This window comes from Phyllostomus discolor, chromosome 2 (genome assembly GCF_004126475.2).
Source record: "Phyllostomus discolor isolate MPI-MPIP mPhyDis1 chromosome 2, mPhyDis1.pri.v3, whole genome shotgun sequence".
Classification (NCBI taxonomy): domain Eukaryota; kingdom Metazoa; phylum Chordata; class Mammalia; order Chiroptera; family Phyllostomidae; genus Phyllostomus; species Phyllostomus discolor.
In genome coordinates this window covers 97,013,521-97,085,609 of record NC_040904.2, presented here as the reverse complement: position 1 = coordinate 97,085,609, position 72,089 = coordinate 97,013,521, and positions in this window count along the sequence as shown.

Here is a 72,089-nt window from a genome sequence, read left to right as displayed (position 1 = left end):
TCTGGTGCTGTACAGGCAACATATGGCAATCCTTGGTTTGTAGAGACATCACTTGTGATCTCTCCCCTCATCTTTATGTGGTGTTCTCACTGTGTGCTTGTCTGTGTCCACACTTCCCAGTTTTACATGACCACCAGTTGTATTAGATTAAGGCTCACCTTATTGATTTCATCTTAACCAATTATATCTGTAATGACCCAATTTCCAGTTGAGGTCACATTCTGAGATACGGGACTTATGACTTTAATATATGGATTTTCAGGGGACACAATTCAACCTGAATTCAACTTGTAACAGGCCCACATGACTAAGCAAATCACTGCACATGTATTTTATAAGTGTATCAATCAGAGTCCCACCAGAGAAACCAGATAAATAGTTTATAGATAGATGAATAGATAGATACATATGTCTATAGATATATATGTATATATACATGTATGTATGTATGTATATGTATATATTTAGATATGTAAATATATATGTGGAGACAGACAGAAAAACAGAGATGGATGTAGGGAGTGATTAATTGCTTGCCAGGACTTGTAGTGCAATTGTGAGAGCTGTCTGGGCACATCCAAAATCCATAGTGCAGCCCATAAGGAAGTAAAGTCTTAGTCAGAAACTGATCCTGCAGTCCACAGATAATTGTACCTTCCTCATGAAAACCTCAGTTCTGCCCTTATGGCCTTCAACTCAGTGGATCAGGCCATTCTAGGTTTTCCAGCATCATCTACATACAAAGTTAACTGATCAATTGTAGGTATTGATCATGCCTACAAAACACCTTGACAGCAACACTTGGATTGCTGTTTGATTGAGTAATTGAATGCTACAGCCTAGCCAAACTGATGTAAAACCTGACCTTTGCTATAAGTCATAGAGAAGGGGACAAGAAGCTACTACATTGTTCCTCATACCCACATGAACTGGAGTGAGTTATCTTGAGTGATGGGCTGATTGGTCCCTGTTTGGGAGGTGAAGCATACACAAGGTTTGTCTGTGATTTTGTCACAGCCTAGGACCATTGGTGTATTACTCTTTCCTATAACTGCCTTAATATAACCTCTTCTCTTCCAGTGTATATCATGAAACTGTAGCTTCATTCTTGCAATTCAATCTTGTGTTCTCTGAAGAAAAAATGCCCCAAGCAATTTTCACCCCATCACACACTGGTAATCATTTTATTTTTTCTGATTATGTTTCCTTCTCTTTCTCAGGCCTTTGGTAAATTACGCAGGGACCCTTTAGTCTCATTCTCTTTTTCTTTCTCTCTATGTCGCTATGCTAAGTGCCAGCTGTCATTGCTTGGCAGATTATTACCATTTTACAAACAGTATTTAGGGAAATGACATCAGTTTCTGAATGCATGGCTGTCATGTTATTCACAGGGCTTTCCTCTGTTAACCATCTTCCCTGTGTTCAGGCTGGGTGGAAGCAGTGGGGATTGAGGGGAGGGGAACAGGAAAGACCCCTTGGCTCCAAGCTTTCTGATAACAATTGCATCCCATTTGTCACTGTTAGTCTGACAACCCTCATTTCACTCCTCCCAAACTCCACCTGCCATAGTCTGCTTTTAGTGGGTAAATAAATGATTGCTTGCATAAGTTCAGTGCAATAGCTTCCCCGTTTGCAGTTTCTGTAGTGTGACGATGTGGGCAGGTGGACAGGCAGAGGTGCTCGTTTCTATCCTAGATGATAGTATGAGATGGATGATGCAGGTATTTCCTTCATATGATGTTCTTGAATGTTCTGTTGGATGAAAAATCCCTAAAATATTATGAGGTATAAAGTATGAGAGTATCAATTTCTTAAATTAGTTCAGTTAATCTGATTCCTGGCAATGTTGGTTTAAAGATCCTGGTAGGCGCATAAGATTGAGTAGATGGCTTTAAGATAAGAAAATAAACAAATTTATTAACTTCATTTTGGGGGTCAACTGGTGTTCTGAAAATAGCACTAGATTTTGAGTTAGGTAATTTGCATTTATCTTTCTTAGTTAAGAAAGATTTGTCTTTTTGCCTATATGGCCCTCAGTTTTCCATTGCAAAACAGTAACAATGCTAATAATGACAACAATCATAGCAAACTTTCTGTGTGTCAGGCACTGTTCCAAGTACTTTGTTTATGTTAATTACTTATTCTCTCAATAACCTGATGGATATACTCTATTATACATATTAAATGGGGGCACAGGGAGGTGTAATTATTTTTACTGGGTTTGAACTTGGGCAGTTTAGTTCTAGAGTATAGATTCCTGGCTAATGTGGGCAATGACTAACCCAGAATTTCAATAAGCATAAAGGAGGTGGATAGGGCGGTATAAGTGTTCTTGCACACTAATCATCAGGAAGCTGTTCTAGTTATGTAGCCCCAATTTTTGTCACCCCTCATCTCTGTAATCAAATTTCTGGTATTCTTTTCAAAGGGCAGTATTGCTAGAAAAGGAGGGCTGCACAGTTTGGAAAGCTTACTCATGCCAGCTTGATAGCTATTGTGCTAGTGTTCCTCATCTTCTGAGGCCTAAGGAAAGGATTCTATGATGGCAGCCAGTTGGGCTGGATAGCTAACACTTAGGGGAGTGAAATTAAAATTTTTATTGAGTCAGACAAATTATCAGAATAAACAAGTATAGCAAATTTAAGCTTGTGCTAAGTCATTTGGTTCATTTTTACACTAAGAAATATAAAGACTTTCTGATTCACTATTTTATGTACAAAGATCTCCGTATATAAGAACAGTCCCTTAGTTCACAAAGCTGTAGTTCCAGTGACCTGGCTTTCTTCCCTGCACAGTGAAGGATGTTCTCATTTTTTATTATACTGGAATTCCACATTGGATTTATTTTGTTTTGTGTAAGATTGCTTCTTTAAATTTTTTCATTGTTTTTCAAATACAGTTGTCTCCATTTTCCCTCCCCTATAGCCCACCACACCAGTCATTCCCCACCCCCAACCCTCCATCCTACCTTCCTTTGGCTTTGTCCATGTGTCCTTTGTACATGTCCCTAACAACACTTTCCCCTCCCCACCCCACCATCATCCTCTCCCACAACCTCTCTGGTTACTATCAGTTTGGATTTTATTTCATTGTCTCTGTTTATATTTTGCTTGCTTGTTTTGTTAATTAGGTTCTTCTTATAGGTGCGATCATATAGTATTTGTCTTTCACTGATGGGCTTATTTCACTTAGCATAATGCTCTCCATCCATCCAAGCTGTTGCAAAAGGCAGGAGTTCCTTCTTGATTTCTGTTGCATAGTATTCCATCCTGTAAATGTACCAGAGTGTTTTGATCCACTCATTTACTGAGGGGCACTTGGGTTGCTCCCAGCACCTGGCTATTGTAAATTATGCTGCTACAAACATAGGGGTGTATAGGTTCTTTAGAATTGGTGTTTCAGGATTCTTAGGGTATAGCCCAGCAATGAAATTTCTGGGGTCAAAAGGTAGTTCCCTTTTTAGTTTTCTGAGGAAATTCCATACTGTTTTCCATAGTGACTGCACCAGTCTGCCTTCCCACCAACAGTGTAGTAGGGTTCCTTTTTCTCCACAACCTCACCAGCACTTGTTGTTTGTTGATTTGTTTATGATGGCCATTCTGACCAGTGTGAAGTGGTATCTCATTGTGGTTTTAATTTGCATCTCTCTGATACCTAGTGATGCTGAGCATCTTTTCATATGTCTCTAGGCCCTTTGTATGTCCTCCTTGGAGAAGTGTCTGTTCAGGTCCTTTGCCCATTTTTTAATTGGATTCTTCCTGGAGTGGAGTCATGTGAGTTCTTTATATATTTTGGAGATCAAACGTTTGTCTGAGGTATCATTTGAAAATGTATTTTTGCATACAGTTGGTTCCCTTTTCATTTTACTGCTGTTTTCTTTAGCTGTGCAGAAATTTTTTATTTTGATGAAGTCCCATGTGTTTATTTTTTCCTTCATGTCCCTTGCTCTAGGGGACATATCAGTGAAAATATTGCTGCATGGAATATCTGAGATTTTCCTACCTATATTCTCCTCTAGGACTTTTACGGTCCTGCAACTTATATTTAAGTCTTTTATCCATCTTGAGTTTATTTTTGTGTATGGTGTAAGGTGGTGGTTGAGTTTCATTTTCTTGCATGTAACTGTCCAGATGTTCCCAACACTATTTGTTGAAGAGGCTATTTTTACTTCATTTTCTCCTATGGCCCCCTTTGTCAAATATTAATTGACCATAGAGACTTAAGTTTATTTCTGGACTATCCTTTTCCATTGATCTTTGTGTCTGTTCTCATGCCAGTAACAGACTGTTTTGATTACAGTGGCTTTGTAATATAGTTTGATATCAGATATTGTGATTCCTCCTATTTTGTTGTTCTTTCTCAAAATTGTGCGGCTATTCAGGGTCATTTATGGTTCCATATACATTTTTCAGATGTTTATACTATATCTGTGAAATATGTCATTGGTATCTTAATAGGGATTGCATTGAATCTATATATTGCTTTGGATAGTATGGATAGTTTGATAATGTTAATTCTTCCAATCCATGAACACAATACATGCTTTCATTTGTTTGTTTTTTCCTTGATTTCTTTCTTTGTTTTGTATAGTTTTCTGAGTACAGGTCTTTTACCTCCTTGGTTAGGTTTATTCCTTGGTGCTTTATTTTTTTTGTTGCTATGTCAAATGTGATTTTTTTCCTGATTTTGCATTTCTGATATTTCATTGTTGGTGTACAAAAATGCCTTTGATTTCTGAATATTGACTTTGTATCCTACTGTTTTACCAAATTCACTTATTAGGTCAAGTAGTTTTTTGCTGGAGTCTGTAGCATTTTTTAAGTACACTATCATGTCATCTGCAAACAAGAACAGTTTTGCTTCATCAATTTCAATTTGGATGCCTTTTATTTCTTGTCTGATTGCTGTGGCTAGGACTTCCAATACTATGTTGAATAAGAATGATGAAAGCTGACACCTTTGTCTTGTTCTTGATCTTAGTGGGAAGGCTTTTTGTTTTTGACCGTTGAGTATGATGTTGGCTGTAGGTTTCTTGTATATGGTATTTATTATGTTGAGATATGCTCCCAACACTCCTACTTTGCTGAATGATTTTATCATAAATGGGTGCTGTACCTTATCAAGTGATTTTTCCCCATTTATTGATAAGATCATGTGATTTTTGTCTTTCCTTTTGTTTATGTGATGTATTACATTTAATGAATTGTGCATATTGTTTGATCCTTGCATCCCTGGGATGCATACCAGTTGACCATGGTTTATGATCTTTTTAATGTATTGCTGGATGCAGTTTGCCAATATTTTGTTGAGGATTTTAGCGTCTATGTCCATCAGCAATATTGGCTTGAAGTTTTCTTTCTTTGTTGTGTCTTTATCTGGTTTTGGGATTAGGATGATGCTGGCTTCATAAAAAGAGTTTGGGAGTCTTCCGTCTTCTTGGATTTTTTGGAAGAGTCTGTGAAGGATAGGGGCTGCTCTTTCTTAAATGTTTTGTAAAATTCTCCTGTGAAACCATCTAGTCCAGGACTTTTGTGTGCCAGTTTTTTTTTTTGTTTTGTTTTATTTTTTATTACTGCTCCAATTTCATCAGCTGTTAGTCTGTTCAGGCTTTCTGTTTCTTCTTCATTAAGTTTGGTGAGATTATATTTTTCTAGAAATTTGCCCATTTCACCCAAGTTTTCAAATTTCTTGGCATATAGTTCTTCATAGTATTTTCTTACAATCTTTTGTGTTTCTGTAGCATCAGTTATAATCTTTCCTCTTTCATTTCTGATTTTGTTTATGTGGGTCTTCTCTCTTTTTTTTTCTTGATGAGTCTGGTTAAAGGCTTGTTGAAACCAGCTCCTGGATTTATTGATCCTCAGAATTGTTATTTTCATCTCTTTGGCATTTAATTCTGCCCTAGTCTTGGTTGTTTCCATTCTTTTACTTACTCTGGACTTTGTTTGGTGCTATACCTCTGATTCTTGTAGATGGGGATTTAGGTTGTTTATTTGGAATGTTTCTCTTTTTTAGGTAGGCCTGCATCTCTATGCACTTCCCTCTCAGGACTGCCTTCGCTGTGTCTCATAAATTTTGGATTGTTGTGAGTTCATTTTCATTTGCTTCCCAAAACTTTTTCATTTTTTCCTTGATCTCATTCTTAACCCATTCATTGTTTTTTTTTAATTTTTATTTTTAATTGTTGTTCAAGGACAGCTTTCTGTCTTTTACTCCCATACCAGCCCCACAGTGCTCCCCACCTCCCTCTCATTTGCAACCCCCCTAGTTTTTGTCGATGTGTCCTTTATACTTGTTCCTGTAAACCCTTCCCCTTTTCCCCTGGAATTCCCTCTTCTCTCCCCTCTGGTCACTGTCAGTCTGTTCTCACTTTCAGTGTCTTTGGTTATATTTTTCTTGTTTGTTTGTTTTGTTGATTAGATTCCTGTTAAAGGTGAGATCATATGGTATCTCTCTTTCACCACTTGGCTTATTTCACTCAGCATAATGCTCTCCAGTTCCACCCATGCTGTTGCAAAGGGTAGGAACTCCTTCTTTCTTTCTGCTGCATAGAATTCCATTGTGTAAATGTACCATAGTTTTTTGATCCATTCATTTACTGATGGGCACCTAAATTGCTTCCAACTCTTGGCTATTGTAAATTGTGCTGCTGTGAACATCGGGGTGCAAAGGTTCTTTTGTACTGGTGTTTCAGTGTTCTTAGGATATAATCCTAAAAGTGGAGTTGCTGGGTCAAAAGACAGATCCATTTATAATTTTCTTAGGAAATTCCATACTGTTTTCCATAGTGGTTGTACCAGTCTGCAATCCCACCAACATTGCACTAGGGTCCTCTTTTCTCCACAACCTCTGCAACACTTGTTTGTTACTTTGTTTATGATGGCCATTCTGACCCATGTAAAGTGGTATCTCACTGTGGTTTTAATTTGCATCTCTCTGATAGCTAACAATACTGAGCATCTTTTCATGTGTCTCTGGATCCTCTGTGTGTCCTCCTTGGAGAAGGTCTGTTCAAGTCCTTTGCCCATTTTTTAATTGGGTTGTTTGTCTCCTTAGAGTGGAGTTGTGTAAATTCTTTGTATATTTTGGAGATTAAATCCATTCATTGTTTAATAGTGTGGTATTCAATCTCCATGAATTTGAGTGGTTTTGAGTTTTTTCCTTGGGGTTTTTTTCTAGTTTCAGTCCCTTATTGTCTGAAAAGATGCTTGATATGATTTCAATTTTCTTGAATTTGTTGAGGCTTGTTTTGTGTCCTATCTTGTGGTCTATCTTTGAAAATGTTCCATGTGCATTTGAAAAGAATGTGTATTTTGCTTCTTTGGGATGAACATTTCTATAAATATTACTTAAGTCCATTTGATCTAGGACATTGTTCAATGCTGATATATCCTTATTGATGTTTTCTTTAGAAGATCTATCCATTTTTGACAGTGGGTGTTAAAATCCCCTTGTATAAGTGTGTTGCTGTCTATGTCTTTCTTGAAATCCTCCAAGACTTTCCTCATATATTTGGGTACTCCTATGCTGGGTACATATATTTACAATGTTTATGTCTTCTTAATGGATTTTTTCCCTTAAGTATTATGAAGTGTCCTTTTGTGTCTCTTTTTATGGCCTTTGTTTTGAAGTCTATTCTGTCTGATGTGAGTATTGCCACTCTGACTTTTTTTCCTGTCCATTTCTTGGAATATTTTTTTCCAACCCTTCAGTTTCAGTCTGAGGTGTTTTGAGTTAGGTGTTTTGTTCTGAGATGGGTTTCTTGTAGGCAGCATATGTGTGGGTCATGATTTCTTATCCATTCAGCTACTCTATGCCTTTTGATTGGGGAATTTAATCTATTTACATTTAAGATTATTATTGATAGGTACTTATTCATTGCCATTTTATACCCCTTCTACCTGTTCCTCTTTCTCTTTTTCTTCCTTTTCTTAAAGCAGCCCCTTTCACATATCTTGCAGTGATGGTTTGGTGGAGGTGTATTCTTTGAGTCTTCTTTTGTCTGGGAATTTCCTTATTTGGACTTCCATTTTAATTGGGAGCTTTGCTGGGTAGAGTCTTGGTTGTAGGCCTTTGCTTTTCACTACTTGAAATATTTCTTACCATTCCCTCCTGGCTTGTAGCATTTCTGTTCAGAAGTCAGCTCCTAGACTTATCAAGGCTTCCTTGTATGTTACTTCCTGTTTCTCATTTGTTGCCTTTAAGATTCCCTCTCTGTCTTGGAACTTTGCCATTGTAATTATGATGTGTCTTGGAGTGGGCCTCTTTGGGTTCCTTTTGGATAGGAACTTCTGTGCTTCATGGATTTGTGTGACTTTTTCCTCTCATCAAGTCAGGGAAGTTTTCCATCGTTACTTTTTCAAACAGGTTTTCTATCCCTCACTCTTCTTCTCTTTCTGGTATCCCTGTCATATGGTAATTTTTATGTTTCATGTTGTCCTCAACTTCTCTTAACACCTCTTCATTCTTTTTGAGTCTTTTTTCCTTTACTTGCTCTTTCTGGGAGATTATTTATAACTTGTCTTTCAGCTTGCTGAGTCAACCCTCTGCTTTATCTAGCCTGCTTTTAATTCCTTGTACTATGTTTTTCAATTCAGAAATTGTATTCTTCATTTCCTCTTGGCTCTTGTTGATAGTTCCTATGTCCTTTTTCAGGTAAATATAGTTTATAGTAAGTTCCTCATAACTTCTCTGTAGTTTTTGGTATTCTCAGTGAGTTCATTGAGTTTCCTTATAACTATTGTTTGAACTCAATGTCTAATAGTTGACTTGCCTCTTTTTCATTTAGCATTCTTTCTGAGGATTTCTCCTTTCCTTTTGATTGGGGGTTGTTTCTTTGTCTTCCCATTATTTGTGAGACTCTTCTTGTTTGCCTCTGCTTCTTAGATTGATCTGTTTTGACTTCTTAAATTTCTGATGTGAACTTCTATGGTAGGAGACCTGTGAGATCCATTGGTGCAGTCTCCTTGATCTCCTGAACTTGATGCTCTTGGGATGCCCTTTATGACTTCTTTGCTGGTTGTCTGATTGTAATTCAGTTTTGATTGTTGTTGGGTCATTCTTTTGTGAGTCCTTCCCTCCAGCTGGTTGCCTGAGGGTCACTCTGCCCACCCCGTCTTCTATACTGTTGTGCAGAGGCTGCAAGAACAAAATCACAGAGCCCAGGGAACAAACCTACATCTGCAAAAATATCAACCCCCCTCAGTCCCACTATCAACCATGAATGAACCAGAATTAATAAGGGTATAAAGAGATTAAGACTATTATAAGAAAGGAGTGAAGTAAACTATAGTATAAATTCTAGTGACTTAATATGCACAAATTTGCTGGACAAGAAATCAATGTTAGAAAGCTGTGCAGGATAGAAAATACTGCTAATCATGGAGAAGACCACAGTGGATTTCATCTAGGTAGCCTCTAGTATTTAACAGTTTTTTTTTTTTGTTTCTGGATTCCCCTCTGGTGATGTCAGATGTTGACTCCATCTGACCTTAGGCAGCCTGCTCCAAGACTGTCAGGGATCTACTGTCTGTAGCTGTTTCCATCAGTTGTTAATCTAGTCACTCTACATTCAGAAGTGAGGCTTAAGCCCCATACAGTGGGGCAGAGCCCCTCCTGGGGTTGGGGCTGTTTTTCCTTAGGTTGTTGCTGTTTGGAGTGGAGTGGTCTGTGTGAACAGGTGGCCACTGCCGCATGAGGGATGACTCAGCCCTGGGGTCCCAGCAGCTACTCTTTTAGCTCTCTCCCCAAATCTTCTGTCTCCAGCCTCTCCACAGGCATCTCCAACTTATTCTGCCCCCACCTTTGCCAGAGCCATGGGTAAATGGCTACAAATGAAAATGTGTGCCTTGGCCCTTTAAACGACTCTTTGTGTCTCCAGCCATCCATCTCTGGTGGAGAGCAACCCTGCTGCTTTTTGCCACCAGTTACCTGTGTTCTTTTTGGGGCTCTGGTGTTTTAAGCTGGGGATCCCAGCTAAGGGTTTAGACCCCACCTTTCTCTGGGGGATCCAACTGGCCACTTAATTATCCCTCCAGTGCTGCCTCTTGTGGGTGCCCAGTCAACCTTCTAGGGTCTCCACTGCACTCCTTACCAAACAGGTTGTGCTGAAACTGATTCTTCTGCCTGTCTGAGGTTCTAAGACTTCTGTCTCACTATTGTTCAGTTGTCTGTTCTGGGTGATTTCTCCACAATTTAGTTGTAATTCTGATTGGTCCTGGGAGGAGGTTAGTGTGGCTTCCATTCACTCCTCTGCCATCTTGTCTCTCCCCTGACATTTCATTTCCTCACCACTGCAGCTATGGCTCCTTTTCCCTTCCCTTTTCCTCTTTTTCCCTGTTACTTGAGTGCAGCCCAGATTGCACCAGAGGTAGGTGAGCTTCTGTCTTTTAACTAGTTCTGAGAATGAGTTTGATATAGAATAGATATGATACAAATGGGTTTTAGAGTTTATGCTTCTATGAACAATGTAACCTAGCGATGTGACATGAGGTGTTGAATCAGATTCTACTGGTAGACCAGCAGCCCCAAGAAAGCTTCTGGTTTGTTAGACAAAACATAGACCTGGGACATTCCTCTTAAATGCCGATCCTGTCAATTTTTGATTCTACAGGCTTGAGTGAGTCATTTAACATGAACTTTTCTCACCTATAACATGGAGATACTTTCCCTGAAGTATTGTTATGACGAAATTGATAATATGTCTTATGTATGTTGGAATGGAATGGGTAGTAACTATTAGTATCAGTCATGCTTTTATAAAATTACTTTTGTAGAGAAAATATATAATCATATTCCAAATAACCAACTTCCAATTGTACAAATTGGGGTTTATTCATACATTATTACAAAACACTTCCATTTATTTATTTACTTATTTATTTCTATATTTATTTATTGTTAGTAGATTAAATATAAAGGAAGCAAATAAATTACTTTGGTCGTAATGACTGAGTTAAATGTAATGATTCAGAGTTTGTGTACACTCCACATAACACTACTCACATTTGACATTCTGATGAAAATTTGGTGAAACAACCATAGCACAGACAAACCCCCCCCCACACACACACACAGAGTTCTCACACAACAGGGTCCCAAAGTCACCCATTTCTGACTTATCTTAACACAACATTTTCCTCTTCTTGATCCAAAGTTGTCATCTAGGATCACTTCTCTACTAGACCAGAGTAGTAAGAAAATGGCTACACAATAAACACCATTAAAGTATCTTTTAGTACTTAGTGCCTAGAAAGAAAGAAGTAGCCCCAAAATGGGCTTTTCTAGACTTTTTCCATTAGCACATAAACAGATTAGCAGATTAGCTAGTTATATGGATGTGTTGAAATATGAGGCAGAATAAAAACTGGGAATTGGTCATTGGACCAATTAAAAAACATTATTAGCACAGGAGACAGACTGCCTTCCTCACACTTATGCCTGAGGAAGTGAGACCATGAGCCTGAACATGATATGTTAGGCATTCGTTATCCTGTGATTCACATTTTCTGGTTATAACTTTTCATATTGTTAATATATGACTCAATAACAAAAGGTCATAAGGTGTTTGGATAAAAAATTTCCTCTAATAAAACAGGGTAAAAATGTGTGATGAAACATTTCAGTGGGTGAACAGTTTTTACATTAATGTTATGACTCTAAGGAGAAAATATATTTGAAAATATATGAGGTACAAAAATGAAATCATTATTTATTTATACTCCACCTTGTTCTAGAGGAGATTTAGAGTGGTAACTAGGGTGATTATCGAATTTTAAAGCAAAACAAGAAAAAAAATAAGTAATTTAGGTCTTAAGAAAATTAGCCGTCCATGTGTGTACACATATGTATAGGTATTACATGTATGGGGGTATGTATATATAACCATGTATGTATACACAGATATATGTGTATATGTATGTGTGCTAGTGTATTATATTCTAGATTTAAATTTTAGCTTTGGCGCATATGCTTAAGTTTAGAGAAAGAATTGGATGACCAGGAACTGCGAATTGCATGGTAAATTATTTTCTATGATTTAAAATAAGTCATCTATATATAAATTTAGAGAGAACAAGGTGATGATAGGATGAGGAACCTTTGGGAGGAAGCAAAGTTTGCCATTTTCCCTCTTCTTTGCAAGATGCACAGACAATACTCTAATCTTCACTGCACAACACAGTAGCCACTTGCCATGTGTGACCACTGAGCACATAAATTGTGGCTGGTCTAAAATGAAATGTACTGAAAATATAAAATGTCAACCATATTTCTAAGACTTAGTATGAAAAGTATAACTACATCATTAATGTTTTTGTATTGATGATGTATTGAAATAATATTTTATATGTATTGGGTTAAATAAAATAGGTTTATGCAAGTTAATTTACTTATTTTTATTTTAGTGTGGTTACTAGGAAATGTCTAAGTATGTACTGAAGTTTGTCCAGAAATTATCTAGCCTTGTAGTATGAAAAATAGAGACATTTATTGAAGAAGATACAAGAAACATTGTTCGTAGAACAATGATGCCTCAGTTTCCTTCAACATAGGCACCTTGGGACCTCACACGGCCTTCCAGCATATCTTCCATTGTTCAAGACATTCTGCAAAACCCTTTGTTGGAATTGTCATCAGGTGCCTTGGCACATTTTCCTGAATCTCATCAATGGTCTAAAATCTCTTCCCTTTCAAAGGTGATTTTAGTTTTGGAAAAATCCAAAAGTTGCAGGGCACCAAATCTGGGCTGTAAGGGGACTGAGTCACCTGATAGATTTGACATTTCACCAAAACTCTCTGTATGAGATGTCATGCATGAGAGGGAACATTGTTGTGATGAAGCTGCCAATCACCAGTTGCCCAGAGCTGCGGCCTTCTGAATCATCCAAATAATTTCTGTGGAGGAATGTTCAAGCTTAACACAAAATCTGATGCAGAGTCTTTTCTCTACTTGCTCAGTCATGTTGAATGCAATGGCGACATAATACACATGCTCACTCAATGGCATGGACCAACCCCACTGACTAGGATACTGAAGTTGTCATTGTTTGTGCATATGCAGTCTATTCTACTCTCCCTGGGTGACAGGTTACATTGATGTCCTGTAAATTGTTCTCATTATATTAATAATGGTTGGACTTTTTCCAGACAAACCTCCATGCCTCTGGTTTGTTGCTTGCAATACCTTTCTATTAGAGACTTCTGGGCTGGACATACATTTTAAGCATAGAACTCCATGAAGCATTGTAAGCGAGTGATGGAACTAGAGACAGATAATCTCTGTTGTGGATTTAGTGGGGATGGGGGCAAGCTTACAGCTTTGTGGAAGGGTGGGAAGAAATGTTTTCACAATTACCATCCAGACCTAATTAGCTGAGACACACTTTCACCAGTTTCAGAGCCCATAGTTAGCTACATAACAGAAAATGGAAAAGGATAATGTGGAACTTTGCCCCTTTCCCATTGCATAGGGCATAGCCATAAAGGTGTAAGGCAAAGTAAGCAACTTTCTACTTTCCTCTTCAGAGAGAATTTATTGTGCCTGAATATTATTATATTCCTTTATTATTGTTGAATTTTTCTTTCTAGACAGAGTTTGCCATTCCATTGGGTATCTCCTCAAAGAAAATGTGGCTGCTCAAAGGAAACAGTACTCCTTTTGCATTTGGAACACAACTGTTTTATTTGTGCAGAGGCAAGATCGTTTATATTCTGTCCTAGATGTGCCCTTATTTGAGGGCTTAATCATTTCACTTCTCTAAGCCCTGTTTCCTCATGTGTTCCACACTCTAATATTTGTTAATTCTGTGAAATACACTGGGGCACTTTTGTGCCCATTTGCCATTCAGGTCTGCCTTACTTAGTGAAAGGGTATATAAGCAAATCTGCCCAGCCACCTAGCTTCTGCTTGTTCCACATCTGAAAACCACAAACAGTGGGAATCTAATGCACTCAGAAGCTTTATGGTTGAGGAAAATATGTCTAGGTGGTCTCTCTTTTGCCCCATTCTTTAAATTGGGTCTAAATTGGTACCTATAGCAACACAAACCCTGGAAACTCGGTATGTCTTTTTTAATGCATCCTACTTGGAGAAACCTGTGCAAATAATACTTCTGTATGGTATCAGGATCTGAATGATTTTAATCTAAGGCTGATGTCAGTTAGAAAAGAAAGGTCTATCAAAATAAAAATTCTAAATATATGTGTTTGTGTACACACACACACACACACACACACAGAGTTCTTTAGGAAACAAGGCCCTAAGTACAGTAGGAATTAAGAAAGGAAATTCTATATTAGAGTGATATCTGCAGAACTGTCAATCTACAAGTGTTAAGCAGTGGGAAATTTCCTTGGAAAAGAGAAAAATCTCTGAGAGATTTAAAGATCCTATTGAAATTCACACTGTGAATTGCCATTCCCCACAAAGGCCCCTTAAGCTGAGACAGTGAATGAACACAGTCTCTCTAACTGGGCCGATGCTGACAAGCTTGGCACCGCTCTCCATATCCCTGCAGCCTCTCCTGTCAGCTGCAGAGCCCATGGGAGCGTCAGAGGCCCCGGGAGAGGCAGGCTGAAGGTTTTCTCAGGGCCTTGTGAACTCGTGGCTGGTCCACAAGCTAAGATGTTTCTTCAATCAGATACCCTCTGTGCTTAAAAAAAAAAGGCTGATTTCAAATTCACTTTAGGATTTAAAATCTATTATGTCTTCCAGTTGAGTTCTTTGCTCACCGGAAACTCTCTTCCTTTAATCACCTTCTCCCAACATTCAAGTACCACTGGTGGATTGACCAGCAAGATTGCTCTTTTACAGCTAATGCCACCTGAGATCCGTTTGCTTTCATTGCTTTCCTCATCAACTCTTTCTATTTTCAGCTCCCATCTGATTCCATTCATAGGCACACGCCTCCTTTGACGTTTCAGCTCTCAATGGCCTTGACACATGTCTTTATATTTCTTATTGCATTGTTCAAAGTGTATGTGAAAGCACTATATTGGGCACCCAGAGAACTGAGTTCTATTTCTGGATTTTCTCCATTTTCCATGACTTTGAAAAGGAGGGCTTTGTTCTTTCCCTCTGACTAGAATTTGGTAAAGATTAATGTGAAATAATTGATCATACCTGCGCTGACAATGAAATTGAGCAGGACTGGGTCTTTGCAGACAGCCCTCGGCTAGTGATTAGGAGATCTGGTTACTCTTGCTAATCCCCAAAACCTAAATACAGATATGAAGCAAAATAGGTGGATGTGGTGGCAGTTGAGATAATATAAGAATAAATACACAGACTTTACCACAACAATCAAGATTAAATATAGGGTAGAATTATATGTTTAAAATATAATAATTTATGTAACATTTTTGTATGATGTTACAAGTGCATTATCCCATTTTAATGCTTCAACAGTTCTTATTAAAGGGGAATTGTTTAATAGAGTCACATTTCAAAGCTTCTCACCTGCCTAGCCGGTGTTTTTTCATTGGGGTTGAAGACTGGCAAGTATAATAATGTGTGGCCCCAGAGAAAGGCAGATGTGACAAGCATCAGGGCTTTGGAGATCATTAGTTACTTAGTGAGATATTTTATGCAAACCTCTATGCCAGTCTCCATTATGGATTTCTAAGCAACACTTTACAGCAACATATCAGGAATGACATCCCTGGGGAAAAACAAGTCTTACAGGTTATAGATGGTTCTCAAGATGTCTGTAACCTACCTAACAGTTGCTTCAGGGATTGCCAGCTACATCCCTCCATATGAACAAATTAGTGACACTCTGGAGACTTAATTTTTTTCCTGTCATGCTTACTGAGGGGAAAGCAACATCCTGCTTAATACAAATGGTTCTCTGTAAAATCTCTTTCTTTTGAAGTCACTTTGGAAGTACAGAAGTTTTTGTGTATTGCAGAACTAATTATTTCCTTGTGTACTGTGATTGTAGAAATATCTCATTTTCTGGACTAGATCTGATTCTAAACAGTTGTCTGCAAAGTAATTTTTGTCAATTCTGTACATGAAATATTATTTCCCCATTATGCATCATTTAAATTAAGCTTAATTCAGCAAACATTTTCTGAGGGCCTATTGCATGCCTCGCACTATGCTGAATGTATAGGCTTCAGAGATGAATGAGATACAGCTGTTGCCTTCAAGAAGCTAGTAATCTAGCTGGAGAGTCAGACCTCTCAAAAATTAACTCTGGAAGAATGAAATGTGTGCTCTAATGACTGTATGAATAAAGTATTATAGAAGCAAAAGGGAGAGAGTAATTAACTCCACTCAGATGGGTCAGGGAAAGCTTTACAGAAATGAGGTTGAATCTGAGCTTTGAAGAAAGTTTTAAGATTTTTCTGAGGGTGAAGAGTTGGGGGATGGCAGTTCAGGGAAAAGAATGTAGAGTTGAAGCACAAAGGCATATTGTAGGGAGGTGCAACATAAAAGTGTCATCAGTGCAATGTATGATGGAGGATTAGTGGGGCCGGGGATTCTGAGCATCCTTGTCTGTATCCTGTCATACGGCAGCCAATGAATCTCTGATGAGGGGATGCCATGTAAGACTATTTTTACAAATGTATCTGAAGGCATGTAGAGAAAACCAGATTAAGGGAAGAGATTGAAACCAGAGAAACAAGTTTGTAAATATGATGTGGATCTAAACTAGAGGAATGGCTGTGGTGGTGAGAACAGCAGAAAGGAAGGTAGGAGACATTTGCGGAGTAGTGCTGAGATGATTTAGTGCCTGGGTTGGTGAGAAGACTATAAGGTGACTTCTCCAAGGTTTCCTAGCTTGGCTGATTGGGTGGATAAAGATACTTTGACAGAAATGTAAAATACTGGAGGAAAGAATATTCACATAGGGAGTGGAGACATTCAATTTAGCTGTGAATATTTGCAGTTTGAGATGTTTGTGAAACATCCAAGTAAGATGACCAGTAGGAAGGTGTAGAATTCATGAGAAAGGACAGGGCCAGAAACACAAATTTGGGAATCATCAGCGCATAGGAAGCAGTTGCAACTCTGGAAGCAAATGGTTGCCTTGCCATAATATTAAAAAAAGATAGAGACTTTGAGAACCCTGGTATACCCTACTATGTGGGAGGCAGGGGGAGGTGAAGAGGGGAATACAATGGCAAACAGGAATCAAACATATATAAGAAAAGCTCAGAAAAAAATATGAGTATTGAAGCCAGTTAAGGAGACTGTGTCACTAAGCTGGAATGCAAGGAAAGTGTTTTGTTTTGTTTTAATTTTATTTTTATTTTATCTCAGATAATCAAGGTAGAGTGAATTCAGGAGAGGAAAATGTCTCAGCAGCAGGCAGACCTACATATTATGCCTCAACTCACCATTTGTATTCTGAGGGATTTGGGGAAATGATGTATCCTCTCTTACCCTCAGTTTCCTCATCTTCAGAGAAGTATTTGCCATAAAGGTGAATTGAAAAAAAATACATAAAAAGCTAGAAAAGGTGACATACAGTATATATAGTTGACCATGGTAGTTCCTCCTAGTACCACACAGACAGGAGAGGTTGTGGATGGAAGTAGATGGTTTTTAGCATTGAAGTCAGATAATAAATGCAGTAAGAACCCTAGTGAGAGAGACTTAAGTCTTTAGGGGGGAAAAAAACCTTCAGAAAAAAGGCAGTCAGCCTAAAGGTTTACTGCTTCTGCCTTTAGCTGCAGAGGATAACCTCTGTGGTCAGTCCACATTCCAGCATCTGGAGTAGTTGTTGACTGTCTTTGCTATAGCCAGTGCCCATGGGAGGTGTTGAAATGTGACAAGTCAGCAGGTGTGATTAAGCATTGAGGGCCCAATATTGGGGTGGATACTGGGAGACACAAAGAAGTTAAGGTAGGTTCATGTCTTTGAATAATTTGGAAGCTGATGAGATAAAAGATGTACATATAAACAGTAACTAGTGGATTATACCAGGCTTAGAAATTTTCATATATAGGGAGTTAGGAATGAGGTGAAGAAGGGTGATAGATAGGAGGCAGACTGAAGACTACCTTGGATTCCAGGGAGCCAATTGCAAAAGTTCAGAGAAAGAGGTAGGTGTACCACTAGGTCAGAGACACTAAAATGATAGACTACATGGGGGATTATAAAATTCATATTATAGGCCCATGACCACGTACATCCTAGTGAAACAGACAATGAGGACATCTGAAGAAATCAATATGGCAGACCTCATTTCTTTGGTCTGATACTAAGGTCAAGTTGCCTCACACTCTTCCTCCCTACTACCCCCCAGGTTTTATCTGGTTCTTTTAATGGCAACATTTCCTTATCAGTTCAAAGAAACTTTTTTTTTAAAAAAAAAAAAGAAAGGAAAAATGAGACCATCCAAAACTGAAGGGAAGAGGCTAAGAGGAGCCATTTGCAGAAATGTTGAGACACCAAAGCCTCAGAGGTGATGAGCCACTTGTAGCTCTAAAGTGAACCTGAGTGGGTGCAGCTGAAGGAAATTAGCTCCTCCTGATACTCCTCATAGCACTTTGAGAACAATCAGGACATTCACCTGAAATGGGGAGAAGTCCCATATCCACACCATGGGCTGTCCAGACCTCCAGACCCACTGACAGCATGTACCTATGGCATGTTGTCTATCTATAGGGTCCTGAGCTCACATGGGCATAGTCCCCATCCTATGACACAAATAGCTGAGGGGGAAATACTTGAGGTTTATGAGTCCTGTGAAGAGTAGCACTTATGGAGACCCCCAGAATGATAAAATGAGGCAGTGGAGCAAGCACCAATTTGAAACCTTCCTTTACAAACTCCTAGCTTAATCTGTTAGAAAAATTACTCAACCTCTGCAAGATACTTTCCTCCTAATTTCTTCTCTTATGGAAAACTTTGTCACAGGGTTTGTGTGAGGATTCTGTGAGATAAAATATTTAAAGGTACTTAGCATAGAAATTGGCATATGGTAGGTGCTTAATACATATGTATTGATATAACTTTTCCATGATCTTGCTATTCTGATGTTTGAAAGTGATCATGTGTCCTTCTAAATGCCAAGGAATCCCAAATTTTAGTCCCCAACCTGGACTTCTTTCTGAAGTCCAGATTTATATATTTTACTACCTACTTAATATCTTGCTAGAATGTATAATAAATAACTCCAATATGAAATATCAAAACCTAAACTACTGCTCTTCTCCTCAAGTCTTCTCCTCGTATATGCCTCTTCATTTTAGTTGGTGGCAAACCAATCTTACAGTTGTAATACCCAAAGTTTTCAGGATATCTGTGAGAGATACCACCAGATCTATGGCTCTGTTTTCAAGGTCTGTTCAGAATCTGACCACCTTTCTCTTCTTTGACTGCTACCATCTTTATCTGAGCTACTATGCACACGTGACTCTACTATTAGAGGGCTTCCGAATGTCACTTTTTGTTTCAACTCTTGACCTCCTATAGTTATTCTCAACAGAATAGTCAGAGAGGTCTGACTCAACATGTCAGAATATTAATTAATCATTTTAGGTCCTAATGCAAATCCACAGATTTGTGCTCTGTTTTCTCTCTTTTTTAGTTCTTTTTTTTGTGAATGTCAAGTGTATGTGAACAGAGAAATACATAGAAAACCAAGGTAGTATAAGTTTTTATGAGCAAATCTAAGAAGCAGACAACATAATTATAATTGAATGATTCAAAAAGAATTAAGAAGCATGAAAGTCAAGAATTACTGAATTTGGCTGCTGTGGAATTACTGATAATGTTGATTAATTCAATTTCAAAGGAGACATATGTTTATGAAAGTTTACCGTGTATGTGACTAGAAATGGAAAGGGAACTTTCTGCAAATTGTTTTTCTAAAGTTTGGTGGTGAAGGGGATGGCAGAAATGAAATGGCAATTCAGGTACACACTGAGCTGGACCATGAGCATTTTCATTAAAAAAAAAAGTGTCCATGGATAAGTGCCAGCAGTTTCAGGACTCTCAAAGTTGCAGAACATTTTACCCTGTTTCATTCTGTCTTTTGAAAATGTCTTTATGCCTTAATGGGACCATCTGCATGTGGCTTGTTATTTATTTGTCTCCAGAATCAATGTGTTTTTATTTTTTGCAGCCTGTGTAGTAGGTTCACCCACTTTGCCTCACTTCCAGGGGTGTCCAAACTTTTGGCATCTCTGGGCCACACTGGGATAAGCAGAGTTGTCTTGGGCCACAAACACCAGTGAAAGCTGATGAGCAAAACAACAACAACAACAACAACAACAAAACACAAACTAGTTTTAAGTAAATTTACAATTTCGTGTATGCTGCAGACCACGGGTTGGACACTCCTGCATCCTTCAACACCTTCAACGCCCATAATGAGTTTGGGCGCCCAGGACTTCAGCCCTTGTGTATAATGACAGCCATCTGCTTGTGGAAGAATTCAGTAAGCTTGGAATTAAGGGAATTTATTTATTTTTTTGATAAATTCAACCCATAGGCAGAAAGAAGTACTTTGCAGAATCTGAAGAAGCAAGAGACAGTTATTGATAGAAGATGACAGAGGGAATAGGAAATGAGATCAGGAACACAGGTGGAAAGTGAGTGTAATTTCCAGAAATTCAGTGAACTTTATTATTCACTAGCTTGAACTACGGCAGGGAAGGTACCTCTGAAAGGCCTCTTAGCCAAATCTCTGGAGTCTCTCTGGCCACCAGAGTACTTACTTCATCAGGATCATAGACCCATTGCTTTAACCTCTCTCTTGCTTTACTGCCCATCCTCTTTTCTACTACTGGGCTCAAGCTTACCTGGCAGGACTGTGGCTCAGCTTGTTCTTCTAACTGAAAGCAAGAAGTTACCCAAGTTCCAGGTGTAGTAACACAGAGGTATTTCCTCTTTCCCCCGACCCTCAGCTTATGTTTTCTATGTTATTAGTGGGAGCTTAAAGCTGAGCTGAAGGCATTTTCAAGAGTCATTGTTTTTCTTCTAAAAATATTTATTTTAAATATGGGCAGAGATGAGAAGATGACATCTTTTTTTCCCTGGCCCTATTTCTTTTTTTTTTCCACATAAATTGAGCTTCAGAAAACTAAATGAAGGACAATAATAATTCTACTTTGCCACTACTTCTGGACCATTTTATGACAAGGATATTACCTAAAGCTTCCTGTGATTATGAAATCCCTTTCAAGCTGAAAATATTTTCTATTTTTCTTTTCCTTCATTAGCTGATTGTTGTGACCAACGTAATTTTGTTCTGGGCACTCTTCATCAGAAGACACTCAAGCTTCCTTTTCCTCTTCTTCTCAATAAGCACTCCCAGTAAGTGCCATAATTAAAATGCACAAATTAGCTTCATCAGAAATCATCACATCTCAAGATTAAGTTAAAAAATGTCATGCTTTAAAATTACAAATAGTTTTCCATATAGTTAAACATTTCTTAATCTTACTTTTCATGTGAAGTATGGTTTACATCAAAATATAAACCACGCCACACTGTAAGCAACTGTGAATAATACTTTTTTCAATGTCTATGGTACTTTTTAAAAAGGCCTTACCTGAGGCAATGCTTATTGATTTTAGAAAAAGAGGAAGAGGAAGAGATGGGGCTGAAGGGAGAGAGAGAGAAACAGACAGAGAGAGAGACATCAGTGTGAAAGAGACACATCAATTGGTTGCCTCCCATATGCACATTGACCAGGAATCTAACCTGCAATCTGCCCTGACCTTGACTAGGGACCAAAGCTGCAACCTGTTAGTGTGTGGGACTATGCTCCAAACAACTGAGCCACCTGGCCAGGGCTCGATGGTATTTTTTGTATGGTATATTTCCAGTAATTAGATTGAGTTTTTCCCATATTGGAAATATTTACTTCTCCTGGATATTCCTTTAAGTCATTAGCTGTCCCATTGATAAAATATTATTATTATTATTATTATTATGTACTAATACTACTAATACTATTCACTTCAGGTCTAGTAACCCTGAGCAAGCAACTATTTATCCATTCCCTGCACTGCTGTGCATAATGGGTACAGAAGCCTTCCTAATGTCATTGACAAAGGTGCCTCATATGACAAAGTTCTTCATTAGCTACATGCTGTTGGACAATTTTGTGGCTGCCTATTAAAAGGCAATGGCATTGCTGTGAAACCTCAATACAAAATTGAATCAATACAACCTCTCTGCATTTGCTGAATTTATACTTCCAGTCATGTGTCTGTGATAATAAAGACACTCAGCTCTTGGAAATGCTTTGGACTCTTCATTCTGTGCTAATAGTTGTAAGGTGGATGATTACTGGCAGAGGCTCATTTTTCATCTTCTCTGTGAAAATATAATAGGGAAAGGATGATTTTACGAAGATATGCTATAGAATAAATGCAGGAAATATCAAGGCAATTAAAGCAGCAGGATATATACAAGGTATGGCAAGGCCAAGAGTGGGAAATTGATGGAGATTCTGCAGACACAGCCACAGAACTCTCAGTTGAGGATAGACACTTCCAATACAGTATGTCTTGGGGAGTCAAGAGACCTTTCCTTTCATAAAATGCCGCAAACATCATAAACATTTAGAGAAAATATAAAAGGTTTTGCAAAGGTTTTCTCCCACTTCATTAATTCAGAGCTCTAATTTGAAAGTTGTGACTACAATTAAAACACTTTGTTTAAAAAATTAATACTGTAAATAAGATTATCAGGAGACCGTTTATAAGTTTTTCAAGACAATGGCCTTTAAGGATTTTAAGTGTATTCATAATATGGAAGTTCAACTCTTGATTATATGCAAGTCTTTCTTATATAATAAACCAAATTAAAACTGTATCTTTGGAAATATTTTGGAAGTCATTAATTTAAAGTAGTATGATTTGTTATAAGCCAAAGCTGCCTTTCAAATACATATCTAATTTAGACATCAACTGATTCTGATGGGCTTCCCCTCCAGAGGTCAAACTCAGGATTTTTAACTTTTTTAAACAATCATCAACAATTTAATTATCAATTAATATTTATCAGTTCCCCTAATATCCATATCATTGCTCATTTATTTAGCAAAGAAAACTTGGTATGCCTTATCACACTTAAAACTCATTTCATAGTGTTTACAAATATTAATTAAAATTGCTTAATTGGTGCTGAGTATTGAGTCCTTCTATTTATGTTTTCAATGTGGTGTTATTGGACGTGGTTGCATTTGTAGCTTCTCTCTAACTCGCCTGTGCTTAAAATTCAGGGTTTTAATTTTTAAAACAATTAGGTCTCTGTATTATATTTAGTTATATGGCCCCATCCTTCAAAAATCCAAGGGCTCTTTGTGCCACATATATAAATTTAAAATGTAATTTTTAATAAATTGGGATATATTTACACAATAAAACACTATGCAACAATAAGAACAACCTATAACTACATGCGATAACATCAATAAATCTTGTGATGTAATATTGAGCAAATAAAACCCAGATTCCATGTACATAAATGATGTTAATCTAGTCCAATAGAAATCAGAAGCAGAGCATAATAAGTACACATCAAGTAAGGAGTGATGATGGTGTTCTGTTTCCAGATCTTGTATTATTTACACAGGTTTGTCCAATTGGTAAAAATTCATGAAGCTGTACAGTTATGATCATTGCACATTTGTGCATGATATGCTATAATAAAAATATTTAAAATATAATTTTGGTTCAAATGTAAAGATTTCTGATTTTGTACTCCAAGTCAGCTCTCTTAGGGCTTAGTTCAGATGCCATTAAGCATTAGAAAAATACGGAATAGAATGTAGTTTTTAAGTGCCCTTTTGTGCATATGTCTGGAGATTTGTTAGAGAAAATAGTTTGTACATCTAACAGATATTGCAAAGCAAAAATAGAAACATGTTCTATGTCTCTTGCAATCATACTTTGATTATTTTGACCTTTCTCATCTAAAATGAGGTTATAGCCCCTCAAATATGCACCTTTTCCATTAAAATGTATTCATTAGGAATAATATAATTATCAGATCTAATTAATATTTCTTCATTATTTTAAATAATTGAGGCAGTTAATTGATTTGCAAACAAAAAGTACCTTAAATAAATAAAGTAGCAGAGTTGTGTGTAATGGACATCTGATTTACAATCATATCTCGTATGTCTATGACCTGTTATAGATCAACATTGACTTTGACCTAATTCCAGTCTTGGTTTGGTATTTATTTTTAATCTTGAGCATCATAAATTTTTATATGACCACATTTATTGAGCACTCTTTACTAAGGGGAAAAGTCTGGGTTGGGCAGTTCAGAGACCAAAGTCTCTATTTAGAACCAGAGCAAGGACTTGCTCTGACTGGTGTGGCCCAGTGGGTTGAGTATTGTCCTGCCAAAAGATGCTGTTTCAATTCCCAGTCAGGGCACATACCTGGGTTGCAGGTTCAGTCCCTGGCTGGGGTTGTGCAAGAGCCAGCTGATCAATGTTTCTCTTACACACCAACATTTTCTCCTTTTCTTTCTCCCTCCTTCTTTTCTCTCTAAAAATAAATAAAATCTAAAAAAAAAAAACCTGACTAGAGTGAGAACAATAGAGAAAACAATAGTCACCTTATAAATTTCATGTGCATCTCTCTCCACTCCCATGTGACACCTCTGAGAGCTTTATTGAAGAAAGGCCTATGCAAGTTTGTTTGGAATAAGTAATCTCAAGGACAGCAGAATTGCCAGTTGATCCTGGTTGCTGAACTGTGAGTTTCCTTTATCCCTGATAGGACACAGAATATCAACCGAGTGATCTACAGATCCTCTACTCTCAGCTGTGCTAATTCAGGGGGGTGCTAAGCTGTCCAGATACCTCAGAGGAATTGCTTCCCAGGCAGATGTACTCCTCACTGTAGCTTGTAGCTACAAGGTCTTTAACCAAACTCTACCTGTGTTGTCCTCTATGCACAGAGGATCAGGTGAGAAAGCAGGAAATAAATTATAATGATTAAATCCATCTATAATCACTACATGCAAAACACCCAACTTATGATCACTATAATGCTTAGAGTGCATTCCTTTCTATGGTACTGCATTCCTTTTGTTATTTGGTTGGTTGGTTGGTTGGTTTTGTTTGTTTTGCATGAAATCATAATCTCAGTAAATAAATATCTAACAGATAAAATAATTATATTCTAGTTAAATGGCAGTCATTTGGAAGCAATGGAAGCTATATCAGAATCATATTTCCACATATACGCCTAAAATCTTATAAATACATGAAGATGTTTTATTGAAAATATTTCTTCAGTTTTGAATATTTTCTGTTATATTTGCTATTACATGCTAGCTATTACCCTAATAAAAACAAATAAATGTACGTAAGACATTGGACCTAATAGTTCAGTTTCATAAATTACAAAAGTTGAGATGGATCTTGTGTCTTAAACTTTCAGTTGTCAATTACCTTGTTTTTGACTAGGGGACTGTAGTCCTTGTAGAGGACTGTAGTTAGTCTCTGTGCAAGATTTTGACAGAATTTAAGTGTTTTCTTTTATGCAAGTAAATTTTCATCTTGTTTAGGTCAACTGTGTTATCAATATCTGAAGAAAACCAAAAGAAAAACAAAAATGAAATGTCTGAGGGAGGAAAAGACAAGTGTTTATAAAATTACTTCATTTCTTCCTTGTTAGTTTATTATTAAAAGAACAGCCTTAGAAAAGATTTTGAAACAGATTTAGCTTCCTTTAGGTCTAATTCTTCTGTCATTATGTGGCTTTCATTCTCTATTCCTAGTTGCCCCTCTGGGCCTCCTACTTAGGACTTAGGCAGTGTCCCATTTTTTTCAACATCTCTTAATTTATAAAACCACTACGTGGTATGGAAAGTTAATAAAAGAATCATAAAAGCTTCTAAGGTTCTCTCTCATTACATCTCCCTGATGTGTATCTTAATATGACTTTTGCATAATCAGTTGGTTTAAATAAGTAACTTTAAATTAAGTTTTAGATATTTTAATACCTATTAGGAGATGTACAAACCTTTTTAGACAACTCAGTTCCCAGCATACACATAGCTGGACTCTGCTAGGTTAGAGTCTGTCCAGCTTATTAAAAATTTAAACCTGATTCTATTCATCATCATTAACTCTAGCAATTGGCCAACATATTTAAATAAAGCAAATTTTAAAGATTTAGGAGGCAACTAGCAGTTCTTCAAGACACCAAGAATAATATTCACAGTTTAAGAAAATTTGTGTTGACTCAATTTACAAGGAATAAAGATGCCATGAATCACATCATTTTGTACAAAGCATTCTGTGTCATCCTCAATCCAAACACTTGCAGTTGCTTTAATGGGGAAAATGAATTAAGATTTATCGTCAGTACATGAAAGCGTTTTCTCCATCCCTTAAATGACTACTTTACAGAAACTGAGATTTCAGTGAGATTCCTGTGTTTAATAATAGAAAATAGATTTTAAGGCATTCTTTTTTTTTGAAGATCTATTTTCTATTATCAAAGACAGGGATAAAAAATTAATAAAATACTCTTCTTTAAAATGTTTTGACATGTGTTCTGGGTGGGCCAATTGCTGGACTACTGTTGCTATGCGTGTGTGTAATACATGTTTATTTCTCTGAGATTTCCATTTTGACTCTATCTCTTATGCGCTGGCTAATGGGTACTTAAAATGAAGTGGTACCCATTTTGCTTTATTACTTTAATTTCTTTAAAAGTGAGTTCTTTTTCTCATCTATTTCCAGTTCAAAGGCAGCATGGAGTCTTAATAAACTTCAAATGTATTTGGATAGCTGATAAATTTAATGGTCTCATCAACTTAAAAAATTGCAAGTAAAAGTAAGTGATCTTGAGAATAATTAACAGGGCAATAATGATGGCAGAGGAGAGTATTACACAGACTTAAATGGAGGTGCCCTTATTTCTGTCAAAATTTCCACTGAGAAATGTAATCATTATTTGCCTTTGTTAATTGCAGCCTAAAATGTACTCTACATATAGATTACATTTTATCCTAGCACTTGAAAATAATTTAAAAATGCAGCATTACTATATCTGTGTTCTGTATATCTCAGTAAACCAAGAAGCAAATGTTAGCAGCTAGAGTTGGCAGTGAGAGAAACTAAAGCCAAAGGTTGAGTCACAGCAGTGCAGTGATGGCTGGGGAACAACTGGTGTGGCAGGGATTGTGTGTCTTTAAATGAGATCTGTAGTGAACCTAGAGAGACTATTTTATCTGTCTACAAATGCCTGTGGTTTTATTCCAAAATACAATAATATGATAAATTAGAAAGGATATGTATTTCCTTTATCTAATGCATCTTTATTCTTACCATAAGTCTTTCAGTATTATACTAAAACAGAGGGGTTCGAAGATCCGACCCTGAAGGAGTATTTTATTGTATCTGTCTTTGTTTAGACTTGTAAAGTGCAGGTTAAAATGCAACTACTGTTCAACCTTGAGTTGATATTAATATTGTTTTAAAATTCTTTACAAATAATGTCTTATTATCTGCACCTGAGAGAGGCTGCCACCACTGTGCTGTCCTTGACCCATTGCTGACAAGGTCAACATTTTTTGAGGCAGAGGATAAGCTTATGAGAAATACAATATTTTCCCAGTTTTTCAGTTAACAGTGCTGAGGTAGAAAGTGGTAATTTTACATCTCATATTTAGTAATTGGTGAAAGGAAGCATTCTGATTCCAGACTCCACTCCAAAATGCTGAATCCTACTGTCCATGTAAGAATTAGTGAGCTCATGCTGAGGTGTAGCTATTGGGCCACGTTCAGCTAGTGTCAGTCTTATTTTCTATTTCTTCTGAATTAACATTATTTTAGAATTAGAGTTGAATGTCAAAGCGGAGGCAAATTATAAATCCTAGTACATTAATATAAATTTATACATTTGTTTAGCTGATTTTCTGATCATTCTGTCACATTTTTGGACATCATTTAATGGGATCCCTGATAGCTTTCCATGAAATGAAGTGCTCTATCACCAATTTATTAGTACAAGTCAGGTCGGGCAGGCACTGCATCTGGGGCTTCTGTCAGGTGAGGTCAAATTGTCTTAAAGTTTGAGATTAAACCAACAAATACTCAGTGATACCGGCAGGTAGGCATTTTACTGGGTAGAGAATTGCCATTAACTTGTAAGGATTGTCAACCTGTCTTCTGAATCAGGCTTTAGGGCACCTATAGGGGAACCAAAATGGTTTGTTTGAGGTTCTGGCATGTAGTAATTACACAGGTGTATTTACTACAATCTGAGTCTTTTCATTACTCATACACTATAACTGCCACTGGAGGGGCTATTGCTGAGGAGGTTTTGTGAGAGGCTCAGTTTAGTGAGATGTAAATCTGGTACTGGTCTTAGATTCATGTTTAATATAAGAATGGCAAGAATTTCCAAATTGTCATTTTCTATTATAAACTCTGCAATTGTATTATGCTACTGTGTACAACTTTACATAATTTTGCTAATTTTTGGCTAATTTTTGGCTAATTTTTAAATTCTCATTTTCATCATTTTCAACAACATCATTAATATCTTTTCTATATGCTTTTATAAATAAGTGTGGCACCATAAATGCTACTATAAAGGCAGGCAGCAGAAAGTTTCCTGGATACTTGGACATGAATTCAACATGGTGTCTTGGAGTATCTTTTGATATGTTAACAATGTGAGAAAGAAGAAAAAGTGAACTTACATTTGATACATCCTCATAATTTTTTTTTTTTTGCTACAAAGGGCAGGGTACAGGGTCTTTGTAGCCTTACCAATAGCAAGTGTGAAGATGGCCTGAGTAAGCAGGGGAACGTGGGTATGTTTCTCAGAACTCCTGATACACTCAGGAGCACATACTTTCAGTCGTTTAGAAACTGAACGCTGGAAGAGAGCAGTGTAAAAGTATGGTAGTTGTGACAAGACTATTGGCAGGGGAGAGAGGAGGTAATGAGATCATCACATGGTCTGACAATGCCACCATACATGGAATAGCAAATACTGCAAGTATCACTAGTGTCCACACTGATGTTTCTTTTCTTCTCTACAGAAAGAGCGGACAGATGATTGGCTTTAGCAACCTGTGAGTTGATAACTGAGAACCTTCCTCTTTCATATGTATAATGCTAGAACAGGTATTCATTTGCTTTCTGTAAATGATACATGCTTCTTGCTTGCAGGTAAGAATACCTTTACCTTCAAGGTAGACACGATGCAACCCTTGGAGCCGAAGGCATGGGACTGTTAAGATGGCTGCTATCATTGCTGTCCTAAGCACTTTCTACTGCTGACAGTGTTATTTTTTTCTTTCGGATTTTATCTCATCAGCAGGACTTGTCCTGGGATTGTTTATGACAAAGAGTACTTGCATAGCATCATTTCTACTCCAAGTTCGCTCCTTTGGCACAAAAACAAACCATCTAAAAGCATGTTATTGCAACAAATAGAATACTAGTTAATTTTAAATATATGAATAGTTTATAAGCCCTGGGTATCTCCAAGTTTGTTTTTCACTGTATATTCTCTGCTTTTTAGAAAGCATCAATAACTAACTTATTTCTTCTCCAGATTTTATGAGTATATTTTCCTTCTATTTCTTTACCACTGTTAAAATAAGCTGGGGAAGAAAAATGAGATTTTTAACCTGGTCCTTGATGCCAAACATATTCAGTTTCTCAAATGATCCAGATGTTCTAATGATGTTCCACTCTCCATTTTCCACTTGGATTATAAGCATACATCAGGTTTTATGCCTCAAACCTGTGTTTCATTACCTTACTTTAACTTAGATTTCTTGACATTTCATTATATGAAGTATTGTTCTTTTGTCACCACAGTTCCATTTCACAGTATTGGGATTCTAAACAACTAGCAGAAAAGAGATGTATGGCCGTGAGAGTAGGCCATAAATAGGTTTGTGTTCATGGTGGACTATTATAAAAAGCAATTGTGTAGATGTATGGCCAATATCACTATAGTCACAGTGTAGCCAGCCTTTCTAATCTTCCATTTGAAATGATTTCTTTCCTTTTTCTAATTCCAAGTCTTGTTGATATCAATCTCATATAATATCTTCTTTCTTAATATTGAGCATCAATTGTCTTAAAATTTTAATTGAAGCCTAAGTCATTGTACTTTTGTAGAAGGCAATAGGTATACAACATCTAAATGTTTGTGTGTTATTTATCTAATGAACTTTACTGCTCTGGCCACGTAGCTTACAGAGATGTAGCCATTAGAGGATGCCCCGCAAACAAACCAGGGACATCTGGGTAAAAAAGAAACCACACAGTGACTCCAGAAATACAGGTCACTTCAGAGCATGATATGAGTGTATTACAAAGTGAGATGAATTTCCTTTTTTCACTTTTCAGTCACCACTGAATATTGATTTCTTCCCCCTGCAGCTCTTACCTATACCCTCTAATTTCCCTATAACTCCTAACAACCTCCAATCTTTAAGGAGGAGGGAAAAAAGGTACATTTTCATTTATATGTGTGAATGGATGTACCTGCATACATTTTATAAATTATGTATATTTTTTAATATTCATAGTTGTACATGCAGATACATTTGCATATTCCTTGCTGCAGCCTCTGGTAAACACTAGCTTACTTCAAAACCCAGCTGATGTGCTTCAGCGTTACTTATCATGTGGCAAGAGTCACAGCAGGTTGTTAAGAAATATTTGTTTAAAATGTTTTTTTTCTAGAAGGGCTGATGTACTATTCTTTTTTGTACCATTCCACATGATACCATTCTTTTAAATTACCCCAGTGGTGCTCATTGGGTCAGTGTAGGCACACAGATGAGCGCTAGAAAGTAATTGTAATTTTACCATCTTCTAACAGAGTACACCCTTAGGCCAAGTGGTAAAATACCACCTCCGCCAGCCCCAACATTCATCACTGTAATGAGCTACAAAATCAATCTGTAATTGACAGAAGCATTTTTAATCAAAGTATAAGGCATTTAGAGTCTCCAGATACTGCCTTTTTGTCTTATGTCAGTATTTACTTTATAGCAGGATGGAAGATGTTTGATTTTGTTCAAGAGCATGAGTTATTTCTGCAAAGGAGCAAAGATACGCTTTTCAGAAACTCTACTCACACCCACCTACACCCACTGGCCAACAAAAGTAACACTGTGTAACCGCTGAGATTTATCATAAAGCATCAAGTTGGGAAGATCATGCTCTACCACTTTAGGGAGAAGGGATTTATTTTTGTGAATGATTGTTCATGCTTTCTACCAATTTGCTCTCTATACAAAATTACTACTTTTTGACTCAAGCTACCACTGTATCTGCACAAACTATAATCAAAAATGTTACTTTTTTGTATCCACCTCCCAGGTGCTTAGATTTGTCCTTAGGAATTTACTGGCATTACAGCACATTCTTCTTAGTAGTACTATTCCTTCTTGGTTAAGTTAAACTCTTTAAAGTGTATTGGTAGATAGGTTTTTCAGATGGCTGCACATTAAAAGTTTTAATGTTTCCAAGTAGTGTGACTTGTAGCCAAGGCAGAATATTTATAGATACATGCAGTGACTTTCTGGGCACAAGCTATTATGTTTTAATGCGTGGGCTCCAGATGTTTAGTATCAGATCTTTAATTTGGAGACCACATTAGTGTGATCTGTTGGGAAGCAAGGACTTTGCATACTGAGCCATGCCCAGTATCTTTTGGATGTTTTGGCATTGGTGTTTACATATGTAAGAGAAGATGCATCACTCTCTGGCACATGAAATAGACTGTTTTCAAGGGAAATCATCCAGAGTTTGCAAAAATAACTGAACACAATCTACATAGTCTGATGTTCTCATTTGTCAGTTCTGTAGGTAATTCTGTGTGTGTGTGTCTGAGGTGGTTCTTTTTAAAAAGTACCAACTTAAAACCTTGCAAGTCTTATCTAAACAACTTTAACATTTCCAGAACCCAGAGCTTTAAATTATTAACTATTTTGAGCAATTCTTCACTGCTCCCTTGTTTAGCATGTGACCTCTATTTAAATGAATGAATAGTGCTTATAGCATAATATTTAGGGATGGCTTACTCCATGTCAAATAATATGCTAATTACTACAGATGTTATATTACATATACTTTTGTGAACAATTCTTTGAGCTAGATTATTTATACCCACTTTATATGTGTAATTGAGAGTTAGAGAAGTGACATAATTTGTGCAAGTTTACATTGCTTATGTGCAGTGAAAATACAATTAAGCAGAGGCTGTATATACCCAAGGCCCATATTTGTGAATCTTTCCATTGATGGAATGCTAGCACATGTACTGGCTCACATTATTCATCACTTTATACCTTGTTACCGGTTTCAAGCCAGCCCGTTTTCAGTTATACACTTAACTTCACTTTTGTCCAAGGAAGCAGTACCCATTTTACTTAAACTTCTTTATTAGGATGTCAATAAAGAAACCATTTCACATCCTTGATTTTAGCTGGGTTTTATAATCTAGCAGAGTAGATATTAATTATTAAAATAGAAACTGTTGCCAGTTCCAGTATACTAATGGTGCTGCTTTGGGTCTCTTAATGCTTTTACTGAGAAGATAAATAACATTAGAAATTACAATAGACCAAGGAAACTTAACTTTTACTTGGAAAAAAGTAGCAGTTACAGGGAGTTGATATGAGAACAGAGTTGAAGTAAACAATACTTTTCTTTTTCTCTGACAGCTGGCCCTTAACTGGTTTGGGGGCAATTTGGTGAGTTTTAAATGAAGAGTCAGAATTTTTCTCAGTCTATGATCTGTCCCCAGCAGCAAGGATGGTGACTTTTATCTGATAGTTTATATTATAGAACACCTTATCTTCATCTATATAACCCTTGCTTCTTACATACTTATTTTTGAAAATGTGTTATTTTAACTAACACATTATATCTTATATCTTATAAGTACGACATGGGCAATTCACACTTAAAAATTCCTAATTTCTGGACATTCACCATAGTGGCAGATACCACATTCTCACATTGATGAAAATTTATTTATTCAGACATTGGGTTTAAGAACCAAAAAAAATGCCTCTATATTATTTGTTGTGCATTAGAAAATGTACTGAGCTCAAATACATATAACTTGCTAATCACTATTTTAAAGGCTGAGTTTTTAAAGAAGTGGAAGTTGGGATCATATATGCTTCTTATGAGTTTGTAATTAAAGAACTTTCCATATTTATAGTGAATGGTGTCAAAACATAGGTTCTTACCTTTTCAAACATAGTTTAAAGATCAATAATCTTTTTTTCTCCAGAAAGTCTCCCTTGTGTTTTTTAAATATATAGTTTAATGGCATCTTCCTATTTTTAATTCCTAGTTATGTAGTCTTAAAATGCATTTTAATTATTAAATGTATTTTATTTTATAAAGATCTTATTTGTATTCATTTTGAAAACTCTATCAAAATAATAGTTTTACCTTTTAACACCTAATCATTGTTTGTATCATCCAGTACCATAACCACCTGGTCAATTTTGAAACACTTATAAATGCATAGCAGTGTGACTATATATGTAAGTAAAGTTATTATTAATGACAATGAATACAATTTTGATAGCCACTGTGATAATCCACATCTAAACTATTCCTCAGCCACCCCTGACAGGCATGACTAGCTGTTGCACAAATGGTTATTTCAGATGATACAGAAAGATAAGAAAGGCATTAAAATGCCTGGGAAATAAGAAGGTAAGAATCCATATTTTCATTTCAGTAGAGATAAGCAGTACTCTCTCTATCTGAAACCTTTATTGGAATTGACAAGAGTTAGAATTCAGAGCCACCTATTGACCTGAACTAGACTCTCCTTAATGACATTCCAATCAGAATAACAATAAGAGCAAAGGATACAGGTCTCCATTGTCAGTTCCAGTGAAGACTGTACTAACTGGGGTATACAGCTGCCTTCTCTCTTAATATTCACCCCAACTGATAAGGCACATTATATCAATATATAGTTCCCAGCACCTTTGGCTGCTACAGATTTGATCACAACTCCCCTGGGAATTTGTGTCTACAGGCAATTTTTGATTATTCAAGTTGATGGAGAAAATATATCAAAGCAAAGGAAAGGACATGTTAAAAATCTTCATGTAGCTTTATACTTTTCTAATGTGTCTCCTCTCTCCTCCTTCAACTGATCCCTGTCATTTCCAGAAACAGCTTGCAGTCAGTTGATAAAACTGATTTCCAAAGAAACTAGAAGAGATTAGGAATGAAGTTGAGGAGCCAAATGGCCTACTCCCAGACTCACTGCTGACACAGCTTTTGGAAAAACACAGAACTTCCTTGAGCCTCAGATTTAATATTTTAAAACTGGGTAAACTCTCTTCCCATGTGAATTTCAATGGTATGTTGGAATAGGAAATAGTAAATTAGTAAAGATGTTGCAAGTACACAAACCAAACCCTTCAAACATGTTAAACACTTTGAAGACTTTGTTTCAGGGCAATGATAGATCAAATATATTATTTTACATCTTTTATCGTCATCCTTTTTTGGTGATGAGTGGGATTCTCTACACATCAAAACAAATTAGTTGAGGTCATTAACTTTTATATGTAGTCTCTGGACTCAATCTTCCCTTCCTTCCACTCTGGAATCTTCTTGGGCAGTCTACCTATGAGGGTACTATTGTACAAAGAACATTGATTTGACATATTTAAGATCTGGTTCTAATGCCACGTTAGTCATTAATTAGTTATATGAACTCTAGTAGAACTCTTTATTTCTTTCAGTCTCAGTTTTTCCACTTATGTAACTTGGCAGTTGGATAAAATGTAGCTCTGGCATATTCAACACAAGAACTTATTTCATTATTTATTACCATGGGTTTATTTGGAAATACTTAGTACATTAAATTACAGTAAGAATTTCATTTTCCTGTTTTTACTAATCAAGGATTTTTTTATCAAATGCATATTAAGAACAGTGAAACACTCAGGAAAGATCACAAATAAAAACACTAGCTATTCAATGAGATGGTTGTTATTTTGGTGATTCTATAGGACCATATGAAAATAAATGTTTCATTTCTACTAGTCTTTTGAAATATTAGAAATAGATCCCTGGTTCTCTGCACTATCCAAGTAGACCCTTGCAAAAACAACAGTGAATGAAGACTATGAACCACTGGGCGGGACTATGTTTAAGGGTTCTTCCAGTTCAAGTACCTCTTGATTCTAAATACCAAGCTGCAGCCATCCACCATTTATTTTGGTTCTGAGTTAGTTTTCTCTTGCCCTTTGAGTAAACACAAGTTTACTCAATGCCCATGCTGTCACTTAAATGTTCTTACTCAGGCTTCATAAGGTCAGAAATCTTCCCATTTTACAACTAATTTTAGAATCACAGACTAATTCATACAGTTTATAGTAAGAAAAGATACTGAGGCAGATGGTGAAATTAGTTATATTAAGATAAATACAAACCGAGCCCCAAGATACTTTCTATCACCACTATTACCATCATTAGAAAACATTTCTGAAAAATAAAATCATATGGTTAAATGTGTAAACTGATGAAGTATCCCTGGTAAGGCAGTGGAGGAAACCAAGCATTTGGAGGATGTCACTTTCACATTAATGTGAACTGCCTTAGCTTTGGGTTGCTGGAGTTGGAGAGTGAGTAATCTTTCTCCAGTTCCGGGTCTGAGAGATGCTATATACCTCACTTCTTATCTGCCTTTATCCTTTGTCACACAGTGAATTCTCAGAACAGGCTATATATCCTGTTGTTTGTAAATGCTTTCTTGCTTCAGTGCCTTTTCTCACACCACTTCCTATACCTAGACATAACCACATGATATATTGTACCATATTATACCCTGTCCTAATTTCATAGCCTTTTTTACAATTCTCCTTCACTCTTCCCAGCTGACATTTTACTTATATTCTCTGTATGTTTGCCGCCATGTCTTCCTCCTACCAGGCTCCTATCTTCTCTGGCATGAAAACTCCATCATATTTATCTTTGTATTTTTATAATACTTTGTGCTATGAGTCACAACATTAATATTTGTTGAACGACTAAATGAGTGCTGTTCAATCAGAAGGTTTACAAGTTAACTGATTATGGTTAGAATGATGTGAAAGAAAGAACTGTAGAAGCAGTTCTCATTGCCTTCCAGAACTGTGCATACTTATTTTTTTTTCTTGATGATAATTAAAGAAGACCCATCAGTTCCCCTTTCTGTTCATTTTATTCCCCACTTGGACAGCTTTGCTAACAAGAAATTGCCCATGAAGGAACAGAGAAAATTTGAGAAATGGAGAAAAAACACACCAGACATACAGCACTTGGAAAAAATATATGTATTTATCTTGTAGTCACTTTTTCTGCTTGCCAATTTGATATAAGGACAAGTCGTTTCTATCCATCCTACACTAACACATCACATTATTTTCTTTGCAAATGAAAGGGGAAGGAAAGGAAAGAGATAGTTCACACTTAAGATGGTTTTAGAAATGCATTTCTAATGTAGTCCACAGAGATAACGCCAAGTGCATAAGCAGCTGAAAGGCCATTCTGGGTAGTCTGTTCTGACATTTCCTTCATATCTGAACCATTTCCAGTTTTTCTTTCTTTTTATGATTAGAAAGTATGATTGAAAATCATACAAGCACAATTTTAAAATAATCTTATCGAAGTAATTAAAAGTTACACAAATATGATATCTCATTTAAGAAAGTAATAAAATCAATCAAACTATTTTTTGGATCACTGAGGTGTGAGGAAAAAGGGACGATAAAATTTTTATTACATTTTCAGTATGGGAATGGCTTCTCTATAACTTATTATGGGAATATTATTTTCCTCACCATGCTTTTCTATCAATCATTTGATATTGGCCTTGTGCTCAAGAAAATGCTCAACAATTATCAGAAAGCCAGAGAAAGCAGTACTAACCATTTGCTACCGGGTTTTGCTGATCACATTGTACTGCTCTTTCATTAGCTGCTTTTATTTTAACTCAGATTGACTTAGCGTGATCATCACTACTAGGTGTGGCATAGTAGTGGCTGAAAACGTGGGCTGTGGAGTCAGACAGCCTGGGTTCAAGTTCCATTTTCACCAGTACAGGTTGTTTGCAATAGTTATTTAAACTCTTTATTATATTTATTTTATTTTATTTTTTCATGAAACTAAAAGCCTACTTTTTCATGGGGGCATTTCCACAAGTTCTTTGTTACAAGGTTTTCATTCAGTCTGTTACTTGTTTTAGGTGCACTCTGGTCTTCTATTTCTTCTGTATAAACTTTTTCCCTCCTCTGTAAAAAGCAGCTAGTAATAATAGCATCTGCCTCAGGGGGATGCTTTGACAATCAAGTCAGATGATAATACACGAATATGCCACAGTAATTGGCAAGTGATTGTTACCTCAATAAGCTACAGTTACTCATGCCAGTCTCCACTTTGCTGATTTCCCACTGCCTAAATCTAATTTGTTAGTGCCCCAGATACTTGTTGCAAGTATATTATCTGCCTTTCTTTGTGATCAAAATGCTTAGATAACACAAGCATGGCAGGCTCTCTCATGCTCATCCTCTCTCTAGTCTGTTCCTAGTTTATCCCTCCTTTCTCATGTATCTCTTCTTGTCCGTATTTCCTTACAGTATCTGTCTGAGGATGGCTCTTCCATAACTTATTTTAAGAGAATGTTATTATTTTGTCATTCATTTGAGGCTGGCCTTCAGTCCAACAAGTAGTTTCCACGTTACATTCTCATTGCCTTCCCAGTTCCTGTTTCTACCCAAACTAGTCTCAATTAATTATAATAATTTCTTGTGTGGAGAAACAATTGATTTGGTTGCCACCCTCAAGGCTGGAACCATTCCACCTAGCTCTGCAGTTCCAACTAAACACTGAGATAGGAGTCATCTTCAGAAAAAAAAATTATTTTGAAGGCAGTAGGAAGCTCACTGGGACAGAGGGTGAGTGAAGCTGAGTACCAGGAAGCAAGTGGTGATGGAAGGCAGGGAGATTGGGCAATAAAGATGGAATGAACTGGAGGGAGGGAGTGAGAACACAGGAGCATGAGAGGTAGGACAATATGATAAAATATGCAGGCATCCTCAAGTAAAAACTTGAAGAAACATTGCTAAAATGAGGTAAAATGTGAGAATGTTTTAGAAAGCTACCAATAGACAAATACAAAATCTACAGAACATACCCAACAAAGGAACATTAATGTGAAGCTAGGTGTAAGGATAAAATACATGAGATTAGGGAAGGTAAGGAAGAATCAAAATTGTACATCTCTTACCAGTGTTCTATGAGATACATAGTCGGGAAACTCCTACAGAGACTAAAGTGATTTTGACATGACCATAAGAACACTAGTGTCGAAGGAAGAACTTTTCATTTTTCAGAGTTTCTATAAGTAGAAAAGCTTAACTAAATTGACATATCAAGGGCATATCTAGGGGGTATCAAGGAAAATTGTGTGGACTTTTGAAGGAAGAAACAATATGAATAGATAATCTGAAAATAGCAAATCCTTTTATGCTGTGAGTAAAATGGATTAGATATTCTGAGGTATTTCAAAAAAGACCACTACCACAATGACCAGTAGAAAAACCTTATCGGGGTTTTAGTATAATTATTACAGTATTGCTGTTATCTCCACTGTTGCTACTTTTACTGTTATCAGGATTCTAGAAGTTATCTGGTATTTTGTCATTATAGTTTTAAACTTTTTGAAGGTAGGTTTCTTTAACTCCTACAGTTACATCTTAAACTATTTATGATCTCAGTAATTTCAGTTGTTGAGATATGGTGATAAAACATTTCTATGAAATGTGAGTCATTTATATTTGAACACCTAATTTTACAGATTGACTCTGTGTGCAAAGTTTTCATCACTGACTTGATTCAACCCTGGTTGAAACATGAGAGGCAGATGTTACCCAGGGCGTATTAAGCATGAACAATGCCTAAGATCACACTGGGGAGTTTTTTTCAATGTTTTGAAAACATGGTAAGGGACCAAAAGGAGAAAGCCATTTAGAATGTAGTAATGATTGTGACACTTTGTATGGGTCTATAACCAAGATGCTAGATTTGGGCAGTTCTGTTGGGAACTTTTTAACCTGCTATGCCTATGTGACCTCATACAAGTTTTTGACAATGATCACTTGAGGGAACCTGCAATTATTTGCTCTATTTTATTTCTAGGTAAGAGAATAGTTTGAATTCCTATTTCCTTTCTATACTTATAACCTTCACTGTGTAACCAAAATAGAAAAGAAATAGATTCTTTTTATAGGCAGCCAACTCTCAGTTTCTTTTTGGGGATCCTCTTGTGCTCTCAAGTCTAAAGAGTTGTAAAGGATTTCTAAGAAAAATGAAATCTGGGAAGAGATTCCCTTAAAATCTCAGGAAGTTCCAAAATTTCAAGTTCTGAATATTCCTTTTGTAAAAAAAGTTCAAAAAACATATACATACAAAGCCATAGTCTTCCAAAGTTTTCAAACTTTCTACATTTCCTACCAGAATTAATCACATACCACTAAAAAGTCAGACTCTAACAATAGAAAAGAGGAAATATTGTTCTACTTTTTCTTAGAGCATTTTCTGTCTGTATTATTTGATTGCTTTTTTTATTTTTATGGCAACCTCTATTTTATATGGCAAAAATACACCTGACTTGCTTAATTAGAAAGAGTTGAAAATTTACAGTCATTGTCACAATATTTCAGTCCCTTAGTGTGTAATTTCCAGTGGTAATATCCCTCTGTCTTCTCTTGGCCAATAGCCTCAGAATAAACTTTAACTGATCATAGAGTACCAAGAAGCATTATGTGTTCAAATTAATGCACCTGTAGTATAAAACACAGCTACACAAAAATAACCCTTCTTATAACAGCATTTGAAATGATTATTCTTTGACTTATTTTTGTTTAGTTTGAACACAAGAATTCTGACTCTAATAGAAAAAGATTGATCATTCTAGTTATTCTTATGTTGAAAATGCTAAAACAGGTACTCCTCTTGAGACCCTATGAAAAAGTATGAAACACTATTTACTCTAAAATTGCATAAACATCAGTGAAAGAAAATCCTTGGACTTTGACCCTGTCCAGTTTTCTCCCTTATAAGCAAATAAGAATTGCCCATCAGATGAAACATGAGAATTTTCTCCTGTTGAGCTGGATCCTGATCTTTGCAATCTTTGATAGCATCCAAGTGTAGATTCCTAGGATGTCCTAGCTTTGTTTGTGTCTCCCCTCAGAGACCCATGCCTTTTGTATTCACTATTTCAAAATACATTCTTATCATTTGCTTGTATACACATTTTTATACAAAAAAAGCTATATAATACTTATGCTCCATATTCTTATCTGTGTATTCCAAAGCTTTTCTTTCTGTTCTTAGTGATAATTGCATTCTGCATTCAGATAGTGATACAGGGAGGGGACTTTGTAAGTCTTTTTGGTGGAAAACCCTTCCTGCATAGGTCTGAACTGAAAATGGATTTAGCAACATTTTTGTGTGAGAAGTACAAAGCCTTATTACTAAGGCAAAATGGGCTAATTGAAATGACCTATAATATTACTACCTAAGAATAATCACTGTTAATATTTTGTGTATATTTTAGTATATTTTGATAAATATATAAGCATTTGTTTAATAAAAAGTTAATTTTTTCCTTAGGTATGTTTGATAGCCTGCTTTTTATAAGGAATGATATATCAAGAACATTTTTCAAAACAAACAAACAAGCAAAATATAACCAAAGACACTGAAATAGAGAACAGGCTGACAGTGCCCAGAGGGGAGAAGGGAGGGAATTTCAGGGGAAAAAGGGAAGGGTTTGCAGGAACAAGTATAAAGGACACAGGGACAAAAACAAGGTGGGGGTGGAAATGGGAGTGAGGTGGGGAGGTGGGAAGTGCTTGAGGGATGGGCTGGGATGGGGGTAAAAGGCAGAAAAGTGTACTTGAATAATAATTAAAGTAAAATTAAATTAAAAAGTAAAATAAAATAACATGACACATTAAGAACCAAAACAAATAGAATATTTTTCAGTTCATTAAATACACTCTTGCAATATATATATTTTTTTAATTTCATGCACTTTGACTTTAAATAAGCCTCTTCAAAGTGGAACCTAATCAACAAAACAAACAAGCAAGCAAAATATAACCAGAGACATTGAAATAAGGACAAACTGACAGTAACCAGAGGGGAGAGAGAGGAGGTAATGGGGAAAGAATGGGAAGGGTCATCAAGGAATATGTATAAAGGATCCATGGATATGGGGGAGCTTTGCCCACAGAGCACCCCATGTGCCACAGATGAGAATAAATCTACTAAGACATGATCTGCTTGGGGAGGAAAGGTGGCCAATTTCTCAAAGGAGAAGGACCAGGAGCCTGTTCCTTAGTGGGCTTTTATTAGGTTTAATTTGCTTAGGAATACAGAGCATTATATAAAGCTCATCAGTCATTGTCAGGCAGTAATGGTCAAACAATAGATAACATTCAAAGAACTATGAGGATTTATTGTGAGTTAGGGTCAGATAGCTAAAGGGCCATAAAACTTTGGGGAACAAACTTATTTCATGCTTGGACCCTTATCATTTAAATTGAGGGTATTAGCAAAGTAGGTTTCACAGGATTTTATGAATTCTTTCTTAGGTCTGATCACCACAGGAAACCTGCCCTTTCCAGCACAGGGCTGAACCACCCTGTGTCACTGTTTCAGGCTTAAGTAAGGCAGGGGAAGAAGGCAGCCAAGAGATTAGTAGACTTCTTGCAGATGGAATGAAGAGACAGGCTATGTCAAAGCTGAGGGGCAAGGGTCCATCACCCCCTTTTTCTATAGCCCGCCAAGTCCTTCCCTGAGGGCCACTTCATGACTGTGCCTGTCTTAGGTCGTCCTTCCTTTGAGGAATCTTACCAGTCATTGGCTAACTGGTCATCCACTTGGGGCCAAGCAGGGTGAAGTAAAGGGGGCAGAGGTGGCACCCCTGCCAGGGAGATAAGCTTTGTCTCCTTAGTGGCTTAGAGTCTCAAGGTCTGTCACTCAGCCTTAGACATAGGGGGTTACAGCTTCTGAAACCAGGCGGAGCTGTTCCTAATATAGGACAAAGCTGAAGGTGGTAGGATTGAGGATGGGAGGTGGGGGTGCATGGGATGGGGGAAAACGGTAGGGGGAAGTGGAGACAACTATACTTGAACAAGAATTTTTAAAACTACACTAAAAAATTCGGGCGACTAACTTAAGTCTATATACCAGAAAACTTTGGATATTCATCAAATGACCAGATGGCCAGTTTCGGCAGGACCTTAGTTCACCAAGTCCCCGAAGACTATTCCAAATGATTCCCCAATTAAGACAACCAGTTTCTGAGTAGAAATGGCCACTTCTTCATCAAAGCTCAAGGTGCTAGAAACAGAACAGAAAAAAATTAAAAGAATGTATTAATTTTTAATCTGAAGGTAGTATCTCTCTAAATTCAATTATAGTTGACATATATTACATTAATTTTAGGTTTATAACAAAGTGTTTTGATATTTTTATACATTATGAAATGATCCACTGTAAATCTGGTTACCTTCTGTCACTATACAAAGATATTACAGTATTGGTGATGATATCCCCTATGCTGTACTAAATGTAGGGTATTTTTATCCTTTATTTTATTGGTTCAGATCCAGTAGCAGACAATAGAATCTACTGTAGCTTTTGTAAACACAAAGGGCTTTATTAAAAGGGAAATGAAGGTTTACAAAACCCATGGGTGTGTTGAAAAAATACATTTTAGATTTTATTTGAAGTAAGAACACCCAAACACAAATTATTAAACTATCACACCAAGAGAAGTAGTGCCTCTTCTGTGGCTCCCCCAGATGCTATATTCAGGAAGTTTTCGTTGCTGCTGACTGGTCCTGAACCATGGTATATCTGATATAAGACTATTCCAAATAGAGGAAGCTTCTCACCTTCCTTCACAACATCCATGAAGCTAGTAATTGAACACTGGGGCCTTTGCTAACTCTGCTGCCAAGCAACAAAATGCCTCCAGTCTCTCTTTTCCTTTCTAAATCTATCAGAAGTGTTGCAATTGGAGAAATTTAAATTAAATCTGAAAATCTAGCTACAAAGAAGTCTTGGAAATGTTGTTTATAGCTTTCTCACCTTGACATTATAAGAAAGTATGCTAAAAAGAACATGAAATACAATTTCAGCACTAATCCATGATATCCACAGCAAATATATAATGCATTTGGAAAGATTTATTTATTTATATTCCTTAAGATGCTTTCCAACATGTTGATAGTAAGAAATCCAAGACCAGTCTTTCATATCCAAGTGAAGATGGATCTAAACCCAAATCTCAGTTCGGGAGCTAAGAAAGTAGATTTGTTAAGAAAGTAGATTTGTATAATCCTGTGATTTTGGGAAACAATGGTTTTTTATGCATCCTTTATTAGTGTTACTCTGCAAAAAAATGTTTTCAGGGTTAGAAAGAATTTGATCTCAATCTTGACAGGTATTTGGAAAATTACAAAAGGTTTGTTAGTAAACCAGTCAATGGTCTCTGGTTTTTTTAATCCTTTTAATTTAGATAAAGAGTATACCTGAGAGGTTTTTAATGTTTTCTGCATTTCATGAAACTATTTGAAGCAGGAGTGAAGAAAAATAGTAAGTAGACACAGAGCCTCTCTCTCGTCTCTTTTTTTATTTTGAATAAATTTGTTTTTTTCCTCTCCTTTGTAAAGAAATAAAAATCTTATCTCACTGCTTACCAAATACAGTTTAAATCCTTCAAAAAGTTAACAGAGCAGTTTTAAGAAAGTTGTCCAAGCCTGCTATGCACCATAAACACTGTATCTATAAATACATAATTGCTATAAGGAGATAATTCCAGGGACCTATTATTGATAATCCTGGTGTTGTTAGAGTTGTTTTCTTCTATTGAGTAATTGTAGATTGCATCTACAATGGATCTATCTGCATACTCTAATGCAAAGTCTCTTGAGGACTTGCAAGAATGCAAACTGGGACCAGATACATACTTTTTGGCAGCAAGACAGAACATAGCAGTCTCTACATCTAGCCTGATAAGCAAACCCACTGGATGCAACCATTTATTGAAGGTACAAGAGAATCAGCCATGCCCTGCTTTTCTAGGGATCTAATATTACATAATGATCAAGGAAGTGAACACACTTTTAAAGCTTTTCCGAAATGAGTGTGGAATTCCTAATATTTACATTTTAGTGTTTCTTCAACCAGTAATAGCTCTTTTCAGCCTTTCTCAACATTAAGAGAAGACTGAAATAAAGATCTTGGTACTTATATATCAGGTCATGAGAATCACTATTTTGAGCATTCATTTGAAAATACCCTGCTTAGGTTTCTTTGAAAAAATTACTATAGTAAATAATAGCCATAGGCACCACTAATTTTAAAGTTGTGGTTGAGAATAACTCAAAAGGAAAAAAAGGGTAAATACTTTATTCTCTACTCCTAGCAGAGTCTGGTAGAACAGAGCTTCTGAAATTCCTTCCTGGGTCCCTTCAGCAAACTCACTATTCTTGTACACACAGCACACAGTTCAACTCTTTAGCTCTTCTCCCTTCATGTGCACATGGCCCTGTATTTCTGTGTTACGTTAATTGTAACATCAGGCATATAATTTTATGAAATGAGATATAATATCTAATATATTTTGTTCACTTAAGCATTTTTTTAGAAATAAGAGTTTCTAAAAAATTGTAAATAGCTAATCATTTAAAGCTATGGAGTAATGACACAAAGTGTCTTGTTTGGTTAAAATGTTCTTATGCTTTTAAAAATAGAAGTTCAATTGAAATTTCACAGATGACTAGTCCATAATGTAGGTTAATTATTACTATTAATGAGATTTGTCCCCCAAAAACTGGATACTAGAACTTTATAAGGTTGATTCACAGTAGCATCTATTAAAACTTAGACTTACACCCTGTCCAGTGTGGTTCAGTTGGTTGGGCATTGTCCTGCATTGAAAATCCTGAAAATTTGCAGGTTTGTTCCTGGTTGAGACACCTACAGAAGACAACAGATCAATGTTTCTCCTTCACATCGATGTGTCTCTTCCTCTCTTTCTCCCTCCCTTTCCCTTTCTCTGAAATCAATAAGCTAAACATATCCTTAGGTAAGGACTTAAAAATAATAATAAAATTGAAAATAAATAAAAATAAAATGTAGATTCACAACTGGAATAGGTCTGGACTTTCAATGATTCATTTACTCCTTTCTTGAAAACAATTCTTCCAGGCTAACCTGGAAAGGAACTGCTTTCAAAAATAGCCTAGAGCCACACATGCACATAAAATAAATAATGCAGTCCTCAGGGCTATGGATAAAGCCAGATTATTTTTCATTGTTTTTCCTTCATCAGCCAGAAGTTTTAGATACTAATTAAGCAATGCTACTAATCTCTTTGCCAAACACACAAGATCAAGAAACTGATTATAAAGGTTATAAAGAAATTCTTCCTTTTGATTAAATTGCACACTAATGTGAAGGATTATGCCATATGGGTTTTCTTTAGTAATATGCTGTTAACCATGAACATTTCTTCTTTAATTCTCTTCACCTGGATTCACCATATCACATTATTGTTTCTCCTTATGGTCCCTTCATATTTAAATTATATTCTAACTGCTAATTTGTCATTAAAATGCCTTTTATTTTCTCTCTGAAATCCAATTCTGACTCATCTAGTGTTCTATTCCTACATATCTTTCTCCTGATAATCTTTCCTTAGTTATAATGTGTTAGTGATAGCAGAGAGGGCTTCAAACATTGTACAGTATTTGATGCTTTCGTATTTTTCAAACATACTTTATTGGTTATGCTATTACAGTTGTCCCTTTTTATTTCTCTCCTTTATTACCCTCTGTCCTGCACCCTCCTCCAACCAGCATTCCACCACCTTAAGTTCATGTCCATGGGTCATACATATAAGTTCTTTGGCTTCTACATTTCCCATACTAGTCTTAAACTCTCCTGTCTATTTTGTACCTATCATTTATGCTTCTTATTCCCTGAACCTTTTCCCCCAATTCCCTCCCCACTAATAACTCTCCATGTGATCTCCATTTCTGTGATTCTGTTCTTGTTCTAGTTGTTTGCTCTGTTTGTTTATGTTTCTTTTTTTAGCTTCAGTTGTTGTGAGTTTGTCTCATTTTACTGTTCATAGTTTTGATCTTTTTTTTCTTATATAAATCCCTTTAATATTTCATATAATAAGGGCTTGGTGATGATGAACTCCTCTAATTTGACCTTACCTGGGAAGCACTTTATTTACCTTTCCATTCTAAACAATAGCTTTTCTGGATAGAGTAACCTTGGATGTATGCCCTTGCTTTTCTAACCCCTTCTTGCCTGCAAGGTTTCTGTTCAGAAATCATCTGATCATCTTAGGGAACTCCTCTGTAGGTAACTGTCTCATTTTTTCTTGCTGCTTTTAAGATTCTCTCCTTATCTTCAATCTTTGATAATTATGATGTGCCTTGCAGTGTGCTTCTTTGGGTACAGGTTTTTTAGGACTCTCTGAGCTTCCTGGACTTCCTGGAAGTCTATTTTCTTTGCCAGATTGAGGAAGTTCTCCTTCATTATTTTTTTCAAATAAGTTCAAGTTCTTGCTTTTCCTCTTCTCTTTCTGGCACTCATATGATTTGGATATTGGACCATTTAAAGTTGTCTTGGAGATTCCTAAGCCTCTGCTCCTTTATTTGAATTCATGTTTCTTCATTCTCTTCTGGCTGAATGTTTATTTCTTCCTTCTCCTCCAAACTGTTCATGTGAGTCCCAGTTTCCTTCCCTTCACTGTTGGTTCTCTGTATATTTTTCCTTATTTTACTTTGCATAGTCTTGACTTCTTCCTCTATTTTGCGACCATAATCCACCATTTCTGTGAAGATCCTGATCACCAGTGTTTTGAATTCTGCATCTGATAGGTTCACTATCTCTTCATTGCTTAATTCTTTTTCTGGAGTTTATTCTTTCATTTGGACCCTATTTTTTTTTGTCTTGGCATGTGTGTTGTAAGGGGTAGAGCCTTAGGCAACCAGTGGCACCAGGGCAAGGCAACCCACACCACAGCTTTGTGTTGCTATATGTGGGGGAGGGGTCAGAGAGGGAACAGTGCCACTTGCTTGGCTCTCACCCTGCTTTCAGTCACTTGCCCCACCACCCACAAGCAATTTGGGCCCTTCTGGTGCTGATTCCTGGGTGGGTGGGTTTGTGTATGTTCTAGGACCCTGTGGGTCTCTCCAACGAAGTCTCCTGTGAGGCTGTGAGTTTCTCCCACTGCTGCAACTTCCACAAGTTTTTACAGCTGGAGGTTTGAGGCTTTATCTCCTTGAGCTGGATCCCTGGGTTGTGTGGTCTGTCTCACTGCCCAGTTGTTCCTCTTGGTTTATCTGCATGCAAATGTGGGACCACCAGCTCTGCCAGCTGTCACCTCACCCATTCCTCCAGCCACTGCTTTGCTGAGTATCCTCTCTGCCCAGGCTTTCCCGTCTCTGCCCCTTCCAACAGTTTGGGTGAATATTTCTTCTTTAACTCCTTGGTTGTTGGGCTTCCATTCAGTTCGATTTTCTGGCAGTTCTGGTTATTTTTTTTGCTTTTAAATTTGTTGTTGCCCTTCTTTTGGTCATGGGAGGAGGCGAAGTATAACTACCTATGGCTCCATCTTGGACAGAAGTCCTGCTTTAGCATTCTGACACTCAGTGGTCTTCTCTAACGTAGAATGTTTCTAATGCTAAACTCCAGTTGAAATCTAGTCAGAACTTCTTTATTTGTTTATTCAACAAATAGGCTTGAGGAGTTATCAAGTGTCAGGCACTGTGAGGTATTCAGAATATGGGTGAAAGTAAAAGCAAATATAGTTTCCATTTTCATGGAATTCATCTTGACCCAAGTGTTTTCTGTGTGTCCCTCCTAATAGTCTCATGTACAGCTCTTCTGGCAGCCTGTTTTCAGAAGGAAATGAATAGCTCTCTCTTCATGGGGAAGAGCATGGAGACACCACTAGGAAAGAAAAAGAGTGGGAGTGGAGGAGGGAACATGAGTGAAGAAAGAGGATATTGAGGTATGAGAAAGAAATACAAAAGGGGCAGGGACCAAAGTTTGAACAGATTCAAACAAATGCTATGATGTGTAAAGTTTTGGGGAGAGAGACATGGGTAAAGAAGGCTTTTAAGAAATCTTTGCTGTATGTATTTGTCAGTATAACCTCTCCTTTCTTGCTCCCTCAATAAAAATTTCAAGATAGACCAATAGTATTAGCCAGGGTCCTAAAAGCAGATTTTTGGATTGGTGTTAATTTGCATGTGACATTAGTTGATATGGCCCCTGTGATGGCGGGGTAGGGGGTCACTAAGTCTTGCGTTATTGAAGGTTATTTGTGTAAAGATAATATAGTCTTGCACTGCACATGTGCATCTCTTGTACCTATGTTAAATTTAATGTGTTGTATTTTATATGGTTGACCTTTGGGAGCCATAAACTAAGACTCGACCCCTGTTTCAGAGGAGAGAGGCAGGTTAAATATCACTGAAGGGAATGTACATTCCCCAGGCCAATCATGTACAGATAAAAATGGGCCTTAAATAGCTGAAGAAGGAGTTCCTTCCCATCCTCAAGTATCTTTTTCTCTCCTGGGATTGGCATTTGAGGAGTCTAGGTATGCTGGAGGAGTTTCTCCATGGCAGCGAGAAATTGTGTGTGTACATAAAGAGATTTATCAGATTCCCAAAGCTGCCTGAAGAGGATGAAAAGTTATTGATCTAATTATATGCTATATATTTTGTGTTAATTTCCATTTTGTTATCCTGAGCCTTTAGTCTTTGAGGAATATACCAACCTGATCTCAACTCTGAATTGAAAATTAAGAGAAAGAATGTGCATTGTCTCAGGCTGGAATGTGAAAGGGAGGATGTGCTCTACCCTAAGCTAATGCAGTAGTGACAATTTCACCTAAATTAAATCTCTAAGGAGGAGGTGAAGCAGAGACATGTGTCAAGGCAGAGATTAACTATCCCTTACCCCTTAGCCTGCTGTGAAGACTGACCACACTGCTTACCTTGAATAATGCAGTTTTTATCTGATCTGAAAGCCAGTTTGCTTTATTGCTTGCCAGATATATTCCCACTCGAATCCTTCACCCCAGACTCAACATGTTCAAAAGCAAGATAATAGTCAACCCACTTGATCTCCAAAGAATACAGCACTGACTCCCTTAGAGTTTTTATTTCTCTGAATTTTCCAAATTACTTAGGCTCCTCACAATTTTTGCCTTTTTCCCACATCCTGGCCATTGCTTACGTGGTTGTTACATTCCTCTCCTCATCTTTAATGCTGTCACCCTGGAGCACCCTTAAGGGATCTCTCATTCAGACAACAGCTCAGGCCCGTCCAGTGTGCAGAAGTGCCTTGAAGATCCTTTTCCCTTTTAGCTCCTGCAAGTGTGTTTGTTTGTTTGTTTGTTTGTTTAATGTGAATGACATTCGTTTGCCAATGTTTTAATTTTTCCACATATGCATAGTTTTTAAAATGAAACTAGATTACCAGATATCATCACCAGTATTTCAAAAAGAAAATAAACATGAAAACAATATTCTTTTTAATTGAAAACATTTAGCTTTTTGAAATGTTTCCTTATGCTTATTTTTCTCATTTACCTGAACACTGCTGAAAGTTCAAGAATTAGCACCTCTCTTAGCACCCGGGTTTGAAGCCAAACCACAGACCTGTGCCACTTACAAATGAATGTAGATTCAGGATTTACAAGTTCTGAGTTAGGGGCATGTAAGTGTCTCACACGAACTCTGACACTTGAGTGAGGTTGCTTTACCTTGCTGATCCTAATCTGTTTTTATCTAAAACAGATTACTTTGGGAATATGAGTAATATTTGCTTTGTGGAATAAAGCTATAGATAAATGAGTTAATGTACATAAATTGCTTAGCCATGGGGACTTGTCAAATAATAAGTTGCCAATAAATTGAAGATATGATCATTACTATTACTACTTTTGAACTCATGTTATATTATACTTCTTGTATTTAAGTTTTCAATAATGGCATTACATATATATGTTATAATTATATATATATAACATATATTAAATATATATTATATAATATATACTATATATATGTTTATAACTTATAAGTATATACTTATAAGTATATAAGTATACTTATAGTATACTTATATAGGTATATAACTAAGCCAGCCCATTACATATCTAGTTTATCTCATGGGGATTACTAACTCATTAGTATTTATATTGAGAAACTGTTATTATGTTTTATATGTTTAAGGTAACAGGCACTTTTCCACAAAAGTTTTAGTTTTATTGGATGTTATCTCTCACTGTAAGAATTTTAACTGTATGTGACTATTTTCAGAAAATGGACTTCAATTTGGCATTTGCTGTGACCAAAAATGAATGAAGATTTTACTGTCTAATTTAGGCTTAACAGGCACCTAAAAGAATCCCCTTTGGACAAGACTGCAGATGGGTTTCTGTGTCACTGTGTTTCAAATTTCCTTATAGGCATAAAGCCCATCTTACTTACATATTAAACCCAAGAATGTTTAGATATGCATATCAAAAGAATACTGGCCTTTTTCCAACAGAGAAAAATAATGGTTTATTAATAATTCCTTAGAGAGATAAAGATTATGAAAACAAAGACCCATTACAGCTGAAAACCCTTGGCTTTCAGGGCGAATGTTGGAATAGAATTTGTAAATAGCAATGTTTAACTGTTTTGGCAAAGCTAATACAGCTGAGTGAAGGGCTTTGCAAAAATAGTTAAACCAAATGCATATTAAATAGAAAAATTATTCCTTGGAACTCATTGAATAAAAAAAATCATTATAGGAGAGTTATCTATGCTACATGCTAGCATAAATCTTTATTTGATGGGGGAGGCAAAGCGAATAATTAGTGCTCCCTATTGCATAACTAATGTTCTCATAGGGCTAAAAAGAAAGTGTAGAAGAGATAATGATGTACACCTTAACTCATGCCACCTCTCTTGGCACAGAGGAGCTGAAACATGAATGAGTTGGAGAATGTCATGGGATGATGAACAGAGATTGGGATGTTGAGTTCCATATCTGATTCTGGCTCTTACTAGTTATGCAGCCTTGAACTCAACCAGCACTTACCCAGTTGACCTTTAATTGTTTTCTTTTGTAAAAACAGATTAGGAATAGTATCTCTAAAGCATCTGGCATAAGGTGTTTCATCAAAATAGTAACTATTATTAGTGGAGCATATCGTAAATATGATGAATCGAACTTTCTGCATGGAGTCTAATTATCACATGCACACACAGAGATAAGTCAGTGATTTATGAGTTGCTATTGAGCAGGCTGTAGGCTGGGTACTGGTAGTAAGCAGTACAGTTTGGGTACACTGGACTCATGGGGCTTTGATCAATAGATCACTAGATGTGGTTTTCTTAATATGCTTTATTAAGTTAACCAATGTGTATATGGATCTATGTAAACTTTTTCAGAGCACTTGTTAAGTTAATGATATAACTTGCATTTTCTTAACAGAAGGTTTCTTCCTTTCATAAAAGTTGAAGTCAGCAAATGCAATTTTTCACAGACCCAGGAGAAAGTGTGACTCAGTGGGGCCACACACAAAGGTTAACCAGATTAGCTCCTCAACTGTGCCTTTTCATGTGCAGATGATTCAAAAACATATGAAAGTTCTACCTATTTTCATTAGTCCCTAGAAGTAAGGTTGTCTAAACCATTTCATGAATCTGATTATCTTTTTGTATAGAAATATTTCCACCTGGAATGTCAACAAGTCTAAAACCATAGTATATTCTAGAACTGTTCCCCAGGGGCTCCAACTTTAGTAGATGCTGCTGTTCTGCCTTCAATTGAAATGCATAGTACTTGGGACAAGAAAATATTCAGAAGCATCATAAATCAGAATATGTAAGATCATAGGCACTATTAATGAGAATATTAATATGTAATAATTTATTAAGCCCACATTATGTGTTAAATACTGTCACTGAGTGTTTTAGGATGAGTAACACTTTTTCTCTCTCTAATAATCCTAGGAGGCAGGCAACTGTGTAAATGTTTTGTATAGAGAGGAAACTGAGGCTTAAGGAGATTTAGTGGCTTGTTCCGGTTCCATAGCTGGTAACCGATCGGGTGAAATAAAAACCCAGGCCATCTATCTTTAGAGCCTATCCTTCTAACCACTACCTCAAGTTTCCTTCCATGAAACCAAGGTCTCTGTTGGAAACTAAGGTATCTTTCATACCAGGTGTTCTTTAAACTTTAGTGTATTTATTTCTACTTTTCTCATAACCTCTGTAATCATCCACTTATTGAGTTGCAGCTCACAGTTTGCGTGTGGGAGGTTGCAGATAACATATCAGCAGTTTGTGCTCTTACACTTGCCAGCTGTTCTGGCACAATATTTATTTGCCCCATAAATCCTAGATTGTTCATTTTTATAAAAAAATATTTCAATTGACAGTTCATCTTATTTTTCTACTGAAAACACTAGAGCATGAGGTATCCTTGACTTCAGGTTCACAGTCTCCAAATAAATGGAATTCTGGGCAGAAAGCCCGACAGCATGAAAGTATGAGACAGCAGTATTTGGTCTACTCTCAAAAATTCCACCAAGTCTAAAATCAAGGCTTCATCCTCCTTCCCAGAATGTTCTAAATTACTCTCTGTACCTTCATCAACACAGGTAGGGGCTAATGAAGGTTAAATCATTCTAATTTAGTTGCAAATATGCCAGCTCAGTGTTCAAGCTCTGTGACAGGTGTCAGGTATGCACACTTCCTCCAAAAGCCCCCTGCGATGGCCTCCCAAGTCACTGGCATCAGCTTTGTATCACCTAGTACCATATGGCAGAAAAGCCACTTAGCTGATAGAATAGAATAGACCTTCTTTTTTAACTTTTTGTTGTTGTTGTTGTTGCCTCTCTTCTACTCAGGAACACAATGCGATGTAATTGTTATGAGGTCATTGGTAGTAACGTATAGTCAGACATTACATCTCCCCTTCCCCCAGTGTCTTTAAAACCCACTGCTTTGAGTTTCTAGGAGAAACATTTTGATGTATTCATTTCCCCCTTGGAAATCATTCTATCTTTCCCTTTATATGTGGAGTAATGGTTCCCTTGTTAGTTCATTAACTTTTCTTTTCCATTTAGTGGTCTGTCTTTTTTGACGTTACTTTCTGGCAGCTAAAATGCTAACTGCAAAATAATTTGGAATTTAAGGGAGTCCATTCCATAGTGAATGACAACAACTAATATAACTCTGTCTTTAGGATGGAATTTGAAAAGTATTACTGTACTGCCACTATATTTCTGAGGAAATTTCTTGAATATGTCAGGGCTAATAATTCTCTAGAGATATTATTCCTCGAGTCAAGTGGAGAAAATAGATGCTGGGGGAGAAGAAGACATTGGTTACCCTTTCTCCAGTAGCTGAAATAACTAATGTTTTGTTTATTTACTGTGCCTCTAAAGCTAGCTTTCAAATTCCTTTGCATGTGCCAGACATTTTTATGGTCCCGCTTCCACCTCCAAATATGTTTGATATGTCTATGAAATAGAAAAACTGTTGAAAGTCAATATGACGGACTGTAGCATACCTGTGCCCTGCTTGCATGTCCACTGGATCTTATATTCAACATTTTAAGGAGGCATGGTATTCAGGGAAAAAAAGGCTTTTAATTATTTTCTTCTTTCAAAATCTATTGGGCAAGTGTGGCAGTCCTCTGAAGTTTGATATTGCCTAACAGTACATGTGAGGGGGGACCCCAAAAATACAGAATTATCTTCTGGAGGGTGGCCCCTTGTAGTACAGACTTCCCCTGGTAGGTGAGTGTTCTAGGAAACCATCTGTTTCAGTGTTCCAGCTGGCATTGTTGTGAGAGGCTGCATTAGGCACTGAGCATTCAACAGCAGTTTTTGACCAAAACCAGCATGACCCCTGTGCCACACCCTCCCTAGTCACACAGTCTTGCTCTGAGAGACTTATTTTTTGTTTCCCTTATGAAAAAAGTCCTCAAAGGGAAACATTTTGCCAAAGTGGAAGAGGTGAAACAAAAAAAAAGGCATAAGCACTAAAAGGCATCAAATCATTGAATTCAAAAACTGTTTTGAGCAGTGGAAAAAACATCTTGATAGGTGTATTGCATCAAATGGAGAGTACTTGGAAGGTGGCTGAAGTTTAAACATGTAATAAAAATACACACTTTTTTATAGATAAATTCCATTTTGGGGGGCCCCCTCTTACATCAACAAATAAAAACAAAAACATACAATGTTTTATTCTATTTTGGTCACTCTGTTCATGTAACAATGCCCAGCAGCTTCATAGTTTCTGACTATTTCCTAATAAGCTGTAAATTCAGACTCCACTGAGTGACGTATTTAAGTTGAACAGATATTTACATCAATCTTCATTTGTAGTGTACTATGGCAACTTGTTCGCTGCTAGTCTGATTTTAGGATTTGAGTATTTGGGGAAAATGCTTAATATAGTTATATTTTGTGTATTTTGGAAAATGCTTAATATGAGTGGAGACCCAATAAATGGACTATATTTATTTTAAAAATTGTGTATGTGTTCTTACATGTTTAAACTTCAGTCACCTTCAAAGTACTCTCCATTTGATGTAATACACCTATCGAGATGTTTTTTCCACTGCTCAGAACAGTTTTTGAACTTGTTGATTTTGATGCCTTTTAGAACTTCTGTCATTTTTTTTCACCTCTCCCATATTGGCAAGACATTTCCCTTTGTTTTTTCATCCCATTTCCCCTTTCTCATCCAGGGAGACAAAAACAAAAGTTGCTTTCAGTGAGATCGGGTGAATAGGGAGGGTAGGGCACAAAGGTCATGTCATTTTTGGTCAAAAACTGCTGAACACTCAGCTCAGTGTGGGCAGGTGCACTGGTAGATCACCCATCATGAAATGGGCAAACATGTTGAAAGAGCCTTCAAAAAAAATTCACTGAAGCTGAACAGCAGCCTTTCACAACAACACCAGCTGATATACTGATACAGATAGGTTCTTAAAACACTCACCTAGCGGGGGAAGCCTGGTCCCACCCTCCCAAAGATAATTCCAGATATTTTGAGTCCTCCCTCACATATGTACTGTATTTTTTGGACTATAAGACACACACCCCAAAATTTGGGAGGAATAATGGTTGTTAATGCTGCTGTTGAGTTCTGTTTACATTTACATTGTTGAAATATTATTTATGTTATTAAACATTTTACCACATTTTTTGCTTCAAAGTTTTTTTTCCTATTTTCCTCCTCTAAAACCTTGGTGCATCTTATGGTTCAAAACACACACACACAGACACACACACACAGAGGGTCTGGCACAAATAACGCCTTTTTTTGATCTGGTAATCTATACCAAATCTTTTATTACAAAAATCATAAGCATGTAATTCTGTAACATAGCAATATCACACTCAAGCACACCACATGACACTTTAGGTGAAATGTTCAAATTGCTTCCCATCTCATGTGAGACATTCATATACCTTACCAACCATACTCAATGGCATTACTTCGGCCTAACCCTGTATATCATACATCATTCTATATGAAAATAAGACAGAATACTAAGAAGATTTCTTAAAAACAATTAAAATAATGCCTTTTAAGCATATTTGCCTAGTGAAAAATTAGTGAGTATTCTTCTTTTTCCTTGTGTCTCACTAGGAAATTGTCAGGGTCCCCTTAGGACCCTTACCACATGCTCATTTCATACCAGGACTTAAACATCTATTTGTATCATCCTTTCCTAATAGAGAGGATCCTAAAATATGATGCTGAAACAAGAAAACTAAGAAACCTAAAGCACTTCACACTGCTGGATAACACCTGAGTTACAAACTTTAGCTGTATCTCATTTTAATAGAGACAATGACCCCACTGAAGGAGTTTAAAGGAGGGTAGATATTCTAGAAAATATACTCAGATCAGTGGCCTAGAGAGGCTATTGGAAAGCACTTGAGAAAGGTTCAACTTGAAAGAAGATTTAAGGAAGGAACATGGAGGCATGATGGCTGCCTTCATTTAATTGAAGAGCAGACCAGTAAGACTTTTTTGATTTGTTTCTGAAAGAAGTGTGTAGAACTGGGGCAATGGGGTAGCATCTGATTCAGTGCACATCTGATTCAGTGCACAGAACCTTCTAACAAAGTGACATTTCAAATGCAGTCAGGTGCCTTGTGTTAGGGAGATGTCCATTCCTGGCTGTATTCTGCCAAAAGCTTAAGGGATTCTTTAGAAGAGAGTCTTAGGTTGAGTTACACTAGACAATATAATATTGGTTTGCTAATGGTGCATAACAAAATACCACAGATTTGATGGCTTAAGCACCCAAAATTCATTTTCTCAGAGTTCTCCAAAGATGTCCAAGTTCAAGGTGTCAGAAGTTTCTCTTTTTCTGAGGCCTCTTTGCTTGTCTTGCAGGCAGCTGCCTTCTCCACCTGTCATCACATGGCCTTTGCTCTGTTATGTGTGCTTCGCTGGTGTCTCTGTGTCCAGATTTCTTTTTGTAATAAGGATGGTGCCAGTGGGTTTGAATTACAGCTCACTCCAACAGCCTCATTTTAGCTTACCCACCTCTTTAAAGGCCCTATCTCTAATACAGTCACATTCTAAATACTGGGGATTAGGGCTCTAACGTATGAATTTGGGTTTAGGAGCTGCAGTTCAGCCAATAACAATATCTGAGTTCACTTCTGATTTCTAAGAATTCTTCTTGAAGAGAGAAAGATAAAATCAGACTATACTAAACCTGTTCCCTGGAAGAAGATAAAAAGAGCAACCAAAATGAAAGATTGAGTAATTCTGTCAGCATATTTCTCTAAATGAATTTTTATCATCAGAGTGGTCTCCCATCATCTCTCTGCAAATGCAGGTTTACCTGTAAGCTATGGTCTTTGGCTTTTGGAAGGTGTAGAGGATTAAATTTATTATAATATTAAATAGATCCGGTGGAATTAGCTCAGCAGAGAGCAGCTGCTGGCTCCAGCAATGTTGTGACAGGCTCTAACAATTATGAAATGGGAATATAATCATCTGACTTCAACCATTTCCAGGCCTTGATGAGCCCCACAGATTTGTTGGGCAGTTTCTTCTGATATGGACCCCCACATGCTAGCTCAACAGCCTCTATCTTCCAGGCCAAAGCACGCTGTCTTTGATAGTCATTCAAGACTAATGCTAAAATCAAAGACACATTTGGACCTATAGTGATTGAGGGAAAAATATCCATGCTCACATGTGCATTTTGTTCTTATTAATACAGTTAGTATTGATTTAGCTACTAGCCATGCTGTCTGCTTTTTGCTTAGAACAGCAAAATAAAGTTGGGGCACCGATACCTCAGCATCCACTGCATTACTATGGAGGTTTAATTTTGCTGAGTTTGTGCATGTATAATTTCATAACAATATATTAGTTTAAAAGACTATAATGTATTTTTATATGGCTGAAAGTACTGGAAAATGAATCTTTGGTTTTCCTGGACTAGATAGATCTCGGTTGAACTGAAATCATTTTTTAAAAGATTTTATTTATTTATTTTTAGAGAGGGAAGGGAGGGAGAAAGAGAGAGAGAGAAACATCAATGTGCAGTTGCCGGGGGCTGTGGCCTGCAACCCAGGCATGTACCCTGACTGGGAATCAAACCTGTGACACTTTGGTTCGCAGCCCAAGCTCAATCCACTGAGCTACGCCAGCCAGGGCTTGAAATCATTTTCAATGGAAGCCAGAATGAAGTCTGACCAAATTGAGCTGATGAACATGAACCTTCGCACAGTGTTTTAGGACAAATTTAGGCAAAATCCATGTAAATGTTAATTAGCATAATAGAGGAATTTCTTAATTTGGTGGGGAAAGTCTAGAATCTCAATCTGCCCATAAACTTGACCATTTAGGGAGACTAGGTGCAAGGCAGGAAAAAGATTGTGTTTACTGAAATTATCTGTAAATGCAAGTAAAAGATTATGTACTCTTTGAGGGAGCAAAGGCTTTGATGGAAACTGATCATAAAGTGAGACCAAAGTAATATCATGTAGAACTCTGCTTCTAATGTGAAAGTGAGTTTACTTATACTTTTCTATGTTTCTATGTGCTTTTCCTTGGATTAGATAAGTTCCAGAGTGGTTATCTTCTATCTTCATGTTGATATCTCAGTAGAAAATTAGAAAAGTAAAAATACAGGTGGTTTTTGAAAATGAGAGTATCACCTCCCTTTATAACTATCTTACCTGATTCAAAGTGAGTTTGTAAGCAACATCTGAAGTAGGTGGCAGCATTTTCTCTTTTTCATCCACGTTGGAAAAACCCTCTACACTCTAACCACCTGACAAGTAAGCATTCTGATGTTTCCTGGAGTTCACTTGCTCTGTCACTTTACCACCTTTTATGTGAGCTTTGTCAGCATGGTGTCCACAAAGGACTGGTCTGAAATAAAGCTCAAAGTAGGTACAATATGATAATGATAGGATAGGTGTCTTATTGAGTCATTCAACTAGTGCTTGTTTAGGGTCAACTCTAGGGAAGCAGGGGTAAAAAAAATATACCCATCTCTCTAAGTGACTTTATTATACTATCATCTTTAATGAAATAAAAGCCATTGCAAACTAAGCTTCCAAGGCAATGGTGTATGCAAATTGTAGAAAAGTAGAGACACTGGAGCAAGTCAAATCCATATTTAAAACACAGAAGTTCCCATAAGACTGTCAGCTGATTTATCAACAGAAACTTTGCAGGCCAGAGGGGAGTGGCAAGAAATATTCAAAGTGATGAAAAACATGGACCTACAACCAAAATCACACTGCCCAGAAAAGCTATCTTTTAGAAACAAAGGACATATAAAGAGAGCTACATTTAGAATCAAAGGACATATAAAGAGCTTCCCAGACAAGAGAAAGCTAAAGGAGTTCATCACCACCAAATCAGTACATGAAATGTAAAAGGGTCTTCTTTAAAAAGAAGAAAAAATAAAAATAAAAAAATATAAATAATAAAATGGCAATAAATGCATATCTATCATCAATTGAATCTAAACAAACAAATAAACAAACAAACAAAATGGGGACAGATTCATAGATAACAGAAAACATTTTGATGGCAACCAGATGGGAAGGAGGTTGATGGGCTAAGTGAAAAAGGTGAAGGGGTGAAGTACAAATTGGTCGTTACAGAATAGTCATGGATATAAAGTACAGCATAGGGAATATAATCAATAATAAGTATGTATGGTGTCCGATGGGTATGAGATTTATCAGGATGATCACTTAGTAAGTTATATAATGTCTAATTGCTGGGCTGTATGCCTGAAACTATTAAAATGTTTTATGTTAATTGTAATAAAAAATAAATAAATAAAACACATATCCTTTGCAAATTCTTTCACATCTCTGAATCTTATGATCTTGATGATTAGATGATAATAGTAATATCTGCTTCATAAGGCCATTGTAAGGGTTAGATAAAAATAAGCATTCAAAAATAATACCGATTATACTTCATAATAGTGTGACATAAGATAGTGTGACATAACCTGGCAGAGTTTCTGGAGGTATGGTGTCACGGTAGGTGTGCACACATGTTTAGCTTCTTCCCTTGGCAGAACCTCTATTTCCATCTACAGTTTCCGCTTCCTGAGTGTATACATAGTGTATGCTATTTATCAATCCACATATCATCTTAGTTCTCAACAGACCTAGGTCCATTCAGGTCTGGTGGCAGGTTCTGGGGGTAAATATGAGCACACATATAGGTGTATCCATGTCATGACTTCAAACTCAGGAGATTTTGTCCTATTATGATAGAAAAAAATGAAATCACAAGGATATAAAGTTTTTGACTATTTCATTGAAATCTTCCTTTTTCAATAGGGTTTATTATGAGGAAATCCTGGATACTGCATGGTTTATCAGATTTGGGCACATTTTATTATTCATTGTGAACTTCTATCAGAATAGAAAAAAACAGTAGCATAAAACAAAACAAACATATAAGATTGCACCTTGTGAATATTATAATAAAAAAGACTGAGGAAGAGAAAAGAAACAAAAAAATTATAGCTATGAATTACCAGGGAGAATATAACCATAAAACCCAGAGCTGCAATTTTATTGGGTTTCTTTCCCCCTACTCCCTGACCCCCAGAGAATACACAAATAAAATCAATTAATGGGCCTTGAAGAAGAATCACTTTAAACTGTTCAATTAAACCCTGCAATGCAGAGAACAGAAGAGAGGAAAAAAACAATAAATACGTCTTAAAAAATGGACTTGTCAGAGGCGCCAGGGTCCCGACATGCACCATTACTGACGGATCGAATCGCACTTCCATTAACACCATAATCTTATAGACTCCACAGGCTGTAAAAAAGGAATTTACTCTAATCAGGTTTGGTTAGGGCTGATTTAAAAAGCGCTACAAGTGAAATAAAACATGACCTCCACCTCTTTGATATTTCTTCAGTGTTGGTTCCTCAGTATGCAGCTTGCTGTCCACCAATGGGTCATTTTTGTGAAGGTTTTGCATGTTTTTTTAAAATTTCTTGGGGTGACATTGGTTAACAAAATGTACAATTCTATAATACATCATCTATACATTGTAGTATGTGTTCACCACCCAAAGTCAAATCTCCTTCTATCACCACTTACCCTCTTCTACTTCCCCCAACTTATATGGGTCATTTTTAATGACTCTGACCTGCTGGTCATTTCTGTCCCTTTTAGGGGTGGAAATCATGAATAAATCTTGCCATATCCCTTCTGAAGTATTTTTCTTCATCCAATCACTTAGTTTAACAGTGATGACTACCTCCAAAATCCCAAAATAGTTCTCGTGATGGGATCTTCATTTAGGCAAGTACTTAGACAAGGCCTTCCGAAGGTTTCACAGAATTATATTTTTCACTTAAAATGAGAATGCTGTGGTTTCTGATAAATGCTGAAGCAAAGCACCTCTCAGTGTCTTTTGCTATGTTAATGGACTCTACACAGGGGTTAAGCATGCAATGTTGAACACACTGCTGGTCTACAGGACGTTTTTAGGGCTTCTTATGACACTTATGTTCCAGTGAAAGCACAACAAGAAACATACACAGACAACTTTTATTTATCTAGCATGGTAAATTGCCTGCAATAATTTGATTGGTACCTTGTAGATAATAAGCACTCACCCACAGGGTGATTGGAGCGACTCTGGCAGGCCAAGTGAGATGAATGGCCAGTAATAAGGCTGGGAAGTCTATAAATCCAAAAAGTGTCAGAATCATCTTTTTTCACTGCTGTGTGCTTCATACTTCAGCCTTTCAATTTATCAAAAAATACTAGGTCAATATCAAGTTGGATTCCTCCTCCTTTTCTTCGTAGCACGGTGGGTCTAAGAAGATACGCTGTACTAGTGTCAAGAAGCAGTTGTTGTCCCTCATGTGTGTGTTTTTCAGCATTAAGATGAAATGATTTTTTCAGTATAGAGTTTTAAAGACCATTGAGCCATACCGTTTTATGGGGCCACACAATACTAAATGGACATGAATTTATATAACTGAGTACTGATTACACAATACTTGGGCTGTAACTTTGGATCACTGATTCTTAATATAAACCCTGGCCCTTCATATAATTCTACACTTCATATGTTTATATTTATTATCTACTCCTTTCAGTTTTTAATTAAGATTTTTTCCAAACTAAAATAAGACAAGTCTCTTTGTTATGCTGGTGTTCTTCTCTTATCAACTAGAAAATGCCACAATATAGCAGACAGGGAGGCTTATGAGAAAGGGATGGGTGGGGCTGAGCTGTGCCCTGGAAAACTCTGCCACAGGAGGAAAAAGGTGGCTGTGTTTCCCTAATGGGGAAATTCTCGATCATCTGCACGGTCACCTCATTAGGGTTATCTGTGTCTGAGGAACAAAAAACCAGAAGGTATATCAGAAGAGAGGTAAATAAATGAATTTGATATAAATAAATAAGTACCAAACAAGAAATACTGGCAGAAAGATGAAAAGGAAGGAAGGAGAAATACATAAAATATATAAAGTCTTGAGAAAGTGAGTTGGCTGGTAACAAGGATAGTGAAACAGAGAAGATGAGCAAATATGACAATACTAGCATAACAGAGACCCCAAATTAAGGGATCTAATGGAAGATCTGGTCATAGAACTGCAAGGTTAATTCTAGAAGCATTTTTAAAAGCCCCAAAAAGCGTAAAATTCACTTTAAAAGAGCTCCAATTTTGAGAGCTCCCTAGAGGTACTGTAATAGAAAAGGGCTTTTAAATGCTATTTCTATTTTTTCCCTGTTTTCTTTAGGGGCTGTCTCTGAGGGATGATTTATTGTCTATTACATTTAAAGTGACAGGGCCAATTTTGAAGGCCTTCTGCAGCTGTGGTAGCATCAAAGTACATAGGATTGCAAAATGTACCCTGTACACAGCCAGTCAGTACCTGACTTGTGTTTAGTTTGGGGCAGCATGACTGACAGAAGTAGAATGAGAGCCATATGGGACTTTATTTATTATTAAAGCATAGTCCTGTGGTTTGCATATAAGCGAAGTTCATTTTCAGAGAAAAAAAAATGTTTAGTCAAGGAAGGTTTTCACTAAAGTTTTTTTTTTCCTAAAGGGTGAATGAATACAGCTTCTTAATAAAGGAGATTCAGAGTCAGATTTATTTTAAGCGAACATGAAAAAAAATTCTCTTTGGTTATTTAACAAATACATGTAACATGTGCTCTACGTCCCAGAGAGTAGTCCATTTGCATAGGTAGGGAAGATATTGCTCTGTGGGGAAAATACAGGAGGGGAAATTAGGGAGGGAAATGGACAGAGGAAGAAGAAAAAGAGAGAGAGTACATATAAAACAATTAAATGATTTTTCCAAAACCTTTAAATGACTTGAGCTAGAGTTTTGATTCCACTTGTGAGACAAGAGCTGTGGGTTAACCTGAGTCATTCAATCCCTGTGAGTAAGGAAAATGTGAGTACATCTGATTATCTTGGAGAATGCTGCAAGAATCAATTCAATGTGAGGTAATTTGTGCCAACACATTGAAAAACTTCACAACTGATAAAGTTAACTGTGATTGTCAAGTTTGATCCTAACTATTTCTTCCATAATTTTTAGTCCTTTGTGAAATCGGAGGTGTTTTGGCCAATGTATATTATATCATAACTCAGAATTAGTCTAAATACATTGATCTCAGGTTATAGTGAAGTGGAATAGTAAATTCCTAGACATGCTTTCTAATAAAACTCCCTTATTTAGAATAGTATAAAAATAATTCATATTTTTCCCTTTTACATTTTATTGTTCCCAAATATATCTGTTTACTTTTTATGATTGATGTGATATTTATTATACAAAATTAGAAAATAGAAACATCAAAAGCAAAAGGAAAGATAATTGTTAATCCTTGCACCAAGATTTAAACACAATTAAGATTTTGATGTGTTTCCTTCTGGTCTTTTAAAATAGTTTATCTGTATGTTTAAGTATGATTTTTCAACATAATTTTAAACAGCACATACATTTTTGTGTTATTCCACTAAATACTTTAAATATATGCCAAGTTGGAATTACATATGAATTACACAAGTTTCATTATTTCATGATTTCCTTTGGTTGTGTTACAGAAGAAACTCCCAGAAACTTGGTTATTCTTGCTGACACAGTAAAGAATTACACATCAGCAAGCCTACTAGCATGCAAGCAGAGTTAATTAGAGCTAAGTTCTAATAGGAAAGTAACACCAAGGGTGTCAAGAGCAGGGTGGCCAGAGCCCAAGTGGCCAGCACTTGGGTGGCCAGAGGCCTGGTGGCCAAAAGGTGGTGACCAGGAGCCCCATGGTCAAAGGCCAGCTAGCCAGGGAGCTTCTCCACCTCCCACCCCCTGTGTGGTGAAAGAGCCAAGAGAGTGAGTCCTTTGTTTTGAGGACTTACATACTTGGTAGGATGTGGGTAAAGAAGTTTACATATTGATTAATACGTAAAGATAGTGCCAGCTCCCCCCCGGGGAGATATGACTACCCCAATATAGGTATGTGTTACCCCAAATCCTTATCTTGTTCCAGACTTTGTTCATTTTGTATACATGAAGGAGGCAGGCAATTAACCAAAGTTTTATGAGCTTCATTGTGGACTTCCTCCCCTTCCCCCTTCCAGGTCTTGGAATGAATACAGTCTCAAGGCTTTTTTTTTCTTCAGCTGGTGGAGATGATACACACAGACTTTCAAGGGCAACCCCCCCCTCCTGCACTATTATAGTTTTGCTTGTTGTTTGGGATGCCTGGCAGCCTTACTGAGACTAGCTCTGCACTACGGGGTCAATGGTTGAGACATGTCTTCCTTTGTTTTTAGCCTCCTGTGTTAAGTTCTTTGTTAAATTGCAATGATGATGGCCTTGCTTTTGTTTCCCCTCTGGCCACTTATTTCTAGATGCTGTGTAACAGTTAGATAGATTCCACAAAATATTTTTATAATTTTAATACTGCAATAAATGTATTTGTACATAAACTGTTGTCTTATGATCATTTTCTCAGAAAATAAATTTCTAGAAACAAATTTATTTTTAAAATAGTTTTACCTATTTAAGTTCATTTATAAATATTTGCCAATTTCCTTATGGGTGTTTTCACCATCACAAGGCTGTATCCCAGGATGTCTTTTTTCCCAGCATCTGTACCAGCAGTTAGAATGATCCTCTGCTTCTTGTTTTTGAAGGTATATTATCTTATATAATTTTAATGTATATTTAGAATAAATATAAAATATTATTTTGTTGCAGGATAAATCTTAGTCACATTGTACTTTTGAAAATAATATATTACCTGGATCACATTACAAAGTATTTGAATCATCTAATTAATAAGATATTTACACAATATTTATGAAAAATTATTACCAAAAATATGGAGCAAACATGAATGTGAAATTTACTGAGTTTCCTGGCAGCCAAAACAAAAAAGAGAAGTCTACTTTTTCACCAACTGATAAAAGAAAAAAAATAGTTCTTCAAAAGAAACAAAGAGCCACCAGTGTGGCTCAGTTTGTTAGGCATCAGCTCACAAAGCAAAAGGTCACAGGTTTGATTCCTGGTCAGGGCACGTGCCTGGGTTGTAGATTTGGTCGGGTAGGAGAGGCAACTGATCAATGTTTCTTTCCCTCTTTCTCCTTTCCTTCCCCTTTCTCTAAAAATACATAAATAAAATCTGTTAAAAAAAGAGAAACAAACATGCTATAATGAAGTTCTTTTCTAGAATTTTAAAAAGAGGGTATTTATTCATTTTTTATTTTTAATTTAATTTTTTCTTTGTTTTATTGTTGTTCAAGTACAGTTGTCTCCATTTCCTCCCACCACTCCTCTGCATCCCAGCCATCCCCACCTCCCACCCTCAATCCTGCCTCCTTTTGGCTTCGTCCGTGTGTCCTTTAACATGTTCCATGACAACCCTTCCCCAAAGAAAGGGTATTTAATACCATAGTGGGCAACGCCTTTAACTATGTGATAGCAAATCTTAAAGCAGTCTTTATTGTGGAGTTTCTTATATCTACTCTCATTCAATGATGAAATAATATTATTAAACTATAGGTTATGAAGTTACTTCTGTGGCAGATTATGCTATGTTTGTCCAAAATGAATACCTTTCCAATGACTGATCCATTTTGCATACCTGTGTGATTATGTCAAGCCCTTTATGTGTACCTTTCTTCTTCACAAACCCAATGAAGTATGTACAAAAGTCTCCATATTATAGATAAAAGCACTGACACTAGAATAGATAGGAAATTTTTTCAAGGTTATATAGCTAGATTACATTGGAACTAGAACTTGAATCAAAGGTCTCATTCTCTATCACTAGACTACTTTTATTTTATTGTTGTTCAAGTATACTTGCCTCCATTTTACCGCCACTAATTTCCCCCTCCCACTCTCAATCCTTCCCCTCTTTGGCTTTGTCCATGGGTCCTTTATACATGTTCCTTGATGACCCTTCCCTTTCTTTCCCCCAGTATCCCCTTCTCCCTTCCCTTCTGGTTACTGTCAGTTTGTTCTTTATTTCAATGTCTCTAGTTATATTTTGCTTGCTTGCTTTGTTGATTAGGATCCACTTATAGTGAAACATTCAGAGGGCCCAGAAACACAAAAGGATGCTCAGTATCACTAGCCATCAGAGAGATGCAAATTAAAATGAGAGTACTACTTTCTTATTTGCAAAAGTTGAATGTCTCAGTAAAATGGTATATTAGCATTCTCATTTTATTTTTTTAATTTTTTAGAAGATTTTATTTTTATTTATTTTTAGAGTGAGGGGGAGGGAGGGAGAGAAACACCAATGTGTGGTTGCTTCTCAAGCACCCCCTACTGGGGGACCTGGCCTGCAAACCAGGCATGTGCTCTGACTGGGAATCAGACTGGTAAACCCTTTGGTTTCACAGGCCAGCGCTCAATCCACTGAGCCACACCAGCCAGGGCAACATTCCCATTTTAAAACCAGTGAAGAAAAGGAAGAGAAATCAGTGAGTGACTTTTACTTTTTTTTAATCAGGCCTGGGACAAAGTTAAGCTTTTCTGAAGGTCAAAATAAAAATAAACAGTTTGATCTATTATCTGAAGGAAATTGCAGAATTTCTTTCTGTGGAATATATTTAAGTATGTCATCTTTTCTCACATCCCCTGTTTGCCATTTATTGTGTTGCTATGTGGGCAGGCGAGGTAGACCTATAGTAGACATCAAAAGGTGAACATTTTGTTCTAAATAGAGAAAATATTTTCTGTTAGAATTTTCACAGTGAAGACAACATTCCCTGCCAGTTTCTGCCAAACTAACTAGGAAGTTAATGAGTTGATGCTTTGCATTTCATAATGGTTGTTGTTGTTGATGTTGTTTGCTTAAATATTTTGACTTTTACAGCTTATTTTTATCTCATTACCCAGTCTGAGTGTTGTTACTTTGAAAATACACATCCATTATTATGTAGCCTATAATTTATATATATATATATAATCAACTTTTATTTACACAGAAGTTAATTATACAATTTAATTAATTAGACAGCCTTATGACTTTCCATCTTTTTAAACCATTCATGGACACCATGACCTTAGGATGCACTAAGAAAAAAGAAACATGAGTGGAGATTACTACTCCAGACTGTTAGATTCAGTATTTATAAAAATTAGGTAATAGCTAAAATTAATGGACATAAATTTTCTGTGCTCTATCTTCATCAATAATGACAATGACAAGAATAGTGCCAAATACATAAATATAATAGTGAAATCAAATATGAATCTGTATTGTTTGTTCATTTATTTATTTATGCACAAGAATTTTGAAAGCATATCTTCCTGCACTTGAATACCTCTAGTCCTATTTTTCTGAAAAATTTTAACTACTGTCATAATAGTGTATACTCATATAGCCCTTACCATGCTTCTGGAACCATTCTAAAATTTTATATATATACAAGCTCACTTAATTTCACACTAACACTGTGAGGGAGCTGTATTATCATCCTCATTTTACAGATGGAGAAACTATAACAAAGAGAAGTGACATGCCCAAGGCTACACATACAGCAAGCTGCAGGACCAGGACTGGCATGAGAGCACATAATCTGGAGCTGGTACCCTTCAAATCACTCTCTACAACCGTGTCACTTATAACATTTTCACAGTAATCATGATTTATGCCTTCTTTTGTAGATGATTTATATCTAAAGAAAGACTAAAGGGCTATCCTTATATTTTATTTTTCTATCATTTACTTATAAAATTTATTTACATTTGGCTCTGTGATTTCCATCATTCTAGTTAACCAGGAGGTTTATATGTCTCAGGATTTAGCATGTTTCCCTAGACATGCAATGAATTATTATTTAATTCTCCCATTGTAATAAAATCAAGGAGTTGTAGAATTAGATGTGATCTCAGAAGTCATTTAGTCTAGATGCTTCAGAGACAAGCAAATTTCTTTCACAATGTGGATTTTTGAGTAAGTTTTTTTAAGCTCCTTCTAATATTAGAGAATTCACTGTTTATTAGGAAAATTATTCTATTTGTTAAAAGATCTCTTCATCTGTATCAAATCTAAGTCTTTGAAAATTCTACCCTTTGATTTTTTCTTGTGCATCCACTCAGAATAAGTCAAAATCTTTTCCTCATTAAAAAACCTTTTAAAATTTAACTCGATTATCTTGTCATTGTTTGCCTCAATCATACACTCTTGTGATTCACTCCATTTTTTTTCAACTGACAGTGTTACAAATATTCACCACCATTCTAGGTGCTCTTCATTTGACCTAAAATTTGTCAACATCTTTAAGTGTAGTTATCAAAGTTAAAATATATAATTGATCTATGCAATGACAATCAAGGAATAGAGCAGATCCTTCCTTAAATCACTCTGTTTATGTTCAGCTTCATGTGTATTCTTGGCAACATCAACACATTGTTGAATCATAATGAGGCATGTAGTCCATTACAGTGACTAGATGTCATACTGTAAAATTGCACTCACCAGTTGGTAGTTATGGAAAGTAGTGGACTAAGGTGAAAAAAGTTTATGTTTGTTCCTGCAGCATTTTCTTCTGTTGACTGGCTTAAAATAACCTAAAATTCATTTTGTATCTTGCTTCTATTATGCTTTAGCTTTACCTCTTTTTTAAAAAAGATTTTATTTATTTCTTTTCAGACAGAGGGGAGAGGAGGGAGAAAGAGAGGGAGAGAAACATCAGTGTGTGGTTGACTCTCATGCACCCCACACTGGGGAACCTGGCCCACAACCCAGACATGTGCCCTGACTAGGAATCAAACCAGTGACCCTTTGCTTCACAATCAGGTGTTCAATCCACTGAGCCACACCAGGCAAGACTTAACTTTACTTCTTAACATTCTGTTAGGAAAGAATGATGCAAACAGATCTTTAAGTCATAACAAATATGTTGAATAGAATAGTGCTTAGATTGCAGCCTTTGCTAGGCTATTAGTCTTTCCTTCAGAGTATTAATACACTTAGATGGTTACTCTATCAATTAAGAGCACACCTACCTAGTTTTGATACAGGTTATATTTTTACATTTATTTTTAATAACTGAAACATTTACTGTGCTACTCCATAAATCATAAGTATTCATCGTTCAAATATCAGCCCTCTTTCTTTTTTCAGAGTTTTGGTAAATTACTGGGAATTAATATTAAATCAGATCTTTTCAGAATCACAAAACAGAAGTACTAATATTCCATGGTATTATAAGTCAGTGACCATATCCTGGAAATCATAGCTACTTCTTGACATAATGTTACTTTGAAATGAGCTTGTTGACTGCTATGATGATTATCATACATTAATATAGACTTTCTTTAGTCATTTTTATTAGCTATTCTTTTCAATAGCCTCATGTGTACTTCAGTATTAAATTCATAAAAGATTTTTAGGCTGTCATCAATCAGTCAAAACAATCTTTTGAGCTGTTAGATAAAGTTTGATTTTCTATTTGTGAGACTACAAAAGTGCTTCACTGCCTTTATCAGCCTCCTTGAAAACAGGGAAGTGACAATAACAAGAAAGCGTGTTGTTTCAGAGTAACCAACAAGCCCTTAGCAGAGGTAGGACTAGAACTCACAGTTCCTGAGTGTTTTCATTACTGCACAGTAAGGTGCATGCAGTGTTTCTTCCCTGTTTTTTTCCTGTAGCAGAGGTGTCCAACCTTTTGGCATCTCTGGCCACACTGGAAGAAGAGTTGTCTTGGGCCATACATTTAATACATTGCAATGTATAATCACAAAAATATCTCATAATGTTTTAAGTAAAGTTAGGATTTTGTGATGGGCCACATTGACAGCCATCCTGGGCTGCATGTGGCCCATGGGCTGAAGGTTGGCCACCCCTGCAAAGTGTCCTCCTGTCCCATTTCTTGACTCTTTTTAAGCGATCTCTTTAAATGTATAATTTGTGCTAAGTTAAATACAACTTTATTTAACAACTTTATTTCCTGTTTTTAATTTTATGTCATTTCATCAAAAGTGGCTTATTAATTGGATGATCTCGAAGAGGTGAACTGGTTGATAGATGACTTACTTTTGCGCTAGCCTAACATTAATATCCAGAGCTTGTTTATTGCTTGTGGGAAGCTGAGTCTGACATCCAGCTTCCTTGACTAGTGCACTGAGAGCTGTTTCAACAACTCTCCTCTGACCCTCCTGGAAGTACTGGGCACACCCTTGCTCTGCTTGGCTCTCTTTAAGGCAACCTCAATCGGCCACTTTAATGTTCTAAATGCCATGATGCTTTCTCCCATAATCAAGTTGAGTGTCACTGTTCTCCCCTCCTCACCCACTGCACTTAATTGACCAATAGAGCTAGAAGGGGGATCAAATCACAAACCCAAGTCAGCAGTTGTCAGAAGAAATTAATTTGAACAGGAGGCAGAAAAATACTTGTGTTTTTTCTCTCTCATTCTACACTCATTTTAGGCAGTCTGATGAGGGAAATGATTATTAAAATCTCCAGCTGTGCCCCCTCAGGCAGATGCCAGGAACTTCAGTGAACTGCTTTCCACTTCCCTACCTCCCTTAAGTCTTTCTTCTGAAGATACTTTCTGGCCCTTTGTTAACCAGGTGACTCGGGGTGAGTCTGGCTAGTTTATATCTATGTGTCAAGTTCGATCTGAACAATCCTGCTGGGACAGTCTTCCCCTATGAGCCACGCTGAGAGCACTTTTCTTTTCTGGCTCCCACTCAGAGCCAGAAGTTGAAGAAATGAGCGGGTACATATTTCCTATCAAATTTCCTCACCTGTCAGTTGATTGTCAGCATGTATTGTTTTCTTAAAAATGTTTTCAGCCCTTTCTAGGCACGACAAAAAAATAGAGAAACATATACATAATCATTGCTCCCCGAAAAAATCATGTAAGGAAGCTTGGAAACTACTTTATTTGAATACCTAAAAAGTACAAGATATTGGTTAAGCTTTAGAAGCTTCAAGCTTTAAAGTCGCTTGCTTCTTTGCTCACTCATTAAGGACTTGTTTTTAAGTCCTTAAAAACAAGTTAACCTGGCTAATTAGAGAAAGGAGTAAATCTCTATTGCAGGCACAGCTGAATTCAGGGATTATCAGGACCTCGCCATCTCTGGCTCAGGACTTGCAGGGATAAGCATGGTTGTAATGCTTCAAAGTTACATCCTATCCATTCAGAACCCAAGTGGTTGAAAGAGAAAGAGCTACTCTTTCTCAGTAGTTTCTAGAAGAGTACCAGACCTAACTCTAACTATCCTAAAACTGGCCTTGGGATCTGAAAGATACAGATTCATGGTCTTTTTTTCTTTTAATGTAAGCTAAACAATTATTATTTTGTATTTTTTTATTTTTTATGGTAGTGCAATTACAGTTGTCCCCATTTTCATTTTATTACTCTTCCTGACCCTACCCATACCCACCTTCCACATTCAGTCCTCCCCTCAACCTCATCGTCCTTGTCCATGGGTCCTTTATACATGTTCCTTGACAACGCTTCCCCTTCCTTCCCCCTTACCCCGCTCCCCACACCCCTCTGGTAACTATCAGTTTATTCTTTATTTCCATGTCTCTGGTTACATTTTGCTCCCTTGTCTGTTTTGTTGATTAGGTTCTACTTGTAGGTGAAATCATACAATATTTGTCTTTTACCACCTAGCTTATGCTATTTCACTTAGCATAATGTTTTCTAGTTCCATCCATGCTGTTGTGACACCTAGGAATTCCATCTTCCTTTCTGCTGAGTAGTATTCCATTGTGTAAATGTACCACAGTTTTTTGATCCACTCTTTTACTGATGGGCACTTAGGCTGTTTCCAGCACTTGGCTATTATAAATAGCACTGCTGTGAATATTGGGGTGTATAGGTTCTTTTGAATTGGTGTTTCAGTATTCTTAGGGTATAATCCCAGCAGTGGAATTGCCAGGTCAAAAGGAAGTTCCATTTTTAGTTTTTTGAGGACATTCCATGCTATTTTCCACAGTGGCTGCACCAATCTGTATTCCCACCATCACTGTACTAGGG